At 32.3% G+C, this 72089-nt stretch overlaps 3 protein-coding genes and 1 non-coding gene across 8 annotated transcripts; 2 read left to right on the top strand and 2 right to left on the bottom strand.

The window, feature by feature from the left end:
- Window positions 1-3708: 3708 nt before the first annotated feature.
- On the bottom strand, window positions 3709-9707 carry LOC132752551 (oxidoreductase NAD-binding domain-containing protein 1-like). 2 transcript variants are annotated; one of them, XM_060742887.1, is made up of 7 exons: window positions 9475-9587; window positions 8447-8498; window positions 7997-8103; window positions 7181-7322; window positions 6119-6349; window positions 4648-4753; window positions 3709-4075 (listed from the first exon to the last, which is right to left on the bottom strand). In XM_060742887.1, exons 1-7 carry the CDS (start codon window positions 9561-9563, stop codon window positions 3909-3911), a joined length of 894 nt encoding a protein of 297 aa, XP_060598870.1. In that variant the 5' UTR covers window positions 9564-9587; the 3' UTR covers window positions 3709-3908. The 2 variants fall into 2 exon arrangements, with proteins under 2 accessions (XP_060598870.1, XP_060598872.1); XM_060742889.1 differs by lacking the exon at window positions 9475-9587 and adding an exon at window positions 9588-9707 and having other exon boundaries at window positions 3711-4075.
- LOC132752550 (4-trimethylaminobutyraldehyde dehydrogenase A-like) lies at window positions 9586-24248 on the top strand. The gene is made up of 10 exons (XM_060742886.1): window positions 9586-9711; window positions 12568-12763; window positions 13309-13454; window positions 13950-14079; window positions 14472-14716; window positions 18122-18229; window positions 20934-21053; window positions 21837-22025; window positions 22991-23217; window positions 23683-24248. The coding sequence occupies exons 2-10, from the start codon at window positions 12583-12585 to the stop codon at window positions 23888-23890; spliced, it is 1554 nt and encodes a 517-aa protein (XP_060598869.1). The 5' UTR covers window positions 9586-9711; window positions 12568-12582; the 3' UTR covers window positions 23891-24248.
- Window positions 24249-30035: 5787 nt separating this feature from the next.
- LOC132752548 (rac GTPase-activating protein 1-like) lies at window positions 30036-51309 on the bottom strand. Of its 4 annotated transcripts, XM_060742882.1 has the most exons (21): window positions 51209-51309; window positions 48396-48477; window positions 47537-47678; window positions 46945-47005; window positions 46323-46462; window positions 45693-45885; window positions 45244-45388; window positions 43517-43604; window positions 42748-42847; window positions 42321-42366; window positions 41846-41940; window positions 41204-41257; window positions 40747-40811; window positions 39914-39977; window positions 39275-39386; window positions 38730-38835; window positions 37884-38134; window positions 37150-37231; window positions 36702-36734; window positions 33490-33561; window positions 30036-32792 (listed from the first exon to the last, which is right to left on the bottom strand). In XM_060742882.1, exons 1-20 carry the CDS (start codon window positions 51218-51220, stop codon window positions 33492-33494), a joined length of 1941 nt encoding a protein of 646 aa, XP_060598865.1. In that variant the 5' UTR covers window positions 51221-51309; the 3' UTR covers window positions 30036-32792; window positions 33490-33491. The 4 variants fall into 4 exon arrangements, with proteins under 4 accessions (XP_060598865.1, XP_060598866.1, XP_060598868.1 ...); XM_060742883.1 differs by lacking the exon at window positions 33490-33561 and having other exon boundaries at window positions 51209-51279; XM_060742885.1 differs by lacking the exon at window positions 36702-36734 and having other exon boundaries at window positions 51209-51278.
- Window positions 51310-51547: 238 nt separating this feature from the next.
- On the top strand, window positions 51548-51629 carry Trnal-uag (transfer RNA leucine (anticodon UAG)). The gene has a single exon. It is a non-coding gene; the product is annotated as a tRNA-Leu (tRNA).
- Window positions 51630-72089: the final 20460 nt, after the last annotated feature.

Raw genomic sequence — 72089 nt, 5'->3', positions numbered from 1 at the left:
GTTTTTGCTTACAAGGTCAATGTGACCTTGACCTATGACTCCTTGACCCCCAAATCAATAGGGGTCATCTACTAGTCATGACCAATCACCATACCAAGTTTGAAGTTCCTAGGCCTAAGGGTTCTTTAGCTATCACTCGGAAACCATTTGGTCTACGGACCGACGGACCGACAAGTGCAAAGCAATATACCCCCTCATCTCCGAAGTGGGGGCATAATTATGACATGAACATTGCTATTCTCGAGAAAAACGAAAAGACCTGATAAAAAGTTATATAATTATCATTAATACGGCTCTTGTACTTTGTACGTCACCTAATTTGAACTTGAAAGTCGAGTGGTTAGGAATAGATACGGGATTACATCATATCAACGTATTTAACATATTTCAAAGGCAGGTGTACTGGATACAGGTTGCAAATATTTCAATGGACGTTCCCGGTAGAAAAGAATTCGAATTATCCGACAATGACGAATGCCAGCCATATCAGGGAGACAGCAATGCTGTGCAATCAGAGATGTGCTGTAAGTTTTGTAATGAGTTTATATGTGCATCATGTATCAAGGCACACAGGAGGTTTGAGACGAAGAATCACAAAGACAAATTATCAAAAAGTCTGGATCAAACCGACGATTTCACGGAAATCTGCGACGTCCATGAGAACGAGATAGTAAAGTTTTACTGTAAAGTTCACGATAGCGTTGGATGTGGGGATTGTATTGTTCTTAAGCATGCTTCTTGCAAGGTTCAGCTCGTGTCAAACGTATCCAGTAACTATGGCGACTGTGACGAACTTTTAGAAATCAAACATAGAATTGACAATCTTAGAAAGAATCTTGCTTCCTGTAATGAAGAAATAAAACGCAGTCTTAAAACTGCTGAGGAAATAAAGACTGATGCTATCAGAGAAATTAAACAGTTCCGCCAGGAAATTGACAACTATCTGAACAAAATGGAAGCAGATATTTTACAAAAAGTTGATGAAGTGAATGCTAAAGATGTCTCTTCACAGGAAAAGCTTCAAGATCAATGCAAGACACTGACTGCTGAAATTGAAGAATTTCAAAATAAACTTGAACTGTGTAAAGACAACAGTTTATTTGTCACATCTAAACGCGCACTGGAAAAGCTGCAGAAATTCCATGAAATGAATGAGGAAATTTCAGCTAAAAGTCAAATCAACGCCTTTGAATTTAAATCATCCGAATATATAAATGCATTACAAATGCGAAACAGATGCCTTGGCAATCTAAGTACGAAAATACAGAAATTTGAGGGACACTGTAAAAGAACTCTTATTGGGTCAAAGGCACAATTTGTACAGAAATATAACATGCAGGGCAAAAAAGAGACAGACTGTTTCATAACAGGAATGACGATTATATCAGAAACTGAAATTATGTGTGCGGATAAGAGCTCATTAAAAGTCTTAGATCATAGAAAGGGTAAAGTTACATCAATATTGAAATTGTCAAGTCTTCCCGCTGACGTTACAACTATAAATTCTTCATATGCTGCAACAACTTTACCGAATGAAGGCAAAATATTGTTTGTGATTACACAAAGTGGGCTGACTAAAAGTCACAGTCTGGATGTCAGGAAAGGATGTATGGGCCTAGATCATCGTAATGGTATGATGGCAGTGTCGTTCACTAAACCTTCCGCTGTTCAGGTTATAAACATGGACGGACAAATTATTCATGTAGTGAAAGAAACAAGCGTACTTAAATCGCCATTATATGTGTCCATCAGTAACGATAATAAAAACATGTTTGTATCTGATATAGGTAACGAAGCTGTACATGAATTTACCACCAAGGGAGTGCTGAAAGATACGACAAAAAGTGAGGAGATGGGATCGCCATTAGGCTCGACAGTTACCAGCTGTGGATGTGCTGTTGTTTGTTATCCAGGTGAAGGGGATAAAGTTGGACTGATTGTATCTGGTACAAGAAAAATACTGCCTTTCTACCTGCAAAATGTACTAAAACCGGCCTCTATCCTGATTTCTGAAGAACAAAACAAAATGTTTATCAGTGAACATTTAAAATCAGCAGACTGCAATTTCATAAAAATATTTGACTTAAAGTAACGTTGTCGTGTAACATGAAAAATATTTTAGTACTAGTAATACAAGTTAAACCTACCAGGGAAACACTTAGATTATGTTTATAAACAGGAGTCCAAATATAGAGGATTTATCTAAATTCTTTAAAGATATTATTGATAAAAAGCTTACATAATTAACAGCATAGTCGAGTTCTCAGAAACATAATGGTTGGCATAAATGCTAATAATAATTCGGTAAAAAATCATGATTGGAAATATGTATGACAATTATAACCAATTTAAAAACACCCTATGATAACCAAATCCGAATTATTTCCAACAGGTATACATTTTGTACTTTCGGTTTATGATAAATCATAAGTATATAATAAATTTAGGTTGACTTTAAATACATGCAACTAGTTAAATTGGAATAAACTTAGTTAAACTACTGTCTGTTTATGTGTTTGTGTCTGCATAGGTTTTTCCGAAATACCGAATCCGGTCTTTGTATTCTCACTATTGTTTTCGAGGTTCTTATACGAAGTTTGACGAAAAGGGCCGAGAACTTGAATTGTCAAACTTCTATAGCTACGGGTGTTATGTCATACACGGTAAGCCTCGTTACCGCCCAATGTGGGCAGCCCCCACCGACGAGACGGATATTCCGATTCGAACCGGAACATATGACAGATATTATAAATATCTTTATAGAAAACGATGAAATAATTAAAAGAAACAGGAAAAACATATTTGCGGTTTTGTTACTAAACTTTGCATCGTTTGTTTAATGATCGCAAATATAGTTAGTTACTTTAGCAACCTCTAAACTCAAAGTAATCTTCCCAAAATCAAGATGGCTCAACTGTTTTATTTTTTTTGAAAACAGCTTATATTAAGTTTTATTGATATACATGATAAGAATATGTGATGGGAATTGTATCAATTTTATTCAGATATTAAGGCGTTTGGAGCGTTTGTGATACATTCTGATTGCTTCAGATGGACTTCTAGGAGTTTAATATCGTCAGATCTCAGCGACTTTAAACAAACACAGCTCTTCCTTCTCATAAGAAGCAGAACATACTTTGTCTTAGAATCAGTAGAATATTCCGTGGTTTCTTTGTGCACTGTACTAAATATTTTAAATAGACTACAACATTTGAGAACTTGTAACAACTACATTGTATATTAAAGTATTTTTTCGTGTTCAGGACATTAAAGATAGAGCTATATGTTGTTAACAACATTAGGTCCTTCTATATTGAAACAGTTATTTCAGTATAATAATTCATCACAGTGGTAAGATCAGTGCCACTAGATAAAATGATTTATCCGCCTATTTAACGGGGGAGTTATTCTCACCAGAGATGTGTAGTAATTGCAAATTAATACGCATGCTTTTTTGTTGAGTTTTAAGTGACGTCGATACTGTAATGGCCATATGGCGACTTTCTAGCTTTATTGGTGGATTAACACCTCAGATGCCCTCAATACATTATTTCAGCACTATCAGGTACTCGATTAAAATCACCGACGTTCCGTTTGCTTAAAGCTTGATAGCTTACTCACATAGAAGAATTCAAAGTTCCTGGTGCGATTCGAACCCACAATGGCGAGGGGCAAGTAGATAATAAGTCAACGATCTCAACTACTCGGCCACGGACGCCACATTTTATTTCACTATCTTTACGTAATAAATATAGTAGAAAATAATCAAGTTGAACTTAATTATAACCATCAATATGCCAAGATTTAAATACGAACGTGCATTTTATTCCAACAGAGAAAAATCAACAACACAAAACAGATTTATAAACATGGTTTATAAATATAAAACACCAGATCTGTGTTTTCTGTCACCACCATTTTTCGTATTTTATTCTTTGTTTGGCAATGTTTAACTGTAAAAGTGATAGTTCCACATCTTCAATCATATGTGAAGGTCCACATATATAAACACACGTATTTTCTTTTCGTAGCCAGTTGAAACTGTTGTCTAAATCACCCATCTGTATTCTTTTATCTAAACAGAAAGAAGATAAGTTTCTACAGTTTTGTAAAAAAAAACACAAAAAAACACAGAGCCTTAGCTTTTCTACAACAAAGATGCATCATTAATATGCCATTGTTAATTATATATATTTTTAGGAAAGGTATAAAACCTATTAAATGATTCACATGAGTGAAGGACGAAAGTTCTCCTGCCCAAAAATGACCTCTCCTAAGAAAATACCATCGTTATATCTTGAAGAAATCAGAAGAAGAAAAAGAATACGCATAATTCCTCTGTGGTGTTTCTCCATTTTTACGAATCATGCTCTTGTGATAAGGTTTAAATATCTACAGATTAATATACTTGTATCTACATATCCCTAAAACTGAAGATTTGTCAGCAGATTTCCAAAGCATCAACAGAAAACTACTACTAAAGAAAATACAATTTTCATTTCTGAAGGGTGACTTAATTTACTTTAAATGCGTAAAAATTATTGGGGTATTGCAAAAGAGAGCAGACGTCCGTGAAATTTATGACATTGGCTGAGTCACAACTAACACCATTGTTTACGAAAGTTTGAAAATATTTTGACTACATACTAAGTAAAAGGACATCTCCAATTTTGTGGGTTGTTTCCTTCTCACGAGTCACGTGGAACTGACAGTTAATGTGTTCATTGTTGTTCTGTATTATGTTCAGTTGCTCCTACAATTAAAGATTGAAAATTCAGAAAAAGGCACAGTTCACTTGATTATCAGTTAAAGTATGTTAAAGTATGTTACCGTCCATATTTTAAGGCACTAACTATTGTGGGAAAATAATCAACATTTCATCAATTCTTCCATTCAAAAAAAAGATAAGGATTTAAGTAAACAGAATATATGGAGGATGGTGCATCTTCTATAGTTTTATACAGTGTACCTCAGTTCTTATTCTTTTATTTGATTTCGTTTTGTTTCTTAACTTCATACAATTTTAACGTTTCTGGTCATATTTCGACCATCAATCCACCTAACCAGCGTTCATTGTCTAATAGAGAGAAAATACATGTGGCTAGTAAGTGTATAGGCAATAGAACGCAACATTGCTCAAATAATGTGTGAATTAGTTTGTAAATCAAGCATCAGTCCTTCAGCTTCCATGGCAATGCTATCTTCAATGACTATAACCTATAAATGCACCTTGTCAGTGACAGTATACTATAGAGAAAGCTTTGTCTCATACATCTGCATGTTTAAAAAGAATACTACGTCAAAATTAGCATTACCTAGCGAGATGCACCTTTTCTATAAGTTGTAGTGTTGACTTCCAGCATTCAGAAATTCAACAACATTATTGAAGAACAGGTTCAATCTTTTTTGACGTGTTTTTGTCCCCCCCCCCCTTTTTTGAGGCCTCAAACAGTGAAAAAATGCCCTATTTAGACCCCAAACACGGTTTTTTATTTGAGAAATGTTGTTAACAAAAGTGATCACTTTTTCGGCGCAGCCCCAATCAAAATGATACATTAGGGGGTTGCCAGAAGAGGAATGTGCCCCATTCTGTTTGGGGGGTTTGAAGGGGGCAGCAGTCACCCTCATAACCAAGAAAATTTTGGACATGTGGTAGGCTAAAATGGCCTCAAATCGATTCTAAGATAACATGTAACAAAAAAAGCCTTTTACTCTTTCTCAATGCATTGAGAAGTTGCATCACTTTGAAATCAGTTTTGATGGAAAGAAACAATACAAAATAGTGATATTTCGCAAATTTGATACGTCCCCCCCATTGCCATGGTAACAGGAAATTTAAGATTGAGCATGCTGCTACAGAGTTTATGGTTCAGTCAACATTTGTGCCAAGTTTCATCAGTATTGAAGCATTTTTCATAGTTTTATAGCAATTTGAACTTGTAACAGGAGGCTTTTCAATGAAAACAGCCATTTTTCACAATACATGTATGCTCATGTGGTAAACGGTTAAATATAGTAAGGATTTAAAAACCTTAAAATTAGTTGAATATATAAACAGAATAAATAACATGTTATCTATGTATCTGATATAAACTATACACAATTAAAATGTACACACCTTGAAAACTAATTCGTCAGTGGTCTTTGCACTAAAAAGCAGTTTAACTTTTCCACTGAACCTAGAAGAGTTGTCCTCCTTATTCAAATCAGACACTTCATTGATGATACTGTATACTGGATTTATACCTACACCTCCAGCTATGAGGAGTAAATCAACATCTTTCTGAACAGCTGGGTCAAAGAAAAAGTCTCCCCCAACTCGTATCTTAACTTGTTCTCCCACTTTACACTAGAAAATAGAATATGTTACCATGTCTTTAAATAAATCAAACAAACAAAAAAATATCAAGCAATCTAAAAACTAACAAGGTTTCATGAAAAACAGCAAAAATATATTCTGCTAAAAATCTTGTTTGATTCATTTGTAATTTTGGGTGAAATAGCATAAAATAGCATAAAATAGATCAGATTAGCCTCAATCTGTTCTGTTCTGTATCATGATAAAAAAATGCATTACTTTTTTTATGGACAGGAAATAGAAAAGTAGAACTTGAATGCTTTCATATACATTGAAAAAAATCCCAACATGCACATATCACACCTTAACCTGCTAAAATACATAATTTCTTTACTGTCTTTCTTTTTAATACCAAAATGATATGTTGATAGTTTGTAGGATAATGTGTTTGAGTTGAGATTAACAACTTCATACAGCACTACTGGCATGTACTCAGTTAGAATGGGGGTCAGAAGTTTGATCCAAATCCCAAGTGTCTGTGACTTAAGTTATTAATTCTTGACTAGAGTATGTGGTAACTACCTAAGAAAACAACAACAAAAAATATTTTTACACACATTACACTTTAAATAAAAATTCAAAACCTTGAAAAGAAATCAAATTTTTTTTATAAAATTGTTGAAAAAAATCTATAAGCTACCATCAGGCTTAAAAAAATAAGTCAGTAATTCCTTAGCAATTTAAATGTACTCAGTGCACTTGGAAATATGAAATCAATCTTTTTTTAAAAAAGCTGATCTGTAAGCCACCATATGGGCATAATCAGGGCATAATCAGACCCTAAAAAGTTATTTCTAAATCAGTTTTTTCTAAGCCAATTACCTTGGTATGTATCCAATAAGCAGGGGGATGTTCACTATATTTCACTGCCAAGTCTAGACAATGGTATTTCGTCAATCTAAGAGGGGAACTACACATGGAAAATCCACCAATCGTCTCAACACCAGGTATAAACATGTCAATCCTAAAATACAGAGAGAAAAAAGTTTATGTTGATATTGTGATAAGGTACCACTTTGTGTGAGATGGAAGCACAGCTGTATTTAAAGTTGTGATGGAAGGCTAAAAAAAATCTTTTTCTCACATACATGTATGTTGCAAACTCATACAACCATTTCATTAGTGTTCAAAGCTAAATTCAGATCAAATCTTTCTGGGGTTAAATTCTAAGGAACAACAAACAGTTCACAATGTTTCAGTGACAGAAAAACGGTTAAAGATTAAATTTCGTTAAAAGTTTACTAATAACTGCATTGAAAAATTGTTAGTTTTTGTTAAATTCCTTTGAATATTTTGTAGAGCTTGAATTTAATTAATCGTTTTTGTATTCACAAATTATGCAATCACAAGGAATTTCATCGCACAAAATTTCATCGCGATTGTATATCGCAATAAGTATTCTAGTCTTTATTAATGTGTATTTCTGTCAATTATACATAAATTTTACACAAATAATCAATGTCAACAGCAAGGGAAAAGTTTGCAAGTTAAATTCAGCCCTGTCTTGTTCAAATTTTATTGTCTTTTCACAAATCAAAATACATCCCTTGTACAACATATAGAAGATATAGAAACAAATATACACATGCATGCATACATGCATACACACATACAATGTAACATACATAACAATTTTACCATTGCCCTGCTTTAAAACTGAACTGTTTGTCTTCAACCTTTAGAGTCAGTGATTTTACTGTCTTTGATTCCTCCCTCATTCCTACAACAGTTGCCAAGGAAACAACCTGAAATAAACCAACAAAAAGAACAAAATGAAATAAACTATTTTTCAATGCGCACCCTTAATTAACAGTCTATAATGTATAGTCATTGTATATGAGTCTCAATCTATTTTCAGATCGGGAAAATCCAATTCAGCCAGTGAATATGATTATACACCCAGTAAATTATATAATTCTACAACTTGTTCTGTTGACTACTATTTGGACCATTTAGACTGCAGCTATTTTTAGATCATAAAATACATGTAAGTGTATTTATGTATTTTTGACCACTATGACATATGTACTTTGAATATGTAGATATAAACAATACTGAACAGATAATTTAAACAAGGGCAATTTGTACCTCACTCCTGGCACTGTCAGCTGTTCTGTCAATGTGATCACTATTCATCTGTCTGAAATACAACAACAACAACAACAACATACTCAGTGATATATGCTGCCTTGTTTCACTAAATCAACATAACTTTAAATAATAACAAAAAATAACTGAACTGTAGAAAAATTAATGTTTACAAGCAAAACATTAATAGTCCCTGACTTTGGGGCATAATTATAATGAATTATTAACAATTCACCACAGTGAAATAATGATTGGCCACAGAAGAATTAAAGCAATAATTATTGCCTTAACCCAAGGAGAGGGAAATAAACTTTTTAAAATTAATTTTACAAAGAAAATGGCAATGTGTTTACTCTTAATATAAAGCCTCTAGTTTGAAATATAATCAGATTTTCAATTTATCAAAGAGTAGCATAATAATACGAAATAATAGGAGTAAATTTACAATGAATATTATGTTAAAATGAAAGAAATTGATTAAGAAATGCACATACATTTGTATTTGTAAAACAATGGGCATATCTCTAAGTCTAATTTTAACAATTAAGCCTAACATATATTTACATTGTTCTTGAAATATTTAATTCTCGTTCTATTCTCTTTATAATTGAATTTGTGACACATGTACCGGAGAGAAATAAAGTTATCTGTCTGCCTGTCTATAAATCTGTAATTGACTTGCAATAAATATTCATTAAAGTTGTTTTGACATTCACCCTTTCCACATTAATCAATAACATAAAATGGTGACAATGAATATCATAAACTGATATATTTGGACTCTACAATGTAGTTACAATATATCAATCTGATTAAATTTAGTTCCTAAATAACAAAATGCTTCTATTTCTATCGATATATGAATTGAACTTAATTTAGATCCAGCCTGTGACATAAGATAAAGTTCTCTGTTCAAGACTATAGAAACTTGTCTTGTGTCCCAGATCCAGCATCTATCATTCTATGACCAAATAAGGACAAATTTGCAGACGCCACAATTTTGAAATAAGATGGATAAGTAATTCTACCTAAATGAATGAAAATTCCGATGAAAAGATCTTTTAAATGTAACGTTACTTAAAACATTCCTGACATAAAACATTGCAAATCGTTTCATAATTTCCCGCCACACAGAACTTACCGGAACCACTAGTGATAAGTTATCTTTATTAAAAAGAGTCACGTCAATAGAGTTATATCCCTTTGTTATTTTTTTTTGTAAGATTGTTTTAATCAAAGGAAAGTTTGTTTGATAAAACATCCTCGTAAGTTTTATTTATCTTAACATGTAATGTAGTTCCTTCAGTTTACTCGATAGATAAGAGCATGACATTTGTTGAACACGATATTTCAACTCAATTCATTCATAAGTGGCAATGTTTTCGGATAGTCGCAAGCGGGCAGACGATTTATTAACTATGTCAATTCTTTATCAAATACTTTAATTACTATATTACTTTAATGACCATGGCACTGAAACGAATATCAATTTAAAAATTATAATGAATATAATCATTATATTAGGGGATCTTTAAATTGTTAAGACTATTAAGAGTAAAGTTAAAATTAATTGTCAACAAAATGCAGCATGTGTAACAAAGAAGTGTTTATCTGTGATCTACATTTTAATGTACATGTGATGAGACCAAAAATTAAGTAGTGCAGCAAGATAGCACAACAAATTGTGCACCAAGGGTTTTTTATAACATATAGGACAGTCGCCTGTGTAGTCTCAATATTTCGACGGCAAGACAGACCGATTTTATAATCTGATATTTCATAGATGTCGCAAAGGGCGACCATCATCTATATAAAAAAAGCCCTAAAACGCACAATTTGTTAGGCTTTCGCCTGTGGTGAAATTAACAAAACAGATATCTGTGTACTTTATTCAGTTTATAAGTTGTTGTTGTTTTTTTTCAGTTCATTGTTTTTGCTATAATACAAATTATCATGAGTGGCGCAATAGCTCAGTTGTTTAAACCACTTATTATTCCTGATGTCCCAGGTTCAATCCTGGGTTACACAATTGGAATTTTTCAGAGACACTTTCAGTAGTTCCCACTAAGGCTCCCTCGTTTACATTTTTTTGTAAACGTTTACACGACTGCTAAGAACCGAAACGATACCGTTTAAACGGTGGTACCTCTATGTACTATATACACCATGTATTTGAGTTGCCAAATGATGTCTATCTTTCTATTTTTAATACATGTACAAATAAAGAATGTGCAAGGCTCATCACAATTGAGTCAGCACACATTTTTTGCATTGTAACCCCATTTTTTACCAAAAATGTATTATGTCACGAGCAATTTTGCACGGTAATGCTGTGTTGAGGGTTGTAAACACCCATTTTCCGTTTGTTTACTTTGGAATAAACCACTAGAATTGATAAAATCCATGATTACAGGCAATGATTAAGAAATTTTGTAAGACAGTATGGTCATTTCGATTAAACGGTAAACAATATCGTAAACGTTTATGAATGAAAATCGAAACGAATCCGTTTAAACGTGTAATCGTTGGGGCCTTAGTTCCCACCTACCTAGAGGTGAACTGGTATTGAGGAATCAGTATCAGTGCTATACACTGTACAAGAACCAAGGGGTCTATTCATTAAGAGCTAGGGACTGGTTCCCGGATTCCCTTGTATCTCATAGCTGTCTCTTTCATGTATACAATGTATACCTGCTTAGAGTGATCATAAACGATTTTAAAGCAGTATGATGTAGAAGAAGTAGAAATTAAGTTTTATTTTCTTTAATATCTTTATTTGATCTCATTCATTATTGTTATTTATATGTCATTGAGCATAACTCTTAATTGATTGGAAATTAATGGTTATACTATTCTATCAGTTGGTAAAATTGGTTGGTCAGCTTGCAGTCAAAATATTGTGACTATGCTGCAAGAATGTGAAAATATCAGGGTTTAAAAGATGCTAAATTTTCTAAACAAGAGCACAAATCCTGCAGATAGCAACATAAATTTGTGAAATTATTTTGCATGCATACATTTTCAGTGGATTTTATTTCATTATATCAAATTTTAGTAATATTATTATTATTGTGCTTATCATGAGGTTTTGGAATTAATCATATTTACAGAATGTCAAGGTTATATGAAAGTCAGGTTAAACTGTACCTGTTTATGTTGTACATTATTCACTGGCGATCATCTTAAAGATAAAATGTTTTATCAGGTCAACCTACTTAAGCAAACCTTAATTCTGATAGTTGAAATAGATAGCCTATATGAAACTGTTAAGTTTAAATACTATTAAGTCATACATGTATATGAAAGATTTAATTCAATATCTGATCATCTCTTGTTTGTTGACCAGTCCTCACTGTATCAGTGACGTTTAAAACCAAAATAGAACCAGAATAGTTATTAGGCTTATTTCTTAAAGGAACTTAAAAATACATTCCCCATTAATAAAAAAATCTCAAAAGACAAAAGTTTATTTTGAAATAATGTAATTAAATTCTCAAATATTTACTATTAAGATATAAATAATAACACCAGTTGACTAAAACATACAATTGTGAACTCTCACTATTTAAGAGGGAGACTCACTCTTTCTCCTGTCAAATTTCTGAATATTTTTCTAAGAATAAAGGGTGTTTGTTTAATAAAAAAAGAATCTCCCTCTTTTTCATTTCAAAATTTCCTTCTATGTCTATTGTCAATTACCAAATCTCCCTCTTTTTAAAGTTAATTCTCTTGAACATTGAAAAAAGTTAACATGTATGCTAAAATGAAAAATTAATAGTCCCTAATTTATTTGGCTTCAGTTATTTTTTGTATGATAGTAGATAACTTAAGGGATCATGCTTCATGATTGATAGATTTGTAGTTTGTCCCAATGGTTTGCATCCTGTCCTTGGTCATTGAGATAGAAATTTATGATACAGTTATTTAATTCATCCAGGTGAAAATGTGTATGACACGCAATGTTAATGGCAACATAAGAGGTTGTTATAATTATGTTGAACTAGTGAGTAGTGTGAAAGGTCTCCCTGGTGCTGAGTGACCAGTGGTAAGACATAAAATGAGTGAACATGACAATGGTGTTAAACAGCTACATTTTAAAGATTTTTTATTTACTGTTTCAGCATCATTGACAGAACATGGCATGTTTAGTACGGAACAGACCATTATATTTAGCACTTATAACAAAGAGATGTTGCCACACCGCAGTTGCAAAGTCACCAGTTGTTACACAGCCACTTAACTTTCTAGATGGACAAAGAGTGGAGCCTGTGAACAATGATAAACAACAACAGTTTCCTCTTATATACCCTGCCACAGGTATTAAATGTTGAGTATATGAAGATGACATAGATCTTCCCAGTGCAACAAGGATGTCTTTGTTATACCTGCTGGTTGATTAGTCTTTGCCACCAGTATAGAACTGTTCACTCATTCTCTTAGACCAGGCTTAGAATATTGTTGGTAGCTGTGTAATTTGATATTGAAAATTCATAAACTTTAAACAGAATGTTCCAAATTCAGAGCAGAATAAATTCATTACACAAATTCATCAAGTTAAGATTATGAGTCGAGACACAAGGAAACATTTTAAAATAGACAACGTTGCCATCCTTCCACACAAATCAACTAATTATAATAATGAACAGAAATATTTAATTTAAATTATTCAACACTTATCTTACGTTTATTCATGTTTTTGGAAGACATTTACTAATCTTTATTTTAATTTTACTCACTCCATATTAAATGCCAACACATCCAGACAGGTTTTGTTACATAGAATTGAAATAAATTTTAACAACTTTAAAATGTTTAAAAATTCAAGCTAGATTTTTAAATATTTATATGACTGTATGTAACAGGTGAGGTTTTAAAGACTGTACAAAGTTCAGGGGCCTCTGATCTTGACAATGCGATGGCAGCTGCTAGAAGAGCTCAGAAACAATGGGCTGGTATGTCTGGGTTTGAGAGGGGACAGGTACTTAAACGTGCAGCTGACTTATGTAGGGTAAGAATTTTTCTGTTAATTTCTTTCAATTTTATCTTAACAAAATTTATACCTACACCAAACCCTAAAGTTGTTATTATCTAATTTGTGTTGGGTTTTTTTATCATGGAAGGAGTGCAGGGTTCTTCAGGTTTATGTTCAGGAATACTGTAAAGGACATACAGGTTGTATTGCACAATGTTCAGGTTTCCTATGAATGGCTGACGTCATCTCATTAAACGTTACCAGCCCCTTTTACCATGCACTTTTTTGGAAAGAATTTTGAAAGTGCTGAATTGTCTTATAAACTTGTTTGTGAATAACAAATTTCATTGTTTTAGAGTGGCAGTTACCTGTCTTCAACAACATATGTTAGTTACTAGAATGGTAAGATGTCAATAAATTAAAACCTTTCTACAGGAACACCTCGTAAACAACCAAAATCTTTGTCTCCAAATGGGTGCCTGTCTTGCAGAGGTTGTACTGTATTTTATTTTTCTAAAATAAAACATTCAGGTTAAACAAGAAGAATTGGCTAGGGCAGAGACTTTGGATACAGGCAAACCAATCTGGGAGGCCCGTTTTGACATACAAGGCTGTGCTGACTCTGTAGAATATTATGGCGGACTTGCATCTACTATATCAGGTAAGCTGTTATTTTAGAGGGCATTATAAAATTAATAGCGGAAATATGACCACGTCTTTTATGAGTGTCTACATGAAAATCCCTGGTGACAAGTCAGTAGTAAGGACTGCGTCTAATAAGCCAGGGAGTATTATAACTGAATAAATATGGTAGCTCCACATGCTAGTACTTCCTTAACAAATTTCTGATAAAGTTGTATTACTGACGAAGGGTATTGTTACCTGTATCTATTTGTGAATTTATGTTTGTCAAAACTGACATGGTCTTCCTCCAATTTTTATGAGTGTAGTATAAAATAAAAAAATCACATGGACTTGTTAAAGCTGTTTGTTTGCATAAATGTGAAATTTATCATTTACGAGTAAGTGTTGATTTTTCTGTCAATTTTACAGGTGAATTTTTACAGTTATCAGGGGGAAACTTTGCATATACTATACGTGAGCCTCTAGGTGTTGTTGGAGGTATAGGTGCCTGGAACTACCCATTTCAGATGGCCACATGGAAGTCTGCACCAGCACTAGCCTGTGGTAACGCCTTTGTCTTCAAACCATCTCAGATGACCCCATTAACAGCAGTCATGTTGGGAGAAATCTACAAGGAGGCAGGGTTACCTGATGGATGTTATAATGTTGTTCAGGTAAGGAAGCAAGGTTACCTTATGGCTGTTATAATGTTGTACAGGTAAGACGGCAGGGTTGCCTGATGGTTATTAAATGTTGTACAGGTAAGGAGGCAGGGTTGCCTGATGGTTGTTATAATGTTGTACAGGTAAGGAGGCAGGGTTACCTTATGGCTGTTATAATGTTGTATAGGTATTGAGGCAGGGTTACCTGGTTTGTTATCCCCCGCCGAAAAGGCGGCGGGGGATATAGAAATAGTCTCCGTCCGTCCGACTTTCCGTCCGTCCTTCCGTCCGGCATTTTTGTCCGGAGCATATGTCTAAAAGTATTTGAGTTATCATCTTGAAACTTCATAGGTGGATACACCTCATTGAGGAGGAGTGCAGTGCACAAGAATGATAACTCTTCCCTGCATAATTTTTGAGTTATTGCCCTTTGTTTTATTTCAAAATTGATTTTTGTCCAGAGCATAACTCCAAAATCCTATGAGATATCAACATGAAACTTCATAGGTGCATAGATCTCACTCAGGAGGTGTGCAATGCACAAGAATGATAACTCTACCTTTCATAATTTTTGAGTTATTGCCCTTTGTTATTTTTCATACTTAATTTTTCACCCGATTGGAGCATTACTCAAAATTGTTTGAGATATCAACATGAAATGTCATAGGTGGATAGATCTTATTGAGGAGGAATGTTGTGCGCAAGAATGATAACTCTTCCCTAACCAATTTTTGAGTTATTGCCCTTTGTTATTTTTCATGCTATTTTGTCCAGAGCTTATCTCAAAAAGTATTTGAGGTTAGCCTGGGTTCCAGTCTGTCGATTTTTTATGGCACTGCTTCTGTTCGGCAAATCGACAGCCTGGGGAAATACGATTTTCGATCGAAGCGCCACCTAGTATACACCCCGAAAATAACTGGTGTTATTTAAAGAACGATAACTCACGCAACAACAAACTAGTTGCTAAAAATAGAAACGGAATTTCCACGAAGTGACCCGAAGCTCAACGAACAGTTACGGAGCCTCGCTTTCAAAACACCATTTCCGATTAAAATAACACTCGTTGACAAAGTTTATTGCATAATGAGTTAATTCGATTAACAGTTTTGATTAGTTAAATTGGATAAAGTTTGTGAGCATCAGAGAATTGTGCTGGACGCAATTTATAATAGTAAATGGCGTCAAATTTTCAACATTCATCATCTTCGCCTCGATTTCGATTTAGTCATGTAATTTGTTGGTCATGTGCTAATCGGTCTATTAATAGGATTATCATTAGTCGATAATTACATGGGAAACCCCGCAGGTTTCCCCAGGCGTTGATACTATCAAAACCAGAGATCAAAACCAGAGATGTTGTGCGTTATCTATGACGATCGAGTATGAAATAGCGCGTATGTTTTAAATAAGCAAAAAATATCAACGCCTGAATCCCAGGCTAATTTGAGGTATCAACTTGAAACTTCATAGGTGGATGGATCTCACTGAGGAGGAGTGCAGTGCACAAGAATGATAACTCTACCCTGCATAATTGTTTAGTTATTGCCCTTTTTATTTTTCAAAATTAGTATTTGTCCAGAGCATAACTCAAAAGGCCTTTGAGATATCAAAATGAAACTTCATAGGTACATAGATCTAACTCAGGAGGTGTGCAGTGCAGTTCCTTTTTTAATTTTTGAGTTATTGCCCTTTGTTATTTTTCATACTTGATTTTTCAATTCAATTTTTTTCTCAAAAAGTATTTGAGGTATCAACTTGAAACTTCATAGGTGGATAGATTTTACTGAGGAGGGATGCAGCACACAAGAATGATAACCTACCCTGCATTATTTTCAGCTATCAGTATTCACATAGGTTTTAAATCTGTAATCACTATAGCCATAAGTTTTCATTACCAAAAGACCTCTTAAAATGGAATTATTCTGCTCTACTACATATACATTCTTCCAATGAGCAAACACATTCGGCGGGGGATGGCCATGTTGACATGGCTCTTGTTGTTATGATGATGTACATGTAAGGGTGCAGGGTTACCTGATGGTTTTAATAATGTTGTACAGGTAAGGAGGCAGGGTTACCTGATGGCTGTTACAATGTTGTATAGGTAAGGAGGCAGGGTTACCTGATAGTTGTTATAATGTTGTACAAGTAAGGAGGCAGGGTTACCTGATGGATGTTATAATGTTGTACAGGTAAGAAGGCAGGGCTACCTGATGGCTGTTATAATTTTGTACAGGTAAGGAGGCAGGGTTAAGGATGGCTGTTATAATGTTGTACAGGTAAGGAGGCAGGGTTACCTGATGGATGTTATAATGTTGTACAGGTTAGGCGGCAGGGTTACCTGATGGTTGTTATAATGTTGTACAGGTAAGGAGGCAAGGTTACCTGATGGTTGTTATAATAATGTACGGTAAAGAGGCAAAGTTACCTGGTGGTTGTTATAATGATGTGCAGGTAAGGAGGCAGGGTTACCTGATGGATGTTATAATGTTGTACAGGTAACGAGGCAAAGTTACCTGGTGGCTGTTACAATGTTGTACAGGTAAGGAGGCAGGGTTACCTGATGGATGTTATAATGTTGTACAGGTAACGAGGCAGGGTTACCTGATGGATGTTATAATGTTGTACAGGTTAGGCGGCAGGGTTACCTGATGGTTGTTATAATGTTGTACAGGTAAGGAGGCAAGGTTACCTGATGGTTGTTATAATAATGTACAGGTAAAGAGGCAGGGTTACCTGATGGATGTTATAATGTTGTACAGGTAAGGAGGCAAGGTTACCTGATGGTTGTTATAATGATGTACAGGTAAGGAGGCAAGGTTACCTGATGGTTGTTATAATAATGTACAGGTAAGGAGGCAGGGTTACCTGAGGGATGTTATAATGTTGTACAGGTAATGAGGCAGGGTTACCTGATAGCTGTTATAATGTTGTACATGTAAGGAGGCAAAGTTACCTGGTGGTTGTTATAATGATGTGCAGGTAAGGAGGCAAGGTTACCTGGTGGTTGTTATAATGATGTACAGGTAAGGAGGCAGGGTTACCTGAAGAATTAATTAATGAACAATTAATTCAATGGTTAATCTAAATGAACTATATTTCTTATTTTTGATACAAGCATGTGTTACATGTAAGTAACTGTTAATATTTTACACTAATCTGTGTATTATAACACCCTTTAACTACTGGAACTGCAAGATACAAGCTTTTGTTACTAGTACAGAGCCCATCCATGAAGGCTCAATGCTGTTGATATCTCAAATTTTGCATTTTGATCTTAAATGCATGACATTTCAAATGTCCTATTTCAGATTTAAAGCAAGGCAAATTCACACATAAAACTCCTGTTAAGGGTAAACCTTTCTTATTACTGTTATTGCAGATATTTATTTAATTTGAATATGTTTTAACTTACAGGGTGAAGCTCAGACTGGTCAGTTGTTATGTAATCATCCAGCAGTAGACAAAATGACCTTCACTGGTAGTGTACCTGTAGGGTCAAAGGTCATGGAGGCATGTGCCAAGGTAAACAGTTTATATACATGTTTGATATATGCTAATAGTTATCTTTTGTTTCTTCCATGGCCGATCATTCAAATGTTACGGGCACCTGCTATAATACAGTGGAAAATATAATTCAGTCTTGAAGCACTGAAGTATTTAATTTTAAGTAAATAAACAATATGTTTTATGAAGATCAAAAGAACTGTCATAATAAAACAAAATATACATGAACATTTTAGTTGAGAGTCACAGTTTTTATAATAATGCAAAATAAATTTCTTGAATTCTGATTAGCTTAAACACTTTGTATATGATGCTGTGAAGAACTGAAGAGCACACAATCAACAGTGTAATTCTACATCATAGACAATTGACTACATGTGTGCATAAGATTTAATATTGCATTTTGTTGTGTTTTGTTTGTTTTATGGCATATTCCTCAATACAAATGTCTTTTCTTCTAAAAAAACTAGTTAGTTTCATTGCTGTGATGACTTTACACTTAATATACTTTTTAGCCCGACTATTCGATAAGAATAAGTAGAGCTATTGTAGTCACCCGAGCGTCAGCGTCGGCGTAACCACTTATGTTAAAGTTTTTGTAATAGTTCAAATATTTTCAAAGTCCATTGACATATGGCTTTGAAACTTTGCACACTTGTTCACCATCATGACCCCAACCTGTAGACAGGAGGTGGTAACTGTATCAAGCATTTTGACAGAATTATGCCCCTTTTTAGCTCGACTATTCGATAAGAATAAGTAGAGCTATTGTAGTCACCCGAGCGTCGGCGTCGGCGTAACCACTTATGTTAAAGTTTTTGTAATAGTTCAAATATTTTCAAAGTCCATTGACATATGGCTTTGAAACTTTGCACACTTGTTCACCATCATGACCCCAACCTGTAGACAGGAGGAGGTAACTCTATCAAGCATTTTGACAGAATTATGCCCCTTTTTCGACTTAGAATTTACGTTAAAGTTTTTGTAATAGTTCAAATATTTTCAAAGTCCATTGAGATATGGCTTTGAAACTTTGCACACTTGTTCACCATCATGACCCCAACCTGTAGACAGGAGGAGGTAACTCTATCAAGTATTTTGACAGAATTATGCCCCTTTTTCGACTTAGAATTTACGTTAAAGTTTTTGTAATAGTTCAAATATTTTCAAAGTCCATTGACATATGGCTTTGAAACTTTGCACACTTGTTCACCATCATGACCCCAACCTGTAGACAGGAGGAGGTAACTCTATCAAGCATTTTGACAGAATTATGCCCCTTTTTCGACTTAGAATTTACGTTAAAGTTTTTGTAATAGTTCAAATATTTTCAAAGTCCATAGACATATGGCTTTGAAACTTTGCACACTTGTTCAACATCATGACCCCAATCTGTAGACAGCAGGAGGTAACTCTATTAAGCATTTTGACAGAATTATGCCCCTTTTTCGACTTAGAATTTACGTTAAAGTTTTTGTAATAGTTCAAATATTTTCAAAGTCCATTGACATATGGCTTTGAAACTTTGCACACTTGTTCAACATCATGACCCCAACCTGTAAACAGGAGGAGGTAACTCTATCAAGCATTTTGACAGAATTATGCCCCTTTTTCGACTTAGAATTTACGTTAAAGTTTTTGTAATAGTTCAAATATTTTCAAAGTCCATTGACATATGGCTTTGAAACTTTGCACACTTGTTCACCATCATGACCCCAACCTGTAAACAGGAGGAGGTAACTGTATCAGGCATTTTTTTTACTATCAAGCACTAAGAATAGTCGAGCATGCTGTCCTACCGACAGCTCTTGTTTGACTTAGAATTCACGTTAAAGTTTTTGTAATAGTTCAAATATTTTAAAGTCCATTGACATATGGCTTTGAAACTTTGCACACTTGTTCACCATCATTACCCCAACCTGTAGACAGGAGGAGGTAAGTGTATCAAGCATTTTGACAGAATTATGCCCCTTTGTTGACTTAGAATTTAAGTTAAAGTTTTTGTAATAGTTCAAATATTTTCAAAGTCCATTGACATATGGCTTTGAAACTTTGCACACTTGTTCACCATCATGACCCCAACCTGTAAACAGGAGGAGGTAACTGTATCAAGCATTTTTTTTTACTATCAAGCACTAATAATAGTCGAGCGTTGCTGTCCTACCGACAGCTCTTGTTAATGTGCAGTGTCGGATATACATTAAACTGCAGACGTCATCTTCTTTATGTGCCCCTTTTCCCCCACGCAGTTCTTTGGAAAAGTCTTAAAGATTTCTTATGAACTAATTGTCAAATTGTACAAAACATGAATATCTGTAGTTCCAATTAGCTTTCAGCATACATAATTTAAATATTTAGACAACAGTCATATTCTATTATGTAATAACCAACAAAGTTATGATGTAAGATACTTATGTGCTGATACACATGCAATTTGAAGTCTGAAGTTTACATACATTACATATATTGTGTATATGTTTTTGAAAAACTAAGCATCTATTATTCTTGTATAAGCTTCCATTCCTACTGATAGAACAGATTTCTACATCCTGTTTTAGATTTAAAATAAATATTTCACAAATGATTAATAGCAGCTGTAGTTTGTATGTTTTATTACATTGTACTTTAGTTGCAGAGTTATGGCTCCTTTATTAAGTTGAAAAATATTTCAGCAAATACATGTATTAGTTTCATGAATCTGTTATTTTTTATAATACACCAGGACATAAAACATGTAACACTGGAACTCGGAGGAAAATCTCCACTCATTATATTTGAGGACTGTCATCTAGATAATGCTGTAACTGGGGCCATGTTGGCTAACTTTCTTACACAGGGACAGGTCTGTATACAAATGTATAATGTAATTGTTAATTTTACGGGGTGCTTCTAAACACACTATTATGTGGGTAATTTATCCCAATACCAAAAATTCTATATTTAGAAACTTTAAAACTGTGTCTGTTACTGAGAGGATAAACTGACTTCAAGAAATTTTAAAATACTAGTGGGAGCATTGCTAGAGCAGTAAGAATCAACTGTTCAACACATGGACATGCCTAAATAAATAATGTTCTGTAAAGAACAGTGTGGCCATGCTTTGGCAAGAACTTTGTTAGTCAGTCATTTAGCACATGGACAGGCCAATCATTTAGGTCATGGACAGGCCAGGGAACATAATATTGTGGCTACAGTAGAGTCTGCAAGTTTTCAAAGAATCTGTAGGACAGGAAGAGTTCTTAGATTAGTTTATACAAATTTATGTTAGTTGGATTGTGTTGGAAGCTGTAAACTTATTGAAACACTCTTGGATCTATTCCTGGAACCAACCAGTAATAAGCAATGAATATAAAGTTTCTTGCTCAAGGAAACAAAGGCTTTCCCTGGACAGGGTTTAAACCCATGCAGTCAGCTATTCTTAGGAAATTTCTTATTACTGTAACCAGGGCCATCATAGAGGTAAATCTGAGAAAAACTGTTGAATTGATGTTATGCATGAACAATATTATAAAGATGAAATGAATGGAATCTTTATACATGTACATGTCTATGATTTTAATATTGTGTCAAAAATGTTTTGTAAGTTTGGAGCATTTCAGTTTGAGTAAGGTTTATTCTTTCTCAGGTGTGTTCAAACGGTACCCGTGTGTTTGTTCAGAAGAAAATCATGAAGCAATTTCTAGAGAAGCTTGTGGAGCGGACAAGGAAAATGAAGATTGGCGATCCGTTTGCTGAAGAAACAACTGTAGGTGCGACAATATCCAGGGAACAAGCAGACAAAGTCCTTAGATATGTTGATATTGCTAAAAAAGAGGTTAGTGTTTATATTTGTTAATAATAGTTGCCTCATATCATTCAGTGAAATTATATTTGCCTCATAAACTTTAAGAATAATATATTTACCTTATTACCTCCAGAGGTAATCAAAATGTGTAATGTCTTGTGGTGATAATGTATTTGCTGTATTACCTTCATAAATAATGTATTTGCCTCATTACCTCAAGTGAAATTTTATTTGCTTCAAACTTTTTATAGACAAAGTATTGCCTTATTACCTTCAGAAATAATGTATTTGCCTCATTACCTCCAGTGAAATTGTATTTGCCTCATAAGGTCTATAGATAATGTATTGCCTTATCACCTCTTGAGATAATGTATTGCCTTATTACCTTCAGAAATAATGAAATCAGTGAAATTGTATTTGCCTCAAAAATTTTAGTGATAATATATAATAGTGATAATATATTGCCTTATTACCTCTAGAGATAATGTATTTACCTCATTACCTCCTTTGAAAATGTATTTGTCTTATTACCATAGGTGAAATTGTATTTGCCTCATGAATTTTAGAGATACTGCATTTTCATCATTACCTGCAGAGATAATGTATTTGCCTCATTTCCTCTTGAGATAATGTATATTCCCTTTTATGCACCCAAAAAATTTCGGGGGAGCCTATAGTCGTCAGGTTTTCCGTTTGTCCGTCCATACGTCCCGAATTCAGTTTCAGATCAATAACTAAAGAACGCTTAAGCCTAGACACTTCAAACTTGGTATGTGTCCAAAACCTATTCGGGGAGCATCATCCGGTTCAACCGGCTCTTGTTATCTATGGTGATAATACTTTCAGAGAGCCAAACTTCCAGTCCTAGCCTTTAAATACATGTTTGAAATAACAGCTGTATTGAAATCCTTTCCATGTTATTTATTATAATTGTGTTTCTATGATATCAGGATGCCTCTTGTTATTTATTTTAAACAATCTCTTTTTGATTTCAGGGTGCAACAGTTTTATGTGGAGGTGAGGAGGTTACTCCCGAACCGAGGTTTTCTGGTGGACAGTTTGTCTCCCCTTGTGTTATATCTAACTGCCAGGATGATATGACATTTGTTAAAGATGAAATATTTGGTTCTGTATTGTCTGTACTTGAGTTTGACACAGAAGAGGAAGTTATAACTAGGGCAAACAATACAGAGTTTGGTCTTGCAGGAGGAGTGTTTACAAAGTAAGTAGACTTTCAGTTTTGTGTTGGTTTGTCGAGGGGTTAAGAGTCAATGACTTCTAAACCAGTTACCACTCTGGCGTGGGTTTGATTCTCGGGAAATGCTTAGGTAGTTATGCGCGAAGGAAGGTAGTCTAGTACTGGTGTAACTCTCTAGGAACGATGTTTAGGAAACTACCGCCTATATGACTGAAATACTGTTGGGAAAAGGCATAAAATCAAAACAAACAAACAAACTTGCTGAAGCTGTGTTTAAGAAATGAAAAACATGTTATGATCAAGTTTGGTCTGGAGTGTTAAGTAAGTTTGGTCTTATTAGAGTGTTTAGTTAGTTTGGTTTAAAATATAATTTCACTGTTTTCTGAAAAGGATGTAATAAATAATTTCACAGTCTACTGAAATGAAAGTCACAAATAATGCATTTTTTTTTACATTTTTTATATTTTTCATATATTTTTCATATTTCAGAGATTTATGTCGAGCACACCGTGTCATTGCACAGATGGAAGCTGGCTCTCTGTATGTTAACAACTATAACGTTTATCCAGTTGGAGTGCCATTTGGTGGATACAAGAAATCTGGAATTGGTCGGGAAAATGGACCGGAATCAATAGAATATTATACCCAAGTTAAATCTGTTTATGTGGAGATGAATGATGTGGAAGCACCATTTTAATGTTCAGTCATTATAGATTGTTTTGTTTCTAATATATATGTAAGCCTGGCTATTCAAAGAATAGAAGGGCTATAAATCAGCATAACTATGGTAAACCTTTTCACCTGCTGAATTTATGTAACGTATTTGTCCGGCTTTGAATTTGGAACAGTCAATTCAAAGTTTAAGTGGTTTTCGATATAAAAAAAAAAACAAGAAAAAAACGCTACCATATCAACAGTATAGAGCGTGGTTAGACTGCATGGATGTAGATTCAGGCGTACCCTCTATATACACATGGTAAAGTCTGACCACTCTCAGTTTCAGCAGGTCAAGGTTTTGCATGCAACTTCAGACTATAAGTATCTTACACCGGCTGCCGGTACAGACCGGAATATCTAGCTCGAGGGTATCTGTTTACGGCGGTAACGAGGCTCTGCCGAGTTTCCGCTAAACAGTTACCCGAAGGCTAGATATTCCGGTCTGTACAACAGCCGGTGTTTGATTCTTTTTGTTGCATATTATTTTCAATTATTTTCGGAAAAGAAATTATGAAAACTGATACTCTCATTACGCACTTTTTATACGCCCATTTGAAAAACGGGACGTATTATGGGAACGCCCCTGGCGGGCGGGCGGGCGGGCGGCGTCCAATTTTGTCCGGAGGATATCTCCTAAATGTATGGAGGGATTTTAATGAAACTTCATATAAATGTTCACCACTATGAGGAGCAGTGTCGCGCACATGAACCAGGTCTCTAGGTCAAAGGTCAAGGTCACACTTAGAGCTCATTGAAAAATGCTTGTCCGGAGCAAAACTTCCACATGTATAGAGGGATTTCAATATTACTTGGCACAAATGTTCACCATTGTGAGGCGGAGTGTCGCGTGCAAGATTCAGGTCCTTACGGCCAAGGTCAAGGTCACACATAGAGGTCAAAGTTCAGATAAAAATATGAAGATGTGTATATGGACCATTTAGTCATCATTTATTGAGGGATTGTAACACAAATGGTCATTATCAAGACTATGGCTGTGATACATATAATTTAGGTCAATATATACAAGGTCAAGGTCACTAAAGATGATGAAATATCCAGATTTTGTAAATAGAATTTAATCAAAGGGAGACAACAAAGTTATTACTTTGTTCATAAATGACTTACACAATTACTCCCCTTGATCTATTTTCACTTTCAATTCTAAAAATAGAATTTAATCAAAGGGCATGAAATAATCCTCTTTCTTGGACTTGAGTATGTTCTAAAGAATGTAACATTTATTTACACATGTTTCATTCATTGGTCAAGATTCTTAACTGTGATAACTATGGTGTTCTGTAGACTTGGTATTTGTTCATAAAGATCATACAGTAATTACCTTATCAAATGTAAATACTTTCTCATAGAAATTTAATTATATTTTAATTTTCAAGTAAATATCAGTTCAGCTCATTCAAAGATTAAGAATTGTAATGAAATGTATTTCCCTAGAATAAAATCTTAAATCAGAATTTTTTAGTTATTAAATTACATGTACTTTTTATACGCCCGTTTAAAAAAAGATAAAAATATGAAGATGTGTATAGGGACAGTTTAATCATCATTTATTGAGGGATTGTAACACAAATGGTCATTATAATGACTACGGATGTGACACATGTACTTTAGGTCAATATATGCAAGGTCAAGGTCACTAAAGATGGTGAAATATCCAGATTTTGTCTGGAGCATATCTCCTACATGTATGGAAGAATTTTTATAATACTTTATGGAAATGTTCACCACCATGATATGTATTGCTCCATGCATGATCCAGGTCTCCAGGTCAAAGGTCAAGGTCACACTTAGAGCTCATTGAAAAACGCTTGTCCGGAGCAAAACTTCTACATTCATAGGGGGTTTTCAATATAACTTGGCACAAATGTTCACCATTGTGAGGCTGAGTGTTGCATGCAAAATTCAGATCCCTGCGACCAAAGTCAAGGTTACACATAGAGGTCAAAGTTCAGATAAAAATTTGAAGATGGTTATAGGGACCATTTAGTCATCATTTATTGATGGATTGTAGCACAAATGGTAACTATCATGACTACAGGTGTTACACATTTAATTTAGGTTAATATTTGCAAGGTCAAGGTCACTGGAGATGATTAAATATCCAGATGTTGTCCGGAGCATATTTTCTACATGCATGGAGGAATTTTAATGTAACTTTTATAGAATTGTTCACCACAATAAGACGTAGTGCCCTGCACATAAACCAAGTCTCTAGGTCAAAGGTGAAGGTCACAGTTAGAGCTCATAGAAAAACACTTGTCTGGAGCAAAACTTCTACATGCATAGAGGGATTTCAATATAATTTGGCACAAATGTTCATCATTGTGAGGCTGAGTGCCGTGCATAAAATTCAGGTCCCTGCGACCAAGGTCAAGGTCACACATTCTGTGCATATCTTCCCTATTGATTTGTTTTAAGGTTCATTTAACAACACAGTGCCAAGAATAAAAACTTGCTTGCTAGATAACACTTATCCATAATGCCCCCATCTCCATCTAAAGCTTTTTCGTAAACGGGCGTATTTTGTGACTATGGCACCCTTGTTTCTTATAGTAGCGTATAAATTTATAACTTCATTCATAGTGGCGCAATGACGTCATCCAAAGAAAGCAATTCATTCATAAAAGGCGCGTGGGAATGACATCATTTTAAACAAGCGACTTGTCTTACATGGGGGGTGTAAGACAGAGTTTTCTAGCACCAATGTAAACGGTAGATAATCCTGTCTGACATGCAAGAAAACATTAACCATTACTACATTGTATTAAGGTATTCACTTGAAACTTCACTTTCGTCTAGGATTATTATTCAGGTTTCTATCCAAGGCCATAACTTTAATTTTCACTTAATTATTTCCCTTTGTAACTGTAGAAAAATTGCAGGTAAAAATGTGCATGCAGTTCTGTCTACACAGCCTTGGACGGTGTTTATTTGAAGGTCTGTAATCAAGACCCATAATTTACATGTGGATTTATTCTCATTTATACTATCAATAATCATGATAACAACTGACTCATATAAAATAATTACTAAATTATGTGTATAATGATAATTATTCAAATATTTATAAATAGATAATTATTTAACCTTTTTCGTGCATTAGCATCTACAGAAGCACAAGGAAAGCCCGAGGGTGGATATTAAATGAGTCTGAGGGCTTCTGCAGATATTTATGCATGAAAAAAGGGTATAAGTACCATTTTTTGTGAAGTATGCATTACTTACCTATTGAAATGTTTTTTAAATTACATTTCTCATATTGAGAATTGAAGAAGTGTTTCATATTCACTCATTTAAAGAATAAAACTGATAAATGTATTCTCGATGTTTCTGATCATTTTTCTAGTAAAATTAAATAAAGCAGGTAGTTTTTTTCCGTGATGGCCTAAGAAAAATTTTCATTGGATCAAAAAGTTGCAAGTTTATTTTTAATTTCCGGTACCTTTTTCAATTATTGAAGAATATCTTGCATGTATTAATGCACATTCATTGGGCATTTATCAATGAATAAAGTAATATTTGTAGTTATAGGTAAAATGCCCTGATTAGATCACTAATTTGTTAAGATTAAACTTCAGTTTTTTGTCTCAAATTAAGGGCCATGTTTTGAGTTTTGTTAAAGAGATATTTGACAGTACATGTATTTATCAGTGATACTATTTCTTGTTTTGCCAATCCAAGAAATCCTTATCTTAAAACATATTTTTGAATTTGAAGGTTTTTCTGCTTTCTAACCTCCATTTTGATACTTTTAAAGCATGTCTTGGATATCATTTTTAGTTACCTTGTAATCATTTTTTTTCAAGTGTTGGAAGTTGATAAATTGCACAATGCATCTCGCAATCTAATTTGAATGAGATTGTATTTATAGTATACATATTTATATTGAATATAAGGAGTATAATCATGTTATTATAAAGGTATCTTGACCAGGAACTCCCCTGAGGTTCAAAAGCCTAAAAAAATAAAATTTGAATTTCTGTTAATGTCCAGCTATTATCACATACCTGTGCTGCATTTGCAACTTCGTAAAAATTGTATTGCTTGACCATAAATCTATATTTCGTTGAGATGTCATTTGGGCTTGTTATTTAGGGTTTTATTTAGGGGATGTTTTATTAAAAGAATATTATATTCGTGAAGCTTAATTACTGAATTTATTGAACCTGTTGAATATAATAATATGCTTTTCATCTCGTTCAATAAATTCAGTATTGAACTTACACACGTTCAATTTTATCTATCTACGGAAGTGTAAACTGAACCAGTAATGTGAAGTTCAATTGTTTATTGGGACCAGTATTTATTCAGAATCAAAAGTGATTTCAGGTTCAACATTTTAGAGACTTGTAATTTGAACATTTTTGAGGTACAACATGTAAACAGAATATGAATTTGGAATCTATGTTACTCACAAAGATGTGTTTCATATAAAAGCATTATTTTATGCCAATTAAATATTGTATGATGATGATTGTAGAGGTTTTGATTTTCTGTGATAAAAGAAAGTGCTGAAATAAAAGTAATAACTAGAGCATTTCGTTATATGTTATCCCTCCATGAAACCTACTGTAGCACTGACATTGTTAAATATGTACATTATGAATTTTAGAGGAAAGAAAACATTGTTTTTCATCCTTATTGCATTTCATTTTATGAAAGTATTGCAAGGTAGAAGAAATCTGTTTGTTTGTTTGTTTCATTTTACGCCTTTTCCCCAACAGTATTTCAGTCATATAGGCGGGTAGTTTCCTAACCATGGTTCCTGGAGAGTTACATCAGTACTAGAATACCTTCCTCCGCGCTAAACTACCAAAGCATCTCCTGGGGATCGAACCCACGCCAGAGAGGTAACTGGATTAGAAGTCATCGACTCTAACCCCTGGACCACGGAGGCGGTTAGCTTGTAAGATATCTACTCCTTTGTTTCTATTTAGAAATAACAATTAAATACATTAATATTACTCCCCACTGTTGTGCTGGGGTTATAGAATGTTGTTATTGGTTTTTTGGGGTGTTTTTTTTAGGGGGGGAGGGGGGTGATTTATTTTATTATGACTAACATGTACAAAGATAGTGCATCATTACATGCTTCAAAGGATACTGGACTTTGATTAGGTTTATGCTTGCTTCATTTCTCAGATTTTCTTGAAACTTACATTATACTCTCAGTTCTATTATCGTAGGTCAATGACAAAAAGTCTATCATTTTTGCATTCAGTTATTGCTTCTTAAATGATTTATGTATTACGTGTTTTGTATTATGACTATGTACAAATATGTATACGTCAATAAATTATATCTATCTATCTATCTTAAACTAGGATCAAGCACAGAAAATATATAAAAGATATGACCAGCACAATGTCATGTGTTAAAATCAGTGTAAACAGAACACAAACTGACAGTTCTTTTTTTAAGCTCAAATGAAAATTTTTGTCATCCTTTGTCATGGAAACCAGAAATATTACGCACTCACTTTAAAAGGCACTGGCTGATTTCAATTGGCAAATCCTACCAAGCTAAACAAGCCCAGACAACCTTGACCAAATGACCTTAATGTCAAAAGGGGTTTTCTTCTGGGCATGGGTAACTTTCCTACAATGTTTCACAAGGTATTCATCTAGTAAGATTAGGATGTAACCTTAACCACTGACCTTATTACCTCAAAATTTTTAAAGACCATCTACTGGCAATGCTGAATAAACAGGCTAAAATTAGGCTTACTACTATTATTTAACACTGTAACTGACCTTTGACATAAAAAGTCATAGGGGGTCCTCATGTTCTCGCCATGGTTAATGGCGGTATCAAGTTCCATAAATCAAGGGTTAATTCCTTCACAATTTGTATATCAGATCAGACAAGCATTAAAGGATGTTACTTTCAGACAGAAGGACAGATATACAATCCCAAAACACTACCCACTTTCTGAAGGTGGGGAAAGGTGCAAATGCCAGTACCTAAAGATGAAAAGTATTGCAATGACTTTAAAAAGTTTTTTTTTTTTTTTTGTTTGTTCTTTTTTTGCCACTGGATATTTTTCATGAATAATGATAAGAAAAACAAAACAGAATTGACAGGAAAATAAAAACCAAAATTGTTCATCATGTAAAAATATCTTTTATTATGTCAATAAAGAGTAAGAACGAAAGTAAGAATAAAACAGGTGAAAACAGGGGAAGTAACTATTTCAGTGTATCATAAAATAATACCATAAAACCATTAAAAATTTAAAAAAAATATCATAATTTCCAGTTATAAATTCTATCAACACATTATGTCACTTTAAAAGATCTTCCCTACTTCAATAATTAACAAATTGAACTGTTAAGTAAATTTTTTAACAAGAAAAAGAACCTATCTGTGTTAAAACTTTATCAATTTCATTTTTTCAATCTTGAGTATCCTGCAAAAAGACCAATCTTCATACAACTTATCTTTTGTAAAGAAAAGTTTTTTTGTTTTTGTTTTTAATAAAAAATCCTAATTTCTGTAAATAACACATGGTTGTGCGTTACATAGTCAGAACAGAAAGAAATACATGTATAATCTACATATGCTTGATTAAATTCTGAACATTGTAAGAGAAACTTATAATTATTATCATTTTATTTATAATCCTTCTTCTTTGGGGTTTTTTGTTTACCAAAATGAATTATCTTATTCTTCAAAAAAAATATAAAAAAAAAATACCAAAATTAACTTAAACTGTGCAGAATTGTTAGTACAAAATTTGAAGTCAATGAACATCATGATTTGCTAAGAAGAATAAAAAAAAACCTGTTACTTATTCCTAGCTTGAAATTATTTAAAAAAAACAATTTTCCAAGAGCAAACTTTAACCACAATTCCATATTATTTATTTGCAAGACGACACGGAAATAATCGTTACAAACACTTACCAATCAACCAACATACAAAATAGACTAGAATAACAAAAAACATTTGAGCCGCGTCATGACAAAACAAACATAATGGGTTTGCAAACAGCATGGATCATGATCAGATTGTGTGGATGCCCAGGCTGGTCTGGATCCATGCTGGTCGCAAACCCAATATTTTGGTTTTGTCGTTACGTTGCTCATTTATGCATGTATGACCTATCTTTTTTTCTCTATTTCTTTTATTGAATGAATTTGAATATTTAGCATCACATATGTAATTACTACCATGATTAGATAGAAGTTATGTTTTCTTTTTGTTTTCTTTATGGTAAATTATGTCACATACATTAAGCAAAATGAATATGCATTATATAATTATAAATATATATAAAGATTACAACAAATTGGTTTTCACTTCCTTGGATAGTAAGGATGAACAAGGGCTGTCTTTCCTCAACAGACCTCTTTGACAAATAATTGTTGGTGCTGTCTATAGCAATCATCAAAACCGATTAAAGCTGTATGGATTCAATTAGAATGCATTTTCTTTTTAATTAATTAATTAGAAGGAACTCCACTAAGTTTGTTTTTTTCACATGCAGGGACTGGAAATAATTTTTCAAGATAAATTTTCCATTTGATGTCTAAAAGTCATTTGTCATTGGAAGTCTCATCAAATAACTTGTATACAAAAATTCAGATCATTGGCTCACTCAGTTTTTCCAGAATAATTATTCTATTGTGAAAGATGAAGACTTGAGTTGTAACATAGTGTTTTTTATAAAACAATAGAGTTAACTTCTATATTCACATTACATTATTCTAATTGTGAAAAAAAAGACCAAAAATCTGACTAAAGAATAGCACAAAAAATAAGATTTAAAGATATTTCTTAATTAATTATCTTTAAGCATAACTTTCTAGTTGATCTTTGTAAGAAATTCAAATTTTATGTAAGAGGCTTATTAACCTCAGAGGAGTACCTTTAAATATAAAATACTAGTATTGTTAATTTAATGTGTACATCACAAAATATAGCTAATTCTACTTATAACATTAACTACCTGAAGTACATTAAAACTTTCTGCAAATCTTTTGCCTAAAACTGTGCACCAGACTATAGAGAAGTTCTTGTAACTCATAAAATTGATTTGAAGTTCCATTCCAGTAATTAATCAATAATAAAACTAATTTAAAAATCTGAATTTCTTTGCCATGCTCATTGGTGCATTCAGCCTGAAACCAATTTGGTGTGTTCTTTAAAAGGATATACACATCTGATATGCTTTAAATAAAAGTTACAAAAGTTAAATATTTTGCCAATCATAATATTACATCATTAACCTATATACAGGTCATTAAAGCAGCTGTCTCAGCATGTATGCCTGTTTCTTTAGTGTCTACCTTAAAATAAAGTGACTGATAAAAAAATTGATATTATAGGAGGCGAGCTGCTTTAACAAAATTATAATTTTCCTTTTTTTTATTTTTATTTTTTTAAATAAAATTGTTAAAAAAATATACAAAATTATTTTTACAGCAGTTACAAAACCAGCAAACACAGTTATTACATAAACACAGAAGGGTATAGTGTTTACTGAAGATAACTCCTGAACCTTTTTCTTTTTACTTAATGAGTATTTCCACAGTTGTATAAGATACCAGGTGAACAATATAATCATTTGTATGAATTCCACTAACCAACCAATATAATCATTTGTACCAGATTAAAGTGACCAATGAAATCACTGCTTACTCCTGGTGATTCAGCAATTTTGTATGTTATGTCAGAGGTCACAGTGTGTTTAAATAATTTTTTTTGTTTCTCATAGTTTCTTTTTTTCCATCATGATTTAATATATAAAGTCTACAGAAATTAATCACATTGATCACAAAGTGTTCATCCATCAGTCCACAGTTGGCGAGTTAAAGAAATGACTTGGTTTCTTGGAAATGTTACCAGTTCTGTCACCAAACCTGTAAAAAAGACAAAAGAAAATTCTTGTTACAATAAAGAATGATTTTATGTATTATAATGGTAAAAGTGTTCATATCCGATGTCTTCATTGGTCTCCTTTTATGGTCAAAAATTGCATTTTTTTTCTTTCTCAAAAAATTAAGAGAATTTATAAAAAAAAATAAAAAATTCAAAGCCACAAAATTATGTCATTGCCAATTTTTCCATATCTTAAGTATTACGCTTTTTCAACAAGCACATAAGCTCTATGAAATATTTTACTCTTTTAAATGAAAATCTTCATGGGCAAGTGTAATTTTGCACATAAAGGAGGTCAACAAACTACCAGAAACCAATTTGGCAAAAATTTTCTTAAAATATTAAGTGGGTGAAAAAGAAGAGTACTATTGAAAGACAGTTGCATCATTCCTACAATATGCACTCCATTATCAAAAGACTCAGTTATAAAAGCAAAGACCTGAAAAGTATTTCTCTTTCTTGAATTTTCAAGTTAATTTCATTAAGTGCAAACACCCCAAATTGGCCAAATACCACAACCTTTGCAAGAGGTACACACTTCCACCTAATAGACACCATAACCCATTAATTATACATGTATGCCCAGTTTATATCGACACTTCCTTTAACATTTATATTGTAAGAGTTTCCTCCTACTCCCATTAATGTATTTTATCCGATTTACTTTGTTTGATTTACCTTTACACAGAGCTTTCGCTCATTGAACGTCTCAGTTCTTTCAGTGGTGGCATGAGTTTATGTTTTTCCTCTCTGATATAGAAATTTAAACAGTATCATTTATGATCTACACCCAATACAAGGGTGTACTGGTTATTATGTTTAGTAAACACCTACATTCCCAGAGTGCCGATTATAACAACCATATTCCAAGCTACTAGTGTGTTATTTTAGCTTTGATATATATTTCTAATTTATGCTTTTACTTTCATTTGTATAATGATTCTAGCAAAGGACTTTTATCCTGATCAATGTCGTGCAAACCATTTTTAATTTCTTTGTTACGTTTTTAAAACTTTTAAAGCACACTGAACACTGCAAATAAATCACTGATAATATCACATGAACACTTTCAACCATCACCTCAAGATGTGCTTCTATAGATATATGCAGGAGCACTCAAGTTAAACCACAGACCATTACTAAGCAAGCTGGATGGATTCTTCACATAAGAATTAAATTGGACTTAAACATGGTCAAACATTGGACATGGTTTGGTAAAAGATGTCTTAAGTGAGAGACCTAAACCACTTTGTCAATGACGGCTCAATTACCATTCAATTGAAAATGTAATAAGATGTATTTTCTGTTAGCTATTAAGACAGGTAAAAGCATCCTTAGCAATGGAGGATACAGGTATAGATAATAATCAGACTGGTGCCACACAGAATGATGTCAAACTTTATCAAGAAATTCTTGAAATCTTGCAGTACCTGAACCGTTTAACAGATGGTTTCAACCTTAAACAAATTGAAGCATTTTGTTGCTAAATAAAATCTTTTAATTATGGATATATAACAGGCTTTCTGATTGGTCCTTGATAGGTTAAAGGTTAATTTCATGCTTGACAGTTTCCATAGTATTTGTATTACTACGCCTTTTCTTATAAATAGTCGTTTTTGGCGCTATTTTGGTTACAGTTTTGTAACACACGTTTGTTGATTGATGCTTTTGGAAAAATTTGACATAATTGACATAACTGATTGCAATTGAGATATGCCATTAGCACAAGGTAGTCTGGCCATAATATATGCAGGCAACAAATATATTTAGTACAGTATATCATAATGATTAATCATGAGGTTTTACTAACATCAAAATTGAGGTCATAGATGGTCTTTTAATGGTACATTTTTGCAAGTTGACTATCAATAATATTATCAACATACATCTTATATAACCCTAATTATGCATACACAGCAAAGAGACAAAACAGCTTGGCATACAAAGTAAGACACACAGGACTGATTAATATGGGTTACAATGCAGAGATATATACTTCTATATATTCAAAGCAAGATAAATATTCTGTGTGAATTATATAGCAGCACACACATGAACACCTACAAAATGCTTCCCAGAGCATACATTTAAACACTCTTGTTATAGTTTGTGATTAAAAACGCACATAACAAATCAGAAATTACTAAGCAAATATTTTTTGATTCTGTATCAGTACAGATTCTGTTTCTCAACACATCAATACATCTTTTCAACATACATTTTATTTCAGTATAAAATTATGGTGAGTGTACATGTAATGGTCAAATTATCTCAAGAAGCTCTTCAACTAGTGAATAAGATATCCCAAGTGTAATCAGTCCTTTTTTCTACCAGACAAGATATATTTACAAGAAATTGATTAAGGTTAATTCTAACATAGTATCCTACATCAAAATAAGACAGAAAAATGTAAAAAAATATGCACAGGCACATGCAAAAATCAAGGTCTCAATATCATGAAACTGCATTTGATACTTATTGAAAGCAAGAATACAATACACTTAAACCTGCCAATGAAAGTTCATTTAAGAGCAAGGTGGTTATTGAAAGCAAGTTTTCTTGACATAATTACTAAATAATTACTAAATTGTAAAAGAATATACGTACTAGCTGTAATTGAAGGGCATTCTATATGTTATAATTCTATTACTAGATGGTCTACTGTGCATATTTGAATGTTATCTTTAATATTTGTGCTAAATATCATGTACACTGTAGGAATTCAACAAAATGATCACTGTAACTTCATTTCTCAACTTAAAATTTGAGCATATGGGAAGAACGCAAGCCTTGCATTTGCTTCTACGAAGTCAAGCACAAGAGCTATAGTTATATATCTACTGCTTATATGACTTGCTGCTGTAAAAATATTTACTGCTTTTTCAACATGACACAAAGCCTTTGCAGATCAAGTGAATAATGAATCAGGCTAGACATTTTATTCCAACTGTTTAAACTACATTTGCCAGCAATACAGCTGCCACCATTACCAATTAGCATGACGTTTATCTCTCATTCAACCAGTGCTCAGAAACAGCACCTAGCCTAAGTTTACTGCCTACGCAAGCCTACACATCCTATGGAATTGTAGTTCAACTAAGTAAAGACGGCTACACAAATGCATATCTGCTGTCCCATAGAAATAAATGCGTAAGCTGGAAAAGTTAATCCTCCAATGACCAGCAGCAATAACAACTTGTCCGTGATACCAATACAGAATCAGGCCACTAAAAGGCACATCTATACAGTCTGACCACACAATATTGCTAGCTTATTCAGAATTTTGATATTGACAAAAGCTTTTAGTTCAGCCAACAGTGTGTTAATGTCATATGACAAGTTTCAAGCTTTATTAGAAGCTCCCTTTTGTATATTAATCACAAATTTGCACACAAGAAGAACCAACAACCAATCATAAGCTAGCTGGGTACATGTAACTTCCTTACATGAAACACGGAGGAGACTATATGCTCCATATGTGCTCATTCTTAGGAGAGCATAAAAATGCATCGGTCCATGACATAAGTTGAAAATACTGTAGAACTAGTAGGGCGGCCAGTGATTGGAAGTTGACATCCTTAACCTTATGCCTCACAGCATAGAAGTCGCTGCATGTATGTAGAGCAATAGCATTTGAAAAGAAAAAGTTTAGCAAGGTGAAGGTTGGCCAAACTATAAAAAGCCTTCAAAAACTATTAATCTGACAGTTGCCTTTTCATATCTGTAAATATTTAAGACAAGTTTTTGTCCACAAATCAAATCAACTGTTACCAAAAGCAAGTCATTCTTATTTCAATTTAGGGCTTAATTGAACAAGACTGGTATAAATAAAAAGACAGAAATAAGCAACCTATTTAAATGTATCTGTAAAGATACCACTAAAGGCTTACTTGTTATTTTTTGTTGTTGCTTTCACCTGCAGACTTTAATATAATTAAACAATTCATATACAAGTTTGAAAGTAATGCTAAAGTCAATATCAATATCAAAAAAAAATAAGACTATCACGTCCAAATAAAGCCATGATAAAGGCAAGTGAGGAAATTCCATCATACTTAACTTATTCAAAAGCATAAATTTATTTCAGCATGAAATTGTTTTCATTTTTATCCTACAAGCTTATTTGGAAGGTAGTTTCAACCCATTTTTAAACTCATGCCTAAAATATAAAATTGGTACTTGGGACTTTGCTTCAACAGTTAATGTCTGTTTACGTACAAACAACACCCATTCCAAATGAACAGATGGCTATTTCTTTATCAAAATACATATACTTATTTATTGTTCAATATGAAAAAGCAACGGCCAATTTATCACTATATAAACATGATGACTTACCTTGGTGTCCTGGCCGCCCATGTTCGACTCCTTTCATAACCAGAACCAGGTGTATGCACTGGTCCTAATCTACTCTCTAACACTGAAACATACAAAAATATTAATACAATATCTTTATGTTTAATACAGAAAAAAGAAATATTAAGTAAAACAAGAATATTTTTTTATAATAAAAGTAGTGCCCTGAAAATAATACAGACTTGTACACCATTAAAAATATTATAGTCCCCACATTTCTAAGCTACAAGCATATAGGCTATGCTAATTGAAGTGTTAAGATAAAGATATTAAGATAACCATGGAATATTGATGCTTTATCTCATGTTGCTGCATGTAAGGACCTGGGCTTACTTTTGGGCTTATGCTTGATGATAATACAATACACATGACCTATGCAACACGAATATTTCAATCAATAGTAAAGTAAATGGAATATATTTATGATTATTATTTACATAAACATTAAAAAAGACACAAGTTGATTATAAATGTAAGTAAGCAATGTAATCATGTCTGCAATTTTGTCATGTTTTGTACAAAATAAAATGCCTATTAAGGTTGTCTGGTCTTGGTCAGCAGATGTTTGCTTGATAAAGTTATTATGTTAAGTTTAATTATAGTTTATACACACTAGACTTTTCTACTCCAATATTTATGAACAAATAAATATCTAAGTCAATTGTAACAGTGTCAGAGAGGCATTTTGTTGTCTCATTTAACAGATTTATACTTACACCCTCTTGTGACCTCTGGTGTCTGTGGGGTGTTCACATCTGGGTACATGTTTTCAGCCTCGTCACTGATAAAGTTGATCCAGTAATCCTCAGGTATCTCAAACAGACGGTCCATTACCATGGCCTGGTATTTAGTCTCGTTTATCAGCTGCATGGGCTCGGGTTCTGGGGAAGAGTGGCCTACGAGGGTGGGTCCAAACACACGGGCCAAGTTGTTTGCCGGCATCTTACATTCTGTGGTCTGTGACACCCTAAACACAGTAAAAGAACAACATTTCTTAATCACTTTTCCCATTATGATATATATATATTATTCATATAACAATTTTGTTTCTATGAAATAGTAATACAGTCCTGCTAGACAAGGGATCCTTGATATAAACTTTATTTTAATTTTTGTCTGCAGTTGGACCATTTTGTTGTTCTATTTTGTGCACATATCAACTACAGGTAATGCCTAGTGTTATAAAACAAATTATTATTTATTTAGGAAATAGATGTCAATTTTGAGTGCGTTGTTGTAGAATAATGCATGGTAAATGCCCAGGACTGACAGGCTTGAGTGATTAATTACAAAGCATTTCAACGATAAACCGTGCATTATTATACTATCAAGAAAAATTAATATCTACTTCCATTCTAACATGCTACATTGAGTGCAGAAGTAACATTCTTAACATCATTTGATTTATTGATGTCATACATGATGTCATGTGGCATGTGAGCATTTGTTTTTTATGCTGTGCACTTAATAATAAACATGTAATAATGCTCTTGACTGCCCTTTTTGTTTGATAGGGGGAATATTTTGAAGCATGTTAGAATAGAAGGTAAATCACTGCATACCTGAGTAAATGAAGCATAAGGAAGGCTATTGTATCTCTATTGGCTCGTGGCAGCTCGCTCAGCGCCTGGTACATGTCTGACTCTGCCATTGCTTTGTCCCGATTTTCTATACATATATAATAAAGATGTTAACAATAACATGTATAACCTTTAATTTAGTTTAAACACATAACGCGAAGTAGAACAAAAATCCTTTCTCAACTTATTAGCACAATATTTTTTACTTGTTGTAACGTTCAAAGGCTTATTGCAAATAAATCCAACACCCAAAATAATTTTTTCCACTTTCTATGTAAGATAATTCTACAAGATCAAAATAATAATAATTCAAATAAGCTTGCAATATACCAAGTGTTATTATAATATCTCGTTTCAAATCTTGACTTGTTATCGACCGGAAACCACCTGTTTGAACCACACCCAAAGGCCAAATCACCAGCCATTTGACAAATCTAATAACCAGAATTTCCACAACTGAAAAACTGGTGAATTACTTGAAAATGGCCCAAGGATAATAATTTAACAACAAAAACTAGAGAACAAACCAGCTGCATGGACAAAATCTCTCCACAATCTGAATGTTACCAATGGCTCCTTCAGGCCTCGAAGAAAGTCCTTCAAACAGCCGCATATTACATGAATGTCATCAATATTTGACTGAAAGTAACAATTTGATATTTTAAAGAGTGTAAACCTCCGTGAATAACTTGTGAAACATGCTATATAAATATCAAACATTGGGCGATTTACATCAATCTTTCAATTTATGTGAGTTTTTTTTATCAAGTCACAGTTATACTTTAGATTATAGACTAACATTACACTTTTATTCCCTATATTTACTTCTACACCATTTATCATCATCTAGGAAGAATAAAAATGTTTTTTTATATTGTTCTTTTTTTTTTTTTTTTTTTTGATTATAGAGGGACAATCTACCATCTTATAAAGAAGGTTTATGTCTATCTAACATAATGAGTTCAAAGTAAGATGAAAATGGTGAAGTCCAACACTACAACACCAGATTTGGTTTAGGTTATTTATTTTCTACCAGTTTCGCTTCTATCTAACTAATGAGTTGAAGAATTACAAGGGCCACAATTATTCTATATATCTATATATTCATTTTCTCTTACTTGTATGTATCCAATAAAGAAAGTTAAAAACAAAAATATCTTACTTACCAAGTTTGGCATGCCTTTGCCCTTGAAAAACTTTTCTTTCAGTTCCTTAACTTGTCTGTCAGATCTGCAAACGAAAAAAATCAGATGAAAATTTCCTTTTTTTCGCATAAACTTCTAATAAATACTGTATATATGCAATCATAAAATCATCCCCCTTGCCATGTTCTATTACATAAAAGTAAGTTTTCCCCCTTCACTCTTTCAAAATTATATAACTATAAATGGAACTATCATTTTCCATTGTTCTATAACGAGTTCTTTGAGTAATTAGGCTGATCTGAAAATTAATATAAATTTAAATAACTTCAACTCTAGATAAGTAACAAGTTGGACCAAATAGACCATAAAAATACATATCTAGGCTAAGAAGTATCAATACATCAACCCATTGGATGAATCATGAAATTCTTTGCTACTTAAAACATGCATTTTGTTAAGCTACACATGTCCTGTTTTCTACATAAAGCAAATCATTTAAAACTATAAATGTGACCATCGGCAAGTTACACTGTTTTGTCAGTCGACGGAGAAGTGTAAACTTATATTTGCTCACCTTAATGAAGGCATTTAAATAGAATATTCTTTTACAGTACATTAAGAAATCTATGCATATGTGGTAAAATTTTGAACATTACATCACAAAATAACTTGCATAATCAGTATTCCTGAAATCACCCGATCTTTTTAACATGCAGTACATGACAATATAGTCTTTTTATATATGAAAGTGGATATATCTTAAATCACAACACTGCTCAAATTGCAATAATTAATTGGATACTTTTTGATTGTTACTATTTAGAGTAACATGTTTATTAGTATTGTATATATACCCTGGTACCCTGTAGATTCCTACTTCATTAAGTCCCCGAGCCTCTATCTCATTCACACAATGAATCTGTAAATCAATGACAAAATGGTCATTAGAAAAAAACATAAATCTAGAAATAATATTAATTTCATTTTAAATGTAAGTTAAGGAAGCACAAAAAAACTGCAGTCACTAACTGAAAATTTCATCTCCATATAAAAGTTACACCTTACCAAAGCAAAATAAATGAAAAAGATGTTAGATGCGAAGAATTTAGTCAGATATAATAATGCAGATAGAAATTAAATTCTTATTTCTCAGTCAAGTCAATCAATACTGTTACCGTGTTTATGTTCTATTAATAAACATTGTGACTTTACAGCTTTTACTGGACCTCCATGAGGTGCCACACCTGTCCATTACTATAAATGAAGTTAAGAGAAATATGGATGATTATCACAAAAGATGAGAGGACTTACCACTATGCCTGGAATCATTGGGCATTCATCTCGGCAATAATCAGACAATATCCCCTGAAAATATACATATTATTTGATAATTCTAATCTTTATACTTTCGCAGTCAAAACAAAAGTGTAACTTTGCCAGGTAAAGAAAGCAATAACAAACTCAACTATGTGATCTCAAAATCTCTACATAATTTAAATATGGACAGTTTCAATTTCAAATAAGGCAATGTCCATTACATAGATGAAGTGATGAGATGTTGATTACAAATATATATTGCACTTAAACATGTCTGGCTGAGCTAATTTACATGTAAGTTTTTACTGTGAGAATATTATCTGAAGTGTAAGCTATATTTGACTGAAATTTTATTTCTATATTTATAAGTTCCAAGTCCAAATATATAAATCCTACAGTTTTATCATTTATGTTGCTGTTTTTTTGTTTTGTTGTTTTTTCTTCTTCAAATTTACAATAGTTTTGTACAGATCATGTTTTAATTACAGAAATTTTATAACCATATGCTGCAGCCAACAATACAATACGTAAAATCAACATATACATACTGGAGTCTGGCCTGGCTAGTATGGCTCTTAAGTCAGGAGGTTTTTAACACTTCCTGTGTTTTGAGAGTTATATAAATAAAGATCTCACCCCTTGTACTTTACCGGTTCCTGGAGTGGGTGGTGCTGATATGCAAGGCAACGGCAGGTTATCTTTACAATCAGGGTGACAAATTGATCTGCAATCTGTAATACACAAAACATTGGTCATTTTCACACACAGACATCAATTTTAAAGAAATATAATTTTAAAATCAATTAGAATTTTCTGTCGCACATTAGCCACATGTTTAAAATCACTAAAATATGTCTGTAGCATTAATGATTTATATATTGGAAATCTGGTCATGATCATTAGATAATAAAAGAATTGGTTTGATGCAGATGCGCACTTATCAATGAACCAAACATGTATCACCTAAAATCATAATTTTCAAAGATTAAGATTAACTGTAAAATATCAACTGTTTATAAAAGTTTTTGTGCATTGGCCTAGAAAAACATTGAACTCAATTACTCCTGAAAGAATTGCCAGTCCTTTTTTTTAAATAATAATACAAACTTACCTTTACATTTCATAGCCAATCTTCCAAAGCCAATTCTCTTTCCACACTGTAAAGGTAAACACAGACATGTAAATAACAAATTTACATACTTAGACTTATCAAGTAAATTTAAGGACTATTTTATAAGTGTAAAGCTCTTTTAAAGACAAGGACTCAGGTACTTTGAAGATGATACTTTTATACCATTCAAATGACTAAAAACAAATTCACATACCACTTATGTGAGAATCAAATAATGGACAGGAAAGATAAAACAAAACAAAAAGTGAATGGGGCCAATATTTTAATTTTCTGAAAAAAAAAAAAGAAGTTAAAATTGAAAAAGAAAAAAAAAACTGGAATATTGCATAAAATATGTTTAGGAAGAAGACCGAACAAAATTAAACAATATGTTTGCCCATAGGGCATAATTTGAATAAAATCATACCGGTACACAAGTCCTCGGTCTAATCACTGTCTCCGAGATAAAGAAGTGAATTCTGTTCAAACCTTTGCTAGCAGAATGTGCTTTCCTCAACATCGGTGTCCTGATGACAAATAAAGCATGACAAACTGTATTAACAAAACTGTACTTATTCAGATCTAATGTTGGCTTACTTCAGACAGTATTAACTCTCTAAAAGCCAAGGACAAACTGACTTTCTAACTAATGCCAGCATGCCTATATACTACAGGCATAGCAACATTATACTTGTTGTTAATATTCCAAGATTAAGCAATAACACGATCAAGTAAATCTGTTGCGATATTTACAATGCTTGAAACTTCAAGAAATGTATATCCTGAAACATAAAAGGTATCTTGTCATTTTCTTACACAATTATTACAAATATATTTGTACACTGTAAAGTAGACATTCCACCCCCCCCCCCCCCATTTAAATCTTTTATGTCTTTTATGGTGAAATAAATGAATATAAGCTTTTCTCATTGATGTCAAATATTGCAACAACTACACATGATGGATCTTAATTACTCTAGTCAACAGAATTTATAAATGATTGACTTGAAGACTATCAAAGGCCAATTATGTGAAAAACAACTACTACCCTAAAACCTTAATCCTATATCAGCAACTAAAACTTATGAAAGTGTTCATAAGTAGGTTAACATCATAGATCACATGAGGTCAAACATTTGCCCCAAGCATTTACTTTTTTCTAAGTACACAATCACGTGTCAACAAATAAAACTTACGTAGGTGTTCCTCTCAGGGTGCTCTTGCTGGCGTTTGTGTTCATATTTCTTGGCGTCCATGGATCAGCATCTGATTCTGTTTCACTTTCTACAACATGATCATATTTTCTAGTTAACTTTTATGATAGAAAGATAAACAATAAGGCATGAATGAAAATTGTTTTTACTTACTAAAAAAGCTACAATACTTAATAAAAACTTTTTCCAATTAAACGCTGGATATCAAATATGTTATTCAGTTAAGTGTAGATGAACTTGAAAACAAGTTTTACAAAATGACATGTACAGTCATATTCAAATACACATTACTTTAGTTGAAGAAAGCAAAAATTACAAACCACACAACACTGGGTCATTTGCAAAACCAAAATTATAAACAATTGTACACATAACAAAACCTTTTCGGCATAAGAAATGTGTCTGATAGTCAGACAGGTAGAAGAAGGCCAGATGCCCTCTGAATTTTGTGTGCCTCTTAGGATGCTTAGACAAGAGCTGTCACAGGAGACAGCGAAGCTCGACTAATAAAATACTGGACGCAGTAAGGAGGACAAAACTATGAAAGAAAAATCAATTATGTATAATTACGTATTAAGTTATAGTAAAAAAATAACATTTGTTAACATAAATTCCAAGATCAAGGGGAATAATTCTAGAAATAGTCATGCTAGAGTTATGGATCTTGCCACACAACATTTGTGTAATGATAAGAAATATATTTTTGAAGTTTGAAGTAGATACCTTAAAAAGTAAATAAGTTATTATATTTCTTAAAGAAAATCCTAAGTTCAAAGAGAGATAAATCTGTAAATATTGCTTCAAGAGTTATGAACATTGTCACATAAAATGTAATTAATGATAAGGTATAAGTATTTGAAGTTTGAGGTAGATACCTTTAAAAATAAAAAAGTTAAAATAAAAAATAACATTTTTCTAGTAAATAAATCTAAGTTTATGGGGAGATAATTCTTGCAATATTGGTGCTAGAGTTATGAACCTTGTCACATAAGATGTGGATGATGATTACGTAAATATATTTGAAGTATGATGTTGATCCCTTTAGAAATAAATAAGTTACAGTAAAAAATAATATTTTTTATGGAAAATTCTAAGTTCAAAGGGAGATAAATCTGAAAATATTGGTGCTAGAGTTATGAACCTTGTCACATAAGATGGGGATGATGATAACGTAAATATATTTGAAGTATGAGGTCGATCCCTTAAGAAACAAAGAAGAAACAGTAAGAAATAGTATTTTTTGAGGAAAATTCTAAGTTCAAGGGGAGATAAATCTGAAAATATTGGTGCTAGAGTTATGAACCTTGTCACATAAGATGGGGATGATGATAAGGTACATATATTTGAAGTATGAGGTTGATCCCTTAAGAAATAAAGAAGTATCAGTAAAAAAATAGTATTTTTTAAGGAAAATTCTAAGTTCAACGGGAGATAAATCTGAAAATATTGGTGCTAGAGTTATGACATTTGTCACATAAGATGTGGTTGATGATAACGTAAATATATTTGAAGTATGATGTTGAACCCTTAAGAAATGACAAAGTTATAATGAAAAATATTTTACTGCACCAAAACTTTAATCTTAAATCTGGACGCGGACGCCGACGCCGGGTCGAGTTGGACAGCTCTCAATATACTTCGTATAGTCGAGCTAAAAAGCATAAAATAAAATAAATTCTTCAATTTCTTTAATCCAAATAAACATTTACCCATCATATGTTTGTCCAATGCAGGTTCGCTAAAACTTTTGTTAAGCTTACGACCAGCACTTGGTACAGATACTTCTGTTGTTGCCTCGATTGGCCGGCCATCTGCCGTTACTGTGATTGTTGTTGTTGTCACCACTTCATTCTCCTACAATAATAGTAAATAGACAATTTTCTAATTTGGGTTTGATTTAAATTCAAGCTGTCAAATTATAACTTTACAGTCTGCACTGGTAGATGAAGATCTCTGATCCTCATCACACATTATATCAGGTACAATCTTAGAATAGGTAAGTGTCATGATACATTATGTGTCACACAATTTTTAAAGGATTTATGGAAAATTGTGTATTACCAAAACTATAGCATGAACTTATATTACTGTATTGTGTCTAATACTTATTACAACTTGCTGATAATACAATTATTTGGTTAGAAAGATTTTATCATACCTCTATAGTTTTGTGTCTCTTTGGCGGCGTCACATTCATGTCTTCCTGTGGCGGAGCTGACGGTCTCTTGTTGCGCTTGCTACGTCTACGACGCCCGCCACACGCTGGTTCGAGGTCCTCTTCTGTCTTATCCCAGTAATCTATGTCCTCATCCGACAGTACAGAGTGGTTCGACTCGTTGATCCTTGATAACCTACAAACACAGACAATGACATGTATGCAAACATGCAGATTAATGATTTATGTTCATGTTATATCAGAGAATAATCTTATACTTTTACTCCTGTTGATTTGTTTGTTTTGGGTTTTACGTCATACCGACACAGTATAGGTCATTTGGCAACGTTCCAGCTTTACTGGTGGAGGAAGACCTCAGGTGCCCTTCTGTGAATTATTTCAGACACCAACGGGCACCAGAGTAGTTGTTCTCCTGTTGGAGATGAATCATTTGTGAAAACAGGACACATGTAAGCACATTCTTATAGGACATTATCACCTTAACAGAAAACTACAGCCTTCATTTTTATTCAAATTACAACACTCACTAGTAAAATGGTCTGATTGATGAAGGGATAGCATACTTTTTTATATTTATATATTTAGCTACAATTGCTTTGAAAATTAATATACCTTTTTGGTGGTGAGTCTTCGTATGTGGATCGTTGAGCTGTTGTGCTTAAGAACGCCAGTCTCTCCCTGTCATGTTGGTCTAATTTATTTCCGTGCTTGCTGTCCATCAGTAATTCACGGATCAGAGCAATCTGTCGCTCCTATAAGGGTAAAAGTACAATTATAATCAATGTCAACTGTCAAATGTGATTAAAATAGACTTAAATACAAATAACTAAATATAGAGGATATTGAATGAGTGTAGTTTAATACTAAATTTATTTAGCCTCTGGCGAGCATAATATTGTTTTATTCAACAAGTTCAATAAATTTAGTATTGAATCTACACGAATATAATATTCTATTTATCACATAATATAAAATAAGAACAGTAAACTGTAAAAAAGAATATTTTTTCAACGACACGCCTATAGTGTAACGCTAACATTAGCGCGCTTTAACGCTATGTTTCTATATAGCGCAAATGATGTCACGCCAAAGTGTTATTACACTAGTGTAATATTGTTTTTATTAAATGGCTTTATTACACTCCTGTGCCGCGGTTTATGTGATAAAAAGAGATATGAAAAGTGACAGTCAAATTAAGTTTGTTCAAAATTATATTATAATGTTATACACCTACCAGCTGCTCCTTATCATGTTCAACTTTCAACCTTTTCTGTTCTTCTTTTTCTATCAAGTTTCTACAAAAATTCAAAATCAAGTTTCTCAACATTAAAAATTTTAATTTCAATAAACTTGAACAATTATTCTAAGATAAGTAAACTTTATTCAATAATTTTGTGTTTCATTTTACCTGATAGCTGTATATTACTTTACTTTAACACACAGGTATTTAGATGTGTGATGGGTATAAATAACAATTCAAGTAATGTTAAACTAACAGTTAAGAAAACCAAATTTTGGCAAAATCAAATTTTGCAGCCATGTAATATGTAAAACTACTTTGCATGAACTATTATTTAAGGTTCCAACATTCACAATTATACTTTACAATAAAGATGAGAATGATAAAATAATGTCTTCAACAGTAGATAACAGAATATTTAGACATATTCAATGGTATCACAACCGTTAGAAAGTTCATCATAAGTGAAGAAAAGTTCATCAAATGCCAGGACAAACTGGAAGATTATACCGAACATTAACAGTTACACTACTTTCAAAAGTAAAGCACTGCCATTTATAACAAATGAAAAATTCTCATTCTATACCTTGCATGTTTAAGTTTAGCATCCAGTGTTTTGTTCTCAGATTCAAGGGAGATCATCTTCCCTCTCAGATGCTGAAGTTCCTCTTCTGATGTTGCCCACTGTCTTCTGCATGATTGCTGGTTCTCCACAAATGTTTTAAATTCTGAGAAAAAAGTATCACCGTTAAAGGTACTTTCTTATATTTCTTTAAAAGGAATAGTTCATTATTTAGTTGAGACATTTTTATGTTTAACTCTCATCTTCATATCCCCAAATTGATTATCTACAGTTCCAAAAATGTAAGCTAAACAATCCTATTTAAGAAATTCAGCTAACCTGCTTAAGTTTAATCTTAGCAAAAGTGATAATGAATTTTTTATTTCTAACATCTATTTACATCTACATGATACTCCTGAGCAATCAAAACTGACTATAACTGGGAGACACTTGTCAGGAAAACTATATTAAAAGTAGTCAAGTGTTTTGTTAGAAAGATAAAAGTTAAATAAAAAGAGTGCAAGGTTAAGAAACATACTTGTGGGGACTAGAAATGGGCTGTAGTCACTAGTCTATTCTAAATATTACTACACTGGAAGTGGATTTGACCTGGTATGGGAGATTATTCCAGCGCCTAAGAGTTCTAGGGAAGTATGACCAGGGGTCTATCTATCTCTGAACACTGCCAACCTTTCTAGTGATTGTTAAAGGCAAGTAATAAGTGTATGGATTGTAAGTAAAAGGTAAAGAAAAATATATCCAGATATTGTAAACAACATTAAACATGCCAGGAATGACGAGAGTTGAAATGTATTCTAGTCATGTTTAAATTTGAGTGACGAAGAATTTAGGATCAATAAGTTAAAAACACTGGTAACAATACCTGGTTCTATTCCTGCTGATAAAACCTTAGCATTCCTCATCAATTCATCAAAAGCTGCCATTAGACTCAACTTGGAATCCATCTGTAAATGAATTATACTTATGTTATCATAAATGGCCTAGACAAAGCTTAAGATCACTAGCACCGGCCTATACTAGCTTAAGCAGTGATTTTTTCATTGTATTTTACAGCCAAATATAAAAGGCTGTTTCCCCTAGCCCAAAATAGATATATTTTCCCCTAAAAATGCTAATATTTTCCCCTAAAATGCCCTTTGCACATTATTCATCAGAACCATGACTTGACAGCAGCTGACTTATATCAGCTAGTAGACAGAAAGCTATCCCTATAGATAGCCTCTGCTGTGTACCATGCATGTTACATTGAATTAAAATTCTCAACTGTTGAAATTTGATTTCACCTTTTCTGATTAAATATCGTGCTAAATTTTCCCCTTCAGAAAGCCACAGGTTGTTTTAAAAACTGCAAAAAAAATCACTGTTAAGGTCTTCAGCGTACCCTTTTATATATGACATGACATGAAGGCTGAAGACAGACCCATAGAGAAAGTCCACGAATAATAGTGTCAGGAATATAACAAGCTTATGTATACATTCATTTAATAAACATGCCATAAAGTGAAGCATACCTTGATAATCTGTTGATAAACCAAGGATGGACATATAAAAAACTTATTACAAACATAAACTAAGTAAGTGTTTCTGACAGGTAAAAAAAACAGCACTTGTCTAGGCAGCCATATTGCCGAAATGTTTGACCATGTGATTGCGAAATTGACCTTTTACAGATTAATTTCCAGATTGTTAAGAAAACAGAAGTCTGAACTAATGTGCCTCAAACATTTTTATAAATTACTTTTTAAAAGATATTAAAAAGGGTGATTTACCGACTTTTGTATTCAATATGATTTTATTTAAGTACTAAATAATAAAAGAAATAAATCATTATCTTGAATTATACATATATTGAAATCATGTCAACAAAGCTAGATGTTCTAAAGATATAGTTCATGACTTAGTCCAACAAATTGTACTCCGCAACGAGATATTGTGCTATTTTCGTGCCTGGGCAATATCTCGTTAAAGCGAGATTCTGCCCCAGAACAAAAATATCTCAGAATCAAGCTTTGGCACGTCAATATATTTTGACTACAGTAGTACATGACTCTAATCGGGTCCCTCAAATTACATCATACTGTAGTTGGCGTAATTGATGTTTCACAGTTGAATAGCTAAAAATCCCAAGGGTGTTAACCAGGATTGAACCCGGGACCTCAGGAGAGACAGTCAATAGTCTAACCAACTGAGCTATATCATGCCACCTTTTCGTAACGGGTCTTACCCAACACCTTAATGCCGTAGTCCAATAGATAAGACGTTACAGGCTTGTTATAGTTTTATGTTGGTCAAGCGTGACGTCTAATAGTTATTGCTCAACAACGCGTAGCATTTTGAAAATTTAAAAAAATGTCTGTTCACTTGCCTTTCAAGTTTTATTCAAAAGCTTATCTTCTGTTCTTTCAAATGCATGGTATATCATTAACAAAAACTTTCAAACAATGTACTTATTATTAATTAAAAATAAAATATACATATCAGTTTATTTCGCTCATCGGCCATACTGGTTAAGTAAAGCGTTTTACAATTCCAATTTTTTTAACGGAAAAATATATTCGAACACACTGACGGTGCATGAGCAAATTATTTCGTTGAAAAAATATTCCGTTAGAAACTTCTGGACTCATTTAAACGCTTGCATTTGAATTAGCCAATCAGATTTCGCGCACTGTATGGCGGCCATTTGTATACTGGCTGTACAAGGAATTTAATTAAATGAGAGGATATAATCATGACTTTTCGGATGTGACAGTTTAATTATTTTGTTAAAAGGTATTTATTTTTCAGTTTTGTTCATAAATAGGTCAAAATTAATGTGAATACACGCTGTTTTAATTGTTTAAATTCATTAGATCTAAATCGATGTCTAATGTCACAGATCTACATACAACTCCGTGCTAATGTCAATTTTTTTGCTACACGATTTTGCAAAGATCTGTTAAGACCTAACGTAACATGGAAAATGAAAAATGAAAAATATCAGATTAATGAATGATAAATATGAAAGGTTACGTATAGGTTTTATAATTAGGACTACTTAATGCCGCATCAGATGGAAAAAAAGAATGAAAAAAGGTGTCTTATAAAAATTTGGAAGCCAGAACTGGGGCCCAAACCTGCTAACCAAAAGTTTGAATCAGGGTCAGCTAGGCCCTAAAACGTACTTGGCCACCCAAGTCAGCTTGGCACAATTCCAACTCTGCACAAATTTGACAATTATAAGACAATATACCAGATATCTCTTTATTTTTTCATTTTAAACAGCTTACCCTGATAACAAGCAAGTTATCAGAAAAAGTTAATAAGTTTATTGTGTTGTTTTGTTTTTATTAAAGTGGACCCAGTGTCACTGTCAGTGAACTGTGCCGATTTGCCTGAAGATCTTCACTTCTTGCCGTACGTGATAGCCTATAAAATCAAAATAAATTAACTCTAAATCAAAAATTCGCCGTATCAATTAAAAACTAAACAAAACATATGATACCGAAAATATTATGTACATTGTTTGTCTCACTCCTGAAACATAAAACTTTTTATAAAGGAAACAGGTGGGGTATTTTTGACAAAAAAAAATTATTCTAACGACCGCATAATTTGTTTTATTCACATATAACAAAATTTTGAATTCACTTGAACATACAGATTTATGCTAAAAACATTCTAATGTCAACTTACTTTGCGTTTCATTGCAATTTATTGTACTTTAGATAAGAAATTCATTTAAATAGTAGCTCCTTGTTCCCGGTTGTTGATTTGAACACAAATATCAGTCAGCCAATCAGATCACTTGACGCATACTTCCGGTTTGCGATAAAAAAAAAACGAGAGTTGTCGTTCGTTATGTAAAAAAAAATAAATAAAAAAAATAGGAAAATATGTTGTAAACGAAGGGCAATGAAACCATATTAAGTTGAAAAAATACTAATTCAAGTTCATCAGCTTTATTTATGTTTAAAATATACAGGAATTTGTATTATAGTATATCAATTTACTTTGCGACCAGTTATGCTATAAGGTAGCGTGGCCGAGCGGTCTAAGGCGCTGGTTTTAGGCACCAGTCTCTTCGGAGGCGTGGGTTCGAATCCCACCGCTGCCATAATATTTTTTATTTTTAACTTTCAAAATTATATTAACACACAAAGAAAAGTATTCAGTCACATCGTAATAATCGAACGATCTTACAGTACCAAAATACAAACAAGACATGTACAAGGTCATATATTTCACATATAACTGTCATAGTGATATATGGGAGAGGATGTTGCTGATTCCCATAGAACTTATTCATCTTGTGTGTATTTTGCAAAACAAAAAGATATAACATTAAGTCTAAACAAGGGGCTGTAGAATTCATTTTTAATCATATTCCATATTAACAGTGTCTGGAAAGCACCGTACGTGTATTCCATGGTTAAAATTCAGCATTAAAAGCTTGAAAAAGAAATAAATGCCAACTACTTTCGAAGATAAAGTACATGCATAGAGAAGGCTGGTGTTCTAAACTGTCTTTAAAAAAGACAACAGTGCAGTGGCCATGTTTCATATAGAGTAGTCCCTTGTAGCAGTTATCCTTCTTGCATGTCAATAAGAAATATAATAAAAATGTTAACCCAAATTAGACAGCTGGTCCCGAGGCGATGCAATAAAACAAAGACTACTTAAAGAAAGTGCTCTATTAATTGCACACATAATAACAATATTGTGTAAAAAAGTTTTTTTCTTCTGGTACAATTCTGGCTGATAAGAAGGAGGCATTTGTCTCACCAATATTAAGTGTCTCAAAAGTTTCCGGCTGATAATTACAGACAAGTCTCATTGACTTACTGCATGCTTAGTGTTCAACAATTTTACAGTTGGACACTGCAGCTGCGCTTTCCTCTTTTAACTGCATCAGGCGGACCAAGTGCAAGACTGCGATTTCACTCCTATATAAAATATTGGGACTGAATCAAATGTGATATGTCGGTGCCATTCCATGGCGTACATGTATGGTCCCCAAATAAAAGGATGAGTGTGTCCTAAACAAGAAAATTATGGACAGAACTATGTAAAGTAGTTACTTGAAGCCGTCAAATCACATGCAAGACGTCGAAGTCAAAAAGCAAGCAACACATCGTAAGGGTGAATATACAGGGAACTTAAAACACCACAAACATATATACAAAAATAATCAAATAAAAATAAGTAAGCTGTGATAGATCTTTAGCTAGATCAACTCTATTTTTTTTTCCTACTGTATGAACCCTCAACCATAAAACTGATTCAAAAGCATGAGCGTTATGTATAATGCTTATTTTGAAAAAAAAAGGTATATATCAAAGTTGAAACAATATAAAATGTATGTTTGTTGGATAAGGAAACTCGGCCCATATTTCAATAGACAACATGTTTTACCGAAGTTATTTATAATAAAAAAAATTTTATTAATTGATAAAGATCCAAGTACATTAATTACTATTTAATGTAATTTTATACAATAAAAACAATGTTTTTTTTATCCTTTTTAACGCAATTTGTAGAATAAAGATCTCCTCGAGGTCACATGTTATGCAAAAAGACTTATATTTGATTGTGGAAAATACTGTATATAGATATAATAATTTGCCACATGAAATTCGGTCCATTAATTCCTCGACTATATCATCCCTTGTACAGAAACAAAAAATAGTCGCTATACAGCGATATAAAAATTATGCTGATAAAACATACAGACAACGTTTAGTCCATAAAAATACCAGACACATGGTCCATTAAATACTAATAGTTTCTTAGCACAAAACAATTTTATCTTCAAAGAAACAAAGAAGTGAAAGAGAAAGCTTAAGCGTCACATGCATTCGTGTACGTCAATTTGTCCAAGAAACCTACGTTTATTTTCTCTTATACATGTAGTCATTCAATTGTACAAAAAATAAAATAAAAAGAAAACAAAATGATTTCACAAATCTAGAAGTCCTGGCATACTGTAAAATTTCTTCTATAAAAGAGTTACAAGCGAACTAGTTAAATAGACAAAAGTGGACAAATTATTAGTGACAAAACATATAGTTTATAAATATGCACCGATGTCATTGTCGGTTACTGTAAAATGAAATAAATGGGTTCCCAAAATGTTTCGAATTCAGTTACTAGTATTATATAATTAGGGAAAAAATCAACTTTTGAAAAATCAGCAGTACTAGCCAAACATAAAATTTTGCACTGAGGCGACGTAAATGTATCATGCACCGGAACAGATATATAAAGTAAATGAAAACAACGTGTTATTTGTAACACATAAATTGCAATGAAAACAAGAAACAAATTATTATTGAACAATTATATCATTAGAATAAAGAAGAGTTTTTTTATAATTATAAAGCCTTTAAAAAAAGCTTTTTTTAAATAATCTATTGTCCAGATCAACGAAAATCAGTCTAGATCGAATTCGGTTGTCATGAGGAATTTAAAAGAAAAACGGGGACCAACGACATACATTATTTTATGTGTTTTTAAAATCTTACTTATGTTTTGATACCAATAATACGACGGTCTCAAATAAATCCGTCAAATCGCACTTATAAATTTGTGAAAGCCAAACCAACTCCCAAAAAGGAATAATTAGAATATTACTAATTAAAACCTACGATCAGTTCATGATGATCAATTCAAGTACAAGTACGTTTTTTAATTACTTTTTTTGACATTTATGTGTATATGTATATTTCGAGTTTTCATTTTTAAAAGCCTTATTAAAAATACTCGAATCAAATTATTGTAATAGTCTGTATTAAACGTACTGAGCTGACCGTTTGCAACTGGTCTGGCATTCGTTCAATTTGTATTCCTGAGTATTCCTCTAAAAAAATGTTTTGCACTGATGAAGGCATATAGCCGAAACGTATGCAATAAAAAATTATTACTGAATGTTCGTGTTTCTGTGGCTTGTCTGTTTATTTTTTTTTTGAGTATTCCTCTACTATATTAAAATTTATGAGAAGGAGAATATTAGATAGAATTCTTCGGCCACTATCATCGTTGGACAAATGTTGCATAATAAATCTCTGTCTGTTCTTTTGTGACATCTACAGTAAAAAGAAATATGCCCACAATGAATGGATTGTAATCTTAAGAAGAAATTACGCATTGGCCTCCTATCTTATCCACTCATACTTTACAAAATGTCGAAATTGTAGGACTATTTTTTCTGATTTTGCCAATTAACTCACGCAAACAAATCAGATATAAAATATAAATTATTTCCTTGTTGCATAAAATGTGTGCTCAAATGAAAAATTAAATACGATATTATAACTACAAATATTTCATTTTTCATATCAATTAAACAAAAAGTTCGAATTTTCAAAATTTAAGTCGTTCATTTAAAGGTGAATAGAAAAGACATGACACGTTATTTACACTGGTGTTCGTTCATTTGAAATTTGATGGAATATGTATGAATTATACTGGCTTACTGTTGTTTCTTTTGGATTATCAATAGTAAACAACTCAACGACAGGGCGTTTTCTCATCAAAGTTACTGTGTTAATTTTGAACAATCAAATACAAATAGTTCCTTTTTATATATGTGTTTTTTTCGAGTTTTCATGTCCAAAAAGCTTCATAGATACGCAAATCAAATAATTGCTATAGTATGGATAATATGATCATTTGTGATATCGGCTGGCTTCCGTTCAGTTTGTCTACGTATTCAATTAACACTTTCCAATTTATGACACAAAATACTCCCGCCACTATCATCATAGGACAAAATTGCAAAATAAATTTCTGTCTGGTCTTTTGTGGCATCTACCGTAAAAAGAAATATGTCCACAATTAATATTTGACAATCTAAAGAAGAAATAATGCATTGACCTTATATCTTAACCACTCATTCTTTACGAAATTTTAGGACTGCTTTTTTCTTTCTGATTTTGCCAATTTACTCACAGATCAAACACAGATCAGATCCTTGTTACATAAAATTGCCTGGTCAAGTGAAAAATAAAATGTGATATCATAACAACAAATATTTCATTTTTCATATCCATCAAACAAACAGTTTTTAAGGTTACAAATTTACAATCTATTTTACTGTCGTTCGTGTTGAAGGTGTTTCTGAAAGAATAAGAGAGACGTGCCTACTTATTTACACAGGCATTCGTTAGTTGAAATTTGAAGGTATATATTATATGAATGAAACTGGCCTACTGTTGTTTCTACTCGTTAACAACTAGGGCGTCGTCTAATGAAGAAATAAAAAAAAATGGATTCTCGAAAGAATGAGATTGCAAATGACATCTTTTGATGTATTTGTTTCAAAAGACGCTTTTTAATAACTCTGAAACCAAATTTAGGTAAATAAATGTATCACATATTTTTATTTGTTTTAACTATTCTTTGAACTAGAGGGCTACCCTCTCCAAATGATTTTTAGCCCCATTACATGCAAATAAAATTTTCGAGGTCAAATGACATTTGGTATCTTGTCAACAGCCAAATGAAATCACAAAGATATTCCCTTCAATGCTCAGAAAGCAAGTTAAACACTTAGGCCCATTGACTTCTCGACCCCTTAGGATATTAACATGACTTCTAGACTCCTTGAGTCTTAGACCCCTTTTACATGACTTTGCGACCCCCTATGGGGAACTTCTGAAGGCCAGTTAGATGCTTCGAGGAATAATGTAAGACAAATCGCAAACATTTTGATTATTTTTATTGCAATATTCATCTAATTAAGCACAACTTTGCTTTGTTTTTTGCGACGGACGCGCCCTCAGGCGCGTTCAGAGCTAAGTCATCTACACATGGGATTTCGTTGGCTACACTCGCGCAATGTGTCCTAAACCAATTAACAGCCCAAGAAATAGTACATGAATTTGATCCTTCAAAACTCCCATGCTTTGTCTGGATATCTTAATGTCTTCCATATTTAGCCTTTTCAATTTCAAATTAAGTTATCCAAGTTAAAATATGAACGTATATTATTGATAAAAACGTTGTAGTCCCGTAGTATTATTGCGCAATATGCAAATTACTGCTGAAACGATTTACCGCTGTCGAAAAAGTAGGACAGCAAATTATACTACAATAAAGTGTAACCTCTGAGTTCCAAGACATTATTAGTAGGAAATAAATATTTCTACATTATACAAACATTATTATTAACAAATCAAAAGTTTTTCGTGACTCTAGGATAACTCGCGCATTAATAAAAGAAGAACTATTTTCGTGACTCATACCGCGGTTTAGCTGAATATTCAGCAGTTATTAAATATATTAGATACAGTTCAATGGCTAGTATAAATATCTATTTTTTGAAAATGCATGTAAGACACTTTACCGCCATGTAGTCTTGAAATCATGGTAAGGAAGTTATAATATCAGTTCTACTTCCGATTCTTGTGGTTTGTTTACATATTTTACTAGGTCATGATATGAGTTAACCTTCGATATTCTAAAAATAGATTCTGCTTTACCTGTTCTGATTTTTGGACAGACGATTAGGAAGTACAACAGCGGATTGTAATGCAATAGTTTTAGAAATGCTATACAATTGTAAGAAGCAAACAAGTTGAAAATGGAATTTAGTGTGAAGTTGAAAAGGACAACTAAACACTGTAGTGCTTAAGTGACATTTAAATTAAAATAAAAACGATGTGCTCTGGCCTCTACATCTTTACCTTGTAAATAAAAAAATCTAAGAAATACACTATTAATTGCTGATGATTTTAACCAATTTTTTTTAATGAGACATATCCAAGAGAAATAAAAATACAAATGACTTATATTTTATTGTCTGTATGCCCACTATGATATAACACGAAGCAATTCTAAATAGCATTCTCAAATGTACAATGTATTATGTTTGAAGTTTATTTGCCTGGATTTATTCTAGAAATATTTCGTTGATATTTTTTTTTTCCTATTTACATATCATTTCTTAGAATAAATCGATAAGGACACTGATTTACAAGTTTGACCAGAGTTTTTAGGCATAAATTTCATTCTGTATTTAAGTGCTTGAAAGTAGAAAATCTGAATTATATCAATTTGGGACACAAAATATATTGCTCTACAAATCTCGAACTTGTATGGAACAAATTTTCTCTGTTATATATTTTGTGTTTATTTTGTTTTGTTTTTCTAAAAGAAGCCTTGGTGTCTCTCCGGTTGCATGTCCGTCGCATTCAGTGCTGCAGCACTTTGATTTTAACTTGTCAAGGCATTTTATTATCAAAACATTACTTTTGGACAAAGTCAGTATCTGGACGAACAACGCTAAACCTTTAGAAAAACTTACTCCAAAGTTATGGTATATGCATGTCATCACCGCTAGCCTTTCACAGTAACTCCTTTTCTTTTTCCAACTTTAATATAAGTTCTTAGAATAGAGCAAAACAAATATAGTTTGATGGTGTATCAGCATGTACTGTGTCACTTGGGATCTGCATGTATTCTATGTAGGCAAGTCTTTGGAAACATTTTAATACATTTAATTAAGCTTTTCCAAATAGCCCAGTCTCCTGCTCGGCAAGCGAACGTTTTTAATACTAATTGCCTTATTGTCCTTTTAAATTAATAAAGAAAATGAATAAAACACCAAATAAAAAACATTCTAATACATATACATGTATCATTTTTCTCAAATATTGGGAGTCTCTTGCGTGGTAACTCATTCACTACTCCTTGACTTACAGTCTTTTTAAATTAATAAGGAAATAACTAAAACACTAGATACCAGTTTCTTTGATATTATCCATGTATTTCTTTAAGATAAAGGCACTGTTTTAAATACATGTACATCAACGAGTTATAAAAATCAGTGCAAAGAAAGTGGAGGGAATATGACTAGACTGAACTGTTATGTTTGCGTGGGATCCAAGGCATTGTCCATACAAGGTTTGTTTTGATATCAATTTATTTTACGTACTTTGGTTGCCTTTTTCTACTTACACGGTCTCAAATAAACTTATAAATGTATGATAGCCATATCAATCTCCTAAAGAAAGAATAATTAAAACATTACAAATTAATTTCTACAATAAGTTCAAGTAAGTATAATTTATAATGTAAACTGTGTATAAGCACATTTTTTTTTAATTTTTAATTACCTTTCTTTACATTAATATTTGCTAGTAGATTCCGAGTTTTTTTATTTTTGTTTAAAGCCGCAAATCAAATAATTGTATTAGGTTGGAACGCATTGAGCTGATAATTTGACCGTTATTTTGATATCGACTGGAGTCCGTTTAATTTGTCTACGTATTCCATGAATATTTTGCAATTAATGTGAAGAATAATATTAGATTAAATACTTTGGCCACTATCATCACTGGACAAATGTTGCATAATAAATTTCTGTCTGGTCTTTTGTCTCACCTACCATAAAAAGAAAAATGCCCACAATTAATGGATTGCAATCTTAAGAAGAAATAATGCTTCGGTCTCATATCTTAATTACTGATACTTCGACATTTTAGGACTACTTTTTCTGATTTTGCAAATTTATTCACAAATCAGATCAGGTATAAAATATGAATTAAATATTTCCTTGTTGCATGAAAGAATAGAAACGACGTGACGCCATATTTACACTGGTGTTCGTACAGATGAAGTTTAAAAGATTGTGCAGGAATTAAACTGTAATATTATGCTGTGTAATTATGGATTCTCTAAAGAATGAAAATGCAAATAACATAGTTTGCTTGGAATTTTTCTTTTTTCTTATTGGACGCTTTTACATGTTTCTGCAATCAAATTCACGTAAATACATATATCTCATTATTTTCAAAATTTCTTCAATTATTCTTAAAACAAGACAGGCTAAATGATGTTTTTGTGTCATGACATGTAAATAAAGTTTTTGAGGTCAAATGACATTTGGCATCTTGTCAACAACCAAATGCAATCACAAAGACATTCCCTGCAATGCCCAGAAAGCAAGTTAGACACTTTGACTCCTTGACTTCTCGATCCCATAAGATATTAAGATGACTTCTAGACCCCTTGAGTCTTAGACCCATTTTACATGACTTTTCAACCCCTATGGGGAAGACATTTCGACGCCTACTTCTGATGGCCAGTATGATACTTCAAAAAATAATGTAAGACAAATCGGAACTATTTTTATTATTTCATTGCAAGATTCGACAAATTTAAGCGCAACTTTGCTTTTTTTTATCTTGTCAAAGGATTTTTTTATTAAAATATTCTATCAGTACAAAGTCAGTATCTGGACGAATAACACTAAAATTTTAGAAAAACTCCCTCTCTAGTTACGGTATGTGAAAGTCATCACCGCCAGCCTTTCACTGTTTTGCCCTTTTCTTTTTCCAACTTTAATATTAGGTCTTAGAATAGAGCACAACAGATATAGTTAGATGCTGTCTCAGCATGCACTGTGACACTTGGGATTTGTATATACATGTACATCTGTATGAAATATAAGTAGGAAAGGAAGTCCATAATTTATTTGGAAACATTTTAACACATTCAATTAGGCTTTCCCAAATAGTAGTCTCCTGCTTATTGTCCCTTTGAATTAATAAGGCAATAAATAAAACACAAAATACCAGTTTCTTTGATAGTATCCATGTATTTCTTCAAGATGAAAGGCACTGTTTTAATTACATGTACATTAACGAGTTATAAAATGATCACTATTAACAATAATGAATAGGTATTTATGAAACAATAAACAATGTATATTTGAAGCAAGTAAGCAGTACAGAATAATTCACATTATGGAAGCCATATACAATATAAACAGAGAAATTAAGAGTAACTAAATACTTATTCTTTTAAATCAAAGTTTCAAAATGTTAAACCATGGTTTATTACATAATTTAAGTATTTAATCAATATTCATATAATATAATTAATAATATAATACAAACAAGGTAAAACTGATCAATAAGCTAAGTTACGCGAACCTGTAACTCAAATAGATCTCCCTCATTTTTTCAGTTTGGTTGAAAGTTCTTATCTGCAAAACATGATTAGGAAACTATTGGAAGGTATTAAGTACTCCTTGAGGTTACATAATGCTAAAAGTCTAACTCATATTTGAGTCTGGAATGTATGTAAATTATAATAATAGATAAATTAATTTATCACATAAAATTTGGTCCATTAATCCCTCGTCCAAAACATACTTTGTATAGACACAGAAACTAGTCTCTACTGTGATATAAAAAATATGCTGGAAAAAAAACCACACCGAAAACATTTAGTCCATAAAATACTAGACAAATGGTCCATAAAATACAAATCGTTCCTTAGAGCGAGACAATTGGATCTGCAAATAAACAAAGAAGATAAGAAAAAACTATGACGTGAATCCTTAGCATCATATACAGGTAATACGTATGTCCAGGAAATTGAAGTTTTTCTTTTTCTCTTAGTGATATATTTAAATTATTCTAATTACTAAAGAAATAATACGATTTACAAAATGACATGAAAAAGCATGATGTCTAGGTATGCTTCAACACTTAGTTATATGTGAATAAGTTATAAAAAGAATAAATTAAGCCAAGCAAAAGTGAATAAAATTTATCAGAATTATACCGATGCTATTATGATTTTAACTATTTCTATAATGATGATGAAAGATAAAAAAAAATTAAAACCTCAAGGGAAGAATTTGTAAATTGCAAGGAACAAAGCTTGTTTATGATTTTTATAACAATTGTTCATTTTTATTCAAACTATGGTGAAACACAAATTGTACAAATCTTACTTAAGCAGGTATGATAGTCGTAGCAAGCAACTCTTTTGTCAGTTTTAGAAGAGAAGAAACAATTAGAACATTACTTGGCAAAACTTACAATAGGTTTTAAACAAAGGTCTGTAATGATATAACATATTGACCATGAAACTACCAACCGGTATAATTATCTGTATATGTTTGTGTTATTTTATTTAATTGACATATCTCCTTGCATCATGAAAAGGATAAATTTTCCATTTTTATGTAAACCGAATTCTTCATAAATCAACATCTTTTTCTGCGTTTTGTAACTTTACAAACAATTTGGGCTATCAAGAACGCTTGACCTTATTACCATTGATGTAACACATTTCATTTTTCAAATAAGAAAACCACTTTCATATATGCTTATATTATGAAAGTGATAGTCTAGAACACATTGAGCTGACTGGCCATTTACTAATTTCGACTGGCTTCCGTCCAGTTTCTGTTATTTACTGCAAGTTATGTCCATTAATATTTGGCTCAGACATATTGCAATTTGTGTGACCAGTAGATAAGATACCCCAGCCAATATATTCATTCAGCAAATATTGCATCATAAATATCTGTCTGCTTTTCTGTGGCAGCTATTGTGTAATTGTAAAATGAAATATGCTCACAATGAACGGTCCGTAATCTTTAGAAAAAGATATTATTAAGAGTTTCGTGATGCATGAAGTTGTATGATCACATAAGGATATAATAACTAAAAAATGTCGCTATAATTATTTAAAAATACCATTTTCAAAACATTTTCCACAAACAATGTTCATGATTTAACAGTGTTAAATTTGAAAAAGCAAATTCAACGAAATCTGTATAATATAAAGGTAATAACATCATACTATTCGTTTCGTCGGACTTTGCTAGGTATTGATTTGGTTTTTTTATTAAAACTGTTAGATTGTTATGTTTTCAATTATCAGTAATAACTAACACAACGACAGGGCGTCCCGTCATAAAGGATTTTAAAGATCAAATAATGGCATCTTTTATCATGAATAACTTAGAAATGAGACAGAATTCAGTGCAAAGAAAGTGAGGAGAATATGACAAGACTTATTGTCCTAGGATGATAATTTGGACTTAACGGTGCATGGGAAAGTCCACAAACGGGGTTATCTGGATTATTATCCGATATTGTAAAAGTAAACACTTACATATACTATAAAGCATTATTCTTACAGTATCGTTGGTGTATTACCGTTATGGCTCTGCCGGTTGATCGAAGTTATTGTAACTTTTAGTATTTTGTACTCATAGGTTCGAACCCCACGTAGTGCCATTTCATAACCACAATTTTTCTTCTTGCTCTGTTTTTTTATCATTATTATTTATTTATTTTTTCGTTTTCCTTTTTGTTTATTCTTATAATATATATTTTATAGTATATATTCATTTTTTTATTTATATTTTCTTTTTGTATATTTTGATCGCAGTGTGAAAAAATATTCGATCTCATATTCAGGCATGTATATGAAAAGAAAAACAGAAAAACGGTCAAACTTGTTTTCTGAACAATTGACTGTTCTGAGGTAAAAAAAATGTGTCTTACTAATAGTCGAACTTCTGCCTGTACGGGTAAAACACATTCCTGTCACGGTTGCTCTACCTACTGCGCTAACAAGACATATGGTAACAGGCAGTTTTATTTTCATCTTTATAGGTTTTGGGATTGATCTGCCTTACCTATTTTTCGCATTGTTATTGGTCTTTGTTATGTAAACAAAGGTTATCATCCTAGGACAGAAACTGTTTTGCCCGTGTGTGAGGCAAGAAATTGTTCATAAAAGATTTGTTTTGTTATCAATTTATTTCACGTACTTAGTTCACAAAGGTTTAGATGCGTTTTTATGTTTTAATAGCAATAATACATTCTACTTGTACTACGGTCTTAAATAAATTCGACAAATCGTACTGATAAAAAAATTTACTAATCAATATCTACAATAATTTTAAATCAGTAATAATGTACACTGTGTATAACTACTTTTTTATAATTTGTTTAATAACTTTTTTAACATTGATATTTGTGTTGTATAATCCGTGTTTTCATGTTTTTTTAAGTTCAAATTCGCAAATCAAATAATTGTCTTATTTTGGAACGCATTGAACTGATGATATGACCGTTTTTAGATATCGACTACAGTCTGTTTAATTTGTCTAGGTATTCCATGAATATATTGCAATTTATGTGAAGGAGAATATTAGATAAAATACTTCGGCCACTATCATCACTGGACAAATAGTGCATAATAAATTTCTGTCTGATCTTTTGTGGCACCTAACATAAAAAGAAAAATGCCCACAATGAATGGATTGTAATCTTAAGAAGAAATAATGCTTTGGTCTTATATCTTAACCACTAATATTTTACAAAATGTCGACATTTTAGGACTACTTTGTCTGATTTTGCAAATTTATTCACAAAAACAGATCAGGTATAAAATATGAATTAAATATTTCCTTGTTACATGAAAGAATAGAAAAGACATGACGCCTGATTTACACTGGTGTTCGTTCAGATGAAGTTTGAGATTCTGCAGGAATTAAACTGTAATATTATGCTGTTGTTTTCTTTGAATTACCAATACATGTAGTAAACAACTCAACGACAAGGCGTCTTCTCATGAAGAAATTCAGAAACCAAATTATGGATTCTCTAAAGAATGAAAATGCAAATAACATAGTTTGCTTGGAATTTTTCTTATTGGACGCTTTTACATGTTTCTGAAATCAAATTCAGGTAAATACATGTATCTCATTATTTTCAAAATTTCTTCAATTATTCTTAAAACAAGACAGGCTAAATGATGTTTTTGTGCCATGACATGTAAATAAAGTTTTTGAGGTCAAATGACATTTGGCATCTTGTCAACAACCAAATGCAATGACAAAGACATACCCTGCAATGCCCAGAATGCAAGTTAGACACTTTGGCTCCTTGACTTCTCGATCCCATAAGATATTAAGATGACTTCTAGACCCCTTGAGTCTTAGACCCATTTTACATGACTTTTCGACCCCTATGGGGAAGATATTTCGACGCCTACTTGTGATGGCCAGTAAGATACTTCAAAAAATAATGTAAGACAAATCGCAACTATTTTTATTATTTTCATTGCAAGATTTGACAAATTTAAGCGCAACTTTGCTTTTTTTATCTTGTCAAAGGATTTTTTTATTAAAATATTTTATTAGGACAAAGTCAGTATCTGGACGAATAACACTAAAATTTTAGAAAAACTCCCTCTCTAGTTACGGTATATGAAAGTCATCACCGCCAGCCTTTCACTGTTTTGCCCTTTTCTTTTTCCAACTTTAATATTAGGTCTTAGAATAGAGCACAACAGATATAGTTAGATGCTGTCTCAGCATGCACTGTGACACTTGGGATTTGTATATACATGTATATCTGTATGAAATATAAGTAGGAAAGGAAGTCCAGGGAAATTTATTTGGAAACATTTTAACACATTCAATTAGGCTTTCCCAAATAGTAGTCTCCTGCTTATTGTCCCTTTGAATTAATAAGGCAATAAATAAAACACAAAATACCAGTTTCTTTGATAGTATCCATGTATTTCTTCAAGATGAAAGGCACTGTTTTAATTACATGTACATTAACGAGTTATAAAATGATCACTATTAACAATAATGAATAGGTATTTATGAAACGATAAACAATGTATATTTGAAGCAAGTAAGCAGTACAGAATAATTCACATTATGGAAGCCATATACAATATAAACAGAGAAATTAAGAGTAACTAAATACTTATTCTTTTAAATCAAAGTTTCAAAACGTTAAACCATGGTTTATTACATAATTTAAGTATTTAATCAATATTCATATAATATAATTAATAATATAATACAAACAAGGTAAAACTGATCAATAAGCTAAATTACGCGAACCTGTAACTCAAATAGATCTCCCTCATTTTTTCAGTTTGGTTGAAAGTTCTTATCTGCAAAACATGATTAGGAAACCATTGGAAGGTATTAAGTACTCCTTGAGGTTACATAATGCTAAAAGTCTAACTCATATTTGAGTCTGGAATGTATGTTAATTATAATAATAGATAAATTAATTTATCACATGAAATTTGGTCCATTAATCCCTCGTCCAAAACATACTTTGTATAGACACAGAAACTAGTCTCTACTGTGATATAAAAAAATATGCGATTAAACACACAGAAAACATTTAGTCCATAAAATACTAGACAAATGGTCCATAAAATACAAATCGTTCCTTAGAGCTAGACAATTGGGTCTGCAAATAAACAAAGAAGAAAAGAAAAAACTATGACGTGAATCCTTAGCATCATATACAGGTTATACGTATGTACAGGAAATTGAAGTTTTTCTTTTTCTCTTAGTGATATATTAAAATTATTCTAATTACTAAAGAAATAATACGATTTACAAAATGACATGAAAAAGCATGATGTATAGGTATGCTTCAACACTTAGTTATATGTGAATAAGTTATAAAAAGAATAAATTAAGCCAAGCAAAAGTGAATAAAATTTATCAGCATTATACCGATGCTATTATGATTTTAACAATTTCTATAATGATGATGAAAGATAAAAAAAAATTAAAACCTCAAGGGAAGAATTTGTAAATTGCAAGGAAAAAGCTTGTTTATGATTTTTATAACAATTGTTCATTTTTATTCAAACTATGGTGAAACACAAATTGTACAAATCTTACTTACGCAGGTATGATAAGAGTACCAAGCAACTCTTTTGTCAGTTGTAGAAGAGAAGAAACAATTAGAACATTACTTGGCAAAACTTACAATAGGTTTTAAACAAAGGTCTGTAATGATATAACATATTGACCATGAAACTACCAACCAATATAATTATCTGTATATGTTTGTGTTATTTTATTTAATTGACCTCTTGCCTTTCATCATGAAAAGGTAAAAAAAAAATTGTTATGTTAATCGAATGCTTCATAAATCAACAGCATCTTTTTCTTATTTTGTAACTTATCAAACAATATGGGCGACCTTATTACCATTGTTAGAACACATTTCATTCTTTTAAATAAGAAAACCACTTTCAAATATGCTTATATTATGAATGTGATAGTCTAGAACACATTGAGCAATCGCAACTACTCGGCCCTTTCCGTCAGTCTTCGGATAAGGACCTCGAACACAATAGTATGAATACACAGAACGGATGCGGTATTCCGGTCTAACCTACGCTAAGAAACTAGACATGTAAACAAATAGTAATTTAATGCTGGGAGTTGTTGACAAGTTTATTCCCAATATATGTAGTAAAAGTCCACCTAAAATAAGTGAATTCATATGTACAAAAGCAAACAATACATTATTTATATATTTATTAAATTGGCTGTAGAAACCGAAAGTACAAAAAACCAACATGTTGACATTTAGTCGGATCAGTGGGCCTATTTAAATTACAACTTGTTGTCAGACATATTTTCAAGCATCAGAGTACCGGAACAGACATTAGATGTCAAATATATACATTCGTTTTACATTATCTCTGTTTCTGTTTACATCTGAAACCACGTAGTAGAACTACTTTCAATCCTTATTGTTTCCGAGGTTATTATAGATAATAGCCGAGGCAGTTCCGAATGTACATTGAGCTGACTGGCCATTTACGATATTCGACTGGCTTCCGTCCAGTTTTTGTTATTTACTGCAAGTTATGTCCATTAATATTTGTCTAAGACATATTGCAATTTGTGAGAGCAGTAGATAAGATACCACAGCCAATATATTCATTCAGCAAATATTTCATAATTAATATCTGTCTGCTTTTCTGTGGCAGCTATTGTGTAATTGTAAAATGAAATATGCTGACAATGAACGGTCCGTAATCTTTAGAAAAAAAGATCTAATTAAGAGTTTCGTGATGCATGAAGTTATATGATCATATAAGGCTATAACTACTCCAAAAATGTCGCTATAATTATTTAAAAATGCCACTTTTCAACTTACACAACGACAGGACGTCCCGTCATAAATGATTTCAAAAGTCAAATTATGGCATCTTTTATCATGAATATCTTTGAAATGAGACAGAATTCAGTGAAAAGAAAGTGATGGAAATATGACTAGACTGAACTTTTTTGTTTGTCTAAGAGAAAAGGAATTATTCATAAAAGATTTTTGAGCAATCACTCTTTTTAAATAAAAGCGTTAAAGTTATCGCTTTATGTATCGGTATTTACAGTGTATCTACAAGTCGTTAAATAAAAAAAAATCATTTTGTTTATTCTTAAAATATCTAGTTTTTTAGCATTCACATTTTATCTTAAATTTTGTTTTTCCTCTGCTTTGCATTTTGTAACAGTCTTTTGGTACTAGTAAGAATTATCAATACCAAAGTCATCCAATGCAATCGAAAATTGCTAAGGAACTTGTTGTGCTAAACAGAATGTATAAAGGTGGGAAAACATGTCATTGTCATTGACTATATTCAGATAGCTATTTTCTAAACTACAGCAAATATCAAATGGCGACTTCCAGCTTTACTGGTGGGAGGAGGACCTTAACTCTCCCTTTAGCATGAGCTGGCTTATGGGCACGAGTTAATAACAATATGTGATATGTATGTATAAAATTTGATTTGATGAAACTTAATTTCTTTGATTTGCAACGAAAGTGGAGGGAATATGACTAGACTGAACTGTTATGTTTGAGTGGGAGCCAAGGCATTGTTCATACAAGGTTTGTTTTGTAATCAATTTATTTTACGTACTTTGGTTGCTTTTTTTCTACTTACACGGTCTCAAATAAATTCGACAAGCCATACTTATAAATGTTTGATAGCCATATGAATCTCCTAAAGAAAGAATAATTAAACCATTACACATTAATTTCTACAATAAGTTCAAGTAAGTATAAGTTATAATGTAAACTGTTTATAAGCACGTTTTTTTTTTAATTTTTAATTACCTTTCTTAACATTAATATTTGCTAGTATATTCCGAGTTTTCATTTTTGTTTAAAGCCGCAAATCAAATAATTGTATAAGGTTGGAACGCATTGAGCTGATAATATGACCGTTATTATATATCGACTGGAGTCCGTTTAATTTGTGTATTTATTCCATGAATATATTGCAATTTATGTGAAGGAGAATATTAGATAAATACTTCGGCCACTATCATCACTGGACAGATGTTGCATAATAAATTTGTCTAATCTTTTGTTGAACCTACCATAAAAAAGAAACATGCCCACAATGAATGGATTGCAATCTAAAGAAGAAATAATGCTTTGGTCTCATATCTTAACCCCTCATTGTACTTTACAAAATGTCGACAATTTATGACCACTTTTTTCTCATTTTGCAAAATATTTCCTTGTTACATGAAAGAATAGAAAAATAACGTGACATCTTATTTACATTGGTGTTCATTCAGTTGAAATTTGACGGTATATGTATGAATTAAGGTGGAATACTGTTGTTTCTATTCAATTATCAATATCAAACAACTCAACGACAGGGCGTCCTCTCATGAAGAAATTCAAAAATCAAATTTAGGATTCTCTAAAGAATGAAAATTCAAATTGCATCTTTCACTTGGGATTTTCAATTGGACGCTTTTACATGTTTCTGAAATCACATTAAGGTACACAAGAGCCATGTCAACATGGCCATCCCTCGCCGAATGTGTTTGCTCATTGGAAGAATATATATGTAGTAGAGCAGTATAATTCAATTTTAAGAGGTCTTTTGGTAATGAAAACTGATGGCTGAAGTGATTACAGATTTGAAAATTATGTGAATACGGATGGCTGAAAACAACAAAGGGCAATAAGTGAAAACATAATGCAGGGTAAGTTATCATTCTTGTGTGCTGCACTCCTCCTCAATGAGATCTATCCACCTATGAAGTTTCAAGTTGATATCTCAAAGGCTTTGATAGTTATGCTCTGAACAAAAAATAAGCATTAAAAATACCAAAGGGCAATAACTGAAAAATTATGCAGGGTAGAGTTATCATTCTTGTGTGCTGCACTCCTCCAAAATGAGATTTATCCACCTTTGAAGTTTCAAGTTGATACCTCTCAACACTTTTTAAGATAAGCTCTGGACAAAAAGTATGAAAAATAACAAAGGGCAATAACTCAAAAATTATAATGGGAAGAGTTATCGTTCTTGTGCACAGCATTCCTCATCAAAGACAAATTTTACAAATCTTACACAAACAGGTATGATAGTCATACCAAGCAACTCTTTTGTCAGTTTTAGAAGAGATGAAACAATTAGAACATAAGTAGGCAAAACTTAATATAGGTTCTAAACAAAGGTCTGTAATGATGTAACATATTGGCCATGAAACTACCAACCGGTATAATTATCTGTATATGTTTGTGTTATTTTATGGAATTGACATATTTCCTTACATCATGAAAAGGATCAATTTTCCATTTTTATTTAAACCGAATTCTTCATAAATCAACAACATCTTTTTAAACTTATCAAACAATATGAACAATCAAGAACGCTTGACCTTATTACCATTGATGTAACACATTTCATTCTTTTAAATAAGAAAACCACTTTCATATATGCATATATTATGAAAGTGATAGTCTAGAACACATTGAGCTGACTGGCCATTTACGGTATTTGACTGGCTTCCGTCCAGTTTTTGTTATTTACTGCAAGTTATGTCCATTAATATTTGGCTCAGACATATTGCAATTTGTGTGACCAGTAGATAAGATACCCCAGCCAATATATTCATTCAGCAAATATTGCATAATAAATATCTGTCTGCTTTTCTGTGGCAGCTATTGTGTAATTGTAAAATGAAATATGCTGACAATGAACGGTCCGTAACCTTTAGTAGAAGATATTATTAAGAGTTCCGTGATGCATGAAGTTGTATGATCACATAAGGATATAATAACTAAAAAAATGTCGATATAATTATTTAAAAATGCCATTTTTCAAAACATTTTCTACAAACAATGTTCATGATTCAACAGTGTTAAATTTGAAAAATCAAATTCAACGAATTCTGTATAATATAAAGGTAATAACATCATGTTATTCGTTTCGTCGGACTTTGCTAGGTATTGATTTGGTTTTTGTATTAAAACTGTTAGATTGTTATTTTTTTATCAAAATATTTTATTAAGACAAAGTCAGTATCTGGACGAATAACACTAAAATTTTAGAAAAACTCCCTCTCTAGTTACGGTATGTTTAAGTCATCACCGCCAGCCTTTCACTGTTTTGTCCTTTTCTTTTTCCAACTTTAATATTAGGTCTAAGAATAGAGCACAACGGATATAGTTAGATGCTGTCTCAGCATACACTGTGACACTTGGGATTTGTATATACATGTATATCTGTATGAAATATAAGTGAAAAGGAAGTCCAGGGAAATTTATTTGGAAACATTTTAACACATTCCATTTGGCTTTCCCAAATAGTAGTCTCCTGCTTATTGTTCCTTTGAATTAATAAGGCAATAAATAAAACACAAAATACCAGTTTCTTTGATAGTATCCATGTATTTCTTCAAGATGAAAGGCACTGTTTTAATTACATGTACATTAACGAGTTATAAAATGATCACTATTAACAATAATGAATAGGTATTTATGAATCAATAAATAATGTATATTTGAAGCAAGTAAGCAGTACAGAATAATTTACATTATGGAAGCCATATACAATATAAACAGAGAAATTAAGAGTAACTAAATACTTATTCTTTTAAATCAAAGTTTCAGAACGTTATACCATGGTTTTTTTACATAATTTAAGTATTTAATCAATATTCATATAATATAATTAATAATATAATACAAACAAGGTAAAACTGATCAATAAGCTAAGTTACGCGAACCTGTAACTCAAATAGATTTCCCTCATTTTTTCAGTTTGATTGAAAGTTCTTATCTGCAAAACATGATTAGGAAACCATTGGAAGGTATTAAGTACTCCTTGAGGTTACATAATGCTAAAAGTCTAACTCATATTTGAGTCTGGAATGTATGTAAATTATAATAATAGATAAATTAATTTATCACATGAAATTTGGTCCATTAATCCCTCGTCCAAAACATACTTTGTATAGACACACAAACTAGTCTCTACTGTGATATAAAAATTATGCTGAAAAAATACACAAAAATCATTTAGTCCATAAAATACTAGACAAATGGTCCATAAAATATAGATCGTTCCTTAGAGCCAGACAATTGGATCTGCAAATAAACAAAGAAGATAAGAAAAAACTATGACGAAAATCCTTAGCATCATATACAGGTAATACGTACGTCAAAGCCAACTGACGTTTTCCTATTTCTCTTAGTGATACCGGTATATTTAAATCAATCTAATCTAATTACTAAAAATATTATATGGTTTACAAAATGACGTGAAAAAGCATGATGTCTAGGTATGCTTCAACACTTACTCACAGGTGAATAAGTTATAAAAAGAATAAATTAAGTCAAGCAAAAGTGAATAAAATTTATCAGAATTATACCGATGCTGCTATCTGTTATCATGAAATAAAAGGATTCTAAACATTATGACTTTAACAATTTTTTTTATCGTGAAAGATAAAAAAAATTAAAACCTCAAGGGAAGAATTTGTAAATTGCAAGGAATAAAGTTTGTTTATGGTTTTTATAACAATTGTGCATTTTTATTCAAACTATTGTGAAACACAAATTGTACAAATCTTACTTAAGCAGGTATGATAGTTGTACCAAGCAACTCTTTTGTCAGTTTTAGAAGAGATGAAACAATTAGAACATAACTTGGCAAAACTTACAATAGGTTCTAA

This window comes from Ruditapes philippinarum, unplaced genomic scaffold (assembly GCF_026571515.1).
Source record: "Ruditapes philippinarum isolate M1 unplaced genomic scaffold, ASM2657151v2 ctg8470_1_1_1_1, whole genome shotgun sequence".
Taxonomy (NCBI): Eukaryota; Metazoa; Mollusca; class Bivalvia; order Venerida; family Veneridae; genus Ruditapes; species Ruditapes philippinarum.
This window is presented reverse-complemented; position numbering and strand designations above follow the sequence as displayed.

Coding starts and splice junctions, on each gene's coding strand:
- LOC132752551 (XM_060742887.1), bottom strand. CDS start 9,563: ATGAAACGATTTGCAATGTTTTATGTCAGGAATGTTTTAAGTAACGTT. Junction 6,350..7,180: donor CTTATTGGATACATACCAAG/GTAATTGGCTTA, acceptor TCTATTTTCTAG/TGTAAAGTGGGAGAACAAGT. Junction 4,754..6,118: donor CTGACGAATTAGTTTTCAAG/GTGTGTACATTT, acceptor CTTTAATTGTAG/GAGCAACTGAACATAATACA.
- LOC132752550 (XM_060742886.1), top strand. CDS start 12,583: ATGGCATGTTTAGTACGGAACAGACCATTATATTTAGCACTTATAACA. Junction 21,054..21,836: donor ACTTTCTTACACAGGGACAG/GTCTGTATACAA, acceptor ATTCTTTCTCAG/GTGTGTTCAAACGGTACCCG. Junction 22,026..22,990: donor TTGATATTGCTAAAAAAGAG/GTTAGTGTTTAT, acceptor TTTTGATTTCAG/GGTGCAACAGTTTTATGTGG.
- LOC132752548 (XM_060742882.1), bottom strand. Junction 42,848..43,516: donor ACCCTGAGAGGAACACCTAC/GTAAGTTTTATT, acceptor ATTTGTCATCAG/GACACCGATGTTGAGGAAAG. Junction 39,978..40,746: donor GGAATCTACAGGGTACCAGG/GTATATATACAA, acceptor TTTCGTTTGCAG/ATCTGACAGACAAGTTAAGG.